General features: G+C 40.1%; 4 protein-coding genes and 2 long non-coding RNA genes across 25 annotated transcripts in view; 1 reads left to right on the top strand and 5 right to left on the bottom strand.

Annotated features, from left to right (window-relative positions):
- Nucleotides 1-284: 284 nt before the first annotated feature.
- On the bottom strand, nucleotides 285-24,300 carry LOC5506629 (cullin-3). The gene is made up of 26 exons (XM_048733083.1): nucleotides 24,033-24,300; nucleotides 22,629-22,738; nucleotides 21,193-21,280; nucleotides 21,001-21,114; nucleotides 19,686-19,757; nucleotides 19,467-19,555; nucleotides 16,764-16,878; nucleotides 16,199-16,252; nucleotides 15,720-15,797; nucleotides 15,542-15,638; nucleotides 13,290-13,441; nucleotides 12,907-12,993; nucleotides 12,432-12,521; nucleotides 12,288-12,356; nucleotides 11,650-11,751; nucleotides 11,230-11,337; nucleotides 10,895-11,019; nucleotides 10,216-10,267; nucleotides 10,024-10,065; nucleotides 9,671-9,772; nucleotides 7,925-8,042; nucleotides 7,453-7,521; nucleotides 7,198-7,270; nucleotides 6,920-6,989; nucleotides 6,633-6,739; nucleotides 285-1,368 (listed from the first exon to the last, which is right to left on the bottom strand). The coding sequence occupies exons 1-26, from the start codon at nucleotides 24,087-24,089 to the stop codon at nucleotides 1,344-1,346; spliced, it is 2,265 nt and encodes a 754-aa protein (XP_048589040.1). The 5' UTR covers nucleotides 24,090-24,300; the 3' UTR covers nucleotides 285-1,343.
- LOC116615606 lies at nucleotides 1,438-6,626 on the bottom strand. Of its 20 annotated transcripts, none has more exons than XR_007313876.1 (7): nucleotides 5,064-6,626; nucleotides 4,594-4,973; nucleotides 4,390-4,493; nucleotides 4,218-4,357; nucleotides 3,878-3,981; nucleotides 3,366-3,845; nucleotides 1,438-3,275 (listed from the first exon to the last, which is right to left on the bottom strand). It is a non-coding gene; the product is annotated as an uncharacterized LOC116615606 (long non-coding RNA). The 20 variants fall into 20 exon arrangements; XR_007313873.1 differs by having other exon boundaries at nucleotides 1,438-3,601; nucleotides 3,706-3,845; XR_007313867.1 differs by having other exon boundaries at nucleotides 1,438-3,845; nucleotides 4,594-4,869; nucleotides 4,902-4,973.
- Nucleotides 24,301-24,391: 91 nt separating the features above from the next.
- On the top strand, nucleotides 24,392-32,478 carry LOC116615044 (RCC1 and BTB domain-containing protein 1-like). The gene is made up of 14 exons (XM_048733084.1): nucleotides 24,392-24,619; nucleotides 24,949-25,234; nucleotides 26,211-26,377; nucleotides 26,493-26,583; nucleotides 27,089-27,156; nucleotides 27,368-27,475; nucleotides 27,752-27,894; nucleotides 28,917-28,980; nucleotides 29,695-29,821; nucleotides 30,106-30,232; nucleotides 30,307-30,360; nucleotides 30,488-30,585; nucleotides 30,887-31,017; nucleotides 31,291-32,478. Exons 2-14 carry the CDS (start codon nucleotides 24,961-24,963, stop codon nucleotides 31,429-31,431), a joined length of 1,593 nt encoding a protein of 530 aa, XP_048589041.1. The 5' UTR covers nucleotides 24,392-24,619; nucleotides 24,949-24,960; the 3' UTR covers nucleotides 31,432-32,478.
- On the bottom strand, nucleotides 31,804-48,699 carry LOC5507931. Its single transcript, XM_048732927.1, has 16 exons — nucleotides 48,549-48,699; nucleotides 47,643-47,902; nucleotides 46,740-47,316; nucleotides 46,297-46,585; nucleotides 44,990-45,090; nucleotides 43,582-43,632; nucleotides 42,670-43,038; nucleotides 39,151-39,390; nucleotides 38,077-38,247; nucleotides 36,173-36,460; nucleotides 35,688-35,831; nucleotides 34,973-35,160; nucleotides 33,552-33,711; nucleotides 32,899-32,946; nucleotides 32,539-32,637; nucleotides 31,804-32,409 (listed from the first exon to the last, which is right to left on the bottom strand). Exons 1-16 carry the CDS (start codon nucleotides 48,610-48,612, stop codon nucleotides 32,402-32,404), a joined length of 3,057 nt encoding a protein of 1,018 aa, XP_048588884.1. The 5' UTR covers nucleotides 48,613-48,699; the 3' UTR covers nucleotides 31,804-32,401.
- Nucleotides 48,700-50,091: 1,392 nt separating this feature from the next.
- Nucleotides 50,092-53,478, bottom strand: LOC125572521. The gene is made up of 2 exons (XR_007313861.1): nucleotides 53,189-53,478; nucleotides 50,092-51,011 (listed from the first exon to the last, which is right to left on the bottom strand). It is a non-coding gene; the product is annotated as an uncharacterized LOC125572521 (long non-coding RNA).
- A 1,337-nt stretch (nucleotides 53,479-54,815) lies between these two features.
- LOC5507939 (mucin-2) overlaps nucleotides 54,816-60,948 on the bottom strand; it is a 7,300-nt gene continuing 1,167 nt past the window's right edge. Inside the window, exons 3-8 of the mRNA XM_032376652.2 lie at nucleotides 60,465-60,830; nucleotides 59,572-59,811; nucleotides 59,067-59,197; nucleotides 57,418-57,831; nucleotides 56,253-56,811; nucleotides 54,816-55,499 (exon numbers count right to left, since the gene is read on the bottom strand). Coding sequence (XP_032232543.2) covers nucleotides 55,315-55,499; nucleotides 56,253-56,811; nucleotides 57,418-57,831; nucleotides 59,067-59,197; nucleotides 59,572-59,811; nucleotides 60,465-60,830 — 1,895 coding nt within the window. The 3' untranslated portion in view covers nucleotides 54,816-55,314. The remainder of the gene's footprint in view (nucleotides 55,500-56,252; nucleotides 56,812-57,417; nucleotides 57,832-59,066; nucleotides 59,198-59,571; nucleotides 59,812-60,464; nucleotides 60,831-60,948) is intronic.

Here is a 60,948-nt window from a genome sequence, read left to right as displayed (position 1 = left end):
CGCAGATCTACATCTGGCCCTGGAAGCGCAAATTAGCTAGGAATAGCTACTACAAGGGGTAAAAAATAAAAATAAATTAAAAAAGGGAAGGGGGAATGAAAGAAGAAACACGAAGATGAACATTAAAAAAAGACTTGCGTGAAAAAAAAAACCTCACTTTCTTTTATATTATATTCTGAATACTGGCCTCCCGCCTCGAATAGCGGTTCGGCTTAAACATTTGTGTATATTTATTATATAAAATTATTTTGTTGTTGTTGTAAAATAATAAGAAACAACACTTGTACCATCTTGCATACGAAATCGCAAGAATCCATTTATTACAGTTTTTAACATAACCTCAATTTCATATACAAACTTTGTTAAAATTAAGCCTAGTAATTTCAAGAGATTGCAATACGGTCTCAATAAAGGTTGTCAGCGCAAACGGCGGATGGCAATGGCCAAATGGCAGTTCTACCAAAAGGGGCCTTTGGGTAGTAATTATTTGTAAAAATGAAGGTGGTAAATAAACTCAAGCGATGTCAGAACCATATATCAATTAAATTTAATGGATAGGCGTATGTCTTATTTATATTTTTCTGACTCAGGAGTAAATATTTTGGGATCCATGGGTCCTTTCGATCGTAGAAATGCCACTTGTCAACCGCCATTTGCCGTTTGCACTGACAACCTTTATTGAAATAGGTGTATGTGCTGCCAATGCGATGGAGGTGACCCTTTTCTTCTTGACGTTATCACTGAAAAAAATGCTCCGCCGTCCACAAGCGATGAGCGCACATCAACGCTACATCCGGGATACTGGCCACACAACCCTTTTGTGGTCACGGAAGTCCCTATGAAGTCACGCACGTCTTATTCACAGCCCGCACACCGCTGACACGTCACCTAGATAACGTTTACCGCAACAGAATTATCACTACCTCACGCACTAGACATTCCATGTCAAGCATTAATGTCACGCTCAACATATTTTCTATCTTTGCCTTGGGTCGCGTGACTGTGCTTGGAAGATTGTGTCTCTGTAAATACTGCATTCTATCATGTCCTTGTGTCACGAATTATGCTTTTCGCGTCACGCAATTCCAAGAAGCGTGGCAGTGTCTCACGCTAATCACGATATATGTCCTTCTGTCACGCAATTCCAAGAAGCGTGGCTTTGTCACACAAGCCACGGAATGTGTCCCTCGTGTCGCGCAATCTAGAAGAAGCGTGTCAGTGTCACGCAAGTGTTACGAGATGGCGAGCGTGCTTTTCTATTAGTGTGGTCTTGGCAGGAGGTCTTGAGCAAGATTTAGGGTCTTCAAACATTACACAACTAAGTTTGGAAAGCTCTGACCTGATCATGCCACGTAGAGGTAGACTTTCCTGCAAACGAATACAAAAGATAAGAACAGAACAGAACAGTTTTTTAGAACAGAACAGTTTTTTATTTTCTTTTACAAATAATATTTTACATAGACACACTGTCGGCAAATAGCTTAGCTAGTCTAGGCCGACAGTGTGAAGGACGTTAGATTTCATAAATAGTAAAAAGAACTATAGTATACATAATGAGTATTAAATTATAGATATTTTTGTTTGCATATTAAGATAAAACTTAAGACCGGTTGTGTATATGACGTATAGCGGGAAACACGTTTTTTGGTAGTTGACTGTTTTCCTTCTTTCTATAGTTTTTATCCCATTCAATGAAAGTAGACGATCAAGCCCATATTGTTCCCTTTTGGTCTAGAAGATACTGTATCGCAAATATTAACTTTGAGGTCTAGCTGTTAGAAAAGCCCCTATCCATTGAGCAAGATGGCTTTTTACACCTAGGATGTTAAGCTCTCTTATTAACACAGTGTGGTCAACTAAACCGAAACCTTTTAAGAAGTCTGCAAAGAAAACTCGAGCAAAGTTCTCTCTACTATCTAGAGATTCCAAAATACTATGAATAAAGTATCCAAAAGCCTGGGTGGTCGATTATCCACTCACAGAAAACTGCTTTAGATCAAGTTTGTAAATTACAGTACCTGTACTAACAAGGAGTCTATTGCAAAGCCTTCCAGGACTTTGGGCAACTGGGGAATGAGGGTAATTGATCCAAGGTCCTCGTTCGGGGGGCTGCACTTGTGTAATGGGTGCACAATAAACTTCTTGATCCTCTCAGGAACATACCCCCCCTGCAGACTGGACATATACAGATGATCGCTTATCACAGGCTGGACCAGGGGATTTCTTGATCTTAATGCCCCTTAGAGCTTGGAATACTTTCCTAGTGGACACAAGTTCACTAGATCGCTTGAGACAGGGTCTTGACATTTATCAGTTGGTGGTTCAAGTGGAGAGAAGTCCTCAGTTAACCAATAGAAGAACTTCTCACACAATGAGTGTAAGGTAGGTATATTAGGATCTAACAATTAATGTCACCAGTCACAAGATTCGGTCAGCCCTCCAATAGCTTTGACTTCACCCCACCAGTGCTATTACTACACAGCTTGATCTTTGTAAGTGGTAAATAGGCATCGACAGCTGAAGTGATCAGATTGTAAAACGCAACAAATTTATCCTCAGCACAAGGAAGACTCATGATATTGTCCCAAGTGAAAGAGGTTATCCGCCTCCCAAAGGCCCTTAATCTGCTAGGTCGTAAGTCCCATGACCAAAATGTTTGTTTGACTGCTATCTGAGTCTCAGACTTGTTCGGTGAAATATAGATAGTGTAGTGGTTACTACTCCCCAACTTAGGAAGTTGAGAAGTTGACTTGAATAGTTCAAGCCTATTAGTGAGGCACCAACCAAAGATGCCTGAATCTCTGTTGAGAACAGTAATAATCTGTTTCAATCCACATTTGGATCTGACAAAGTTCTCTTTTAGTCAAGTACTGGCAGGGTTAAAGTCACCAGAATTAACCGTCAGGATAGTTTCTGAGGAAGTGTTCACAATTTTTTGTATATGATTCAAGACAAGTCAGTGATTCATTTCGCTATTTGCAGTCCGGGCCATAACCTCGGACAAACATTTACTGTCTGGGCCACAACCTCAGACTTTCGTATTTTTTTAGTCCGGGCCACAACCTCAGACTTTCGTATTTTCTTAGTCCGGGCCACAACCTCAGACTTACGTATTTTCTTAGTCCGGGCCACAACCTCAGACTTTTGTATTTTCATAGTCCGTGCCACAACCTCGGACAAACATTTACTGTCTGGGCCACAACCTCAGACTTTCGTATTTTCTTAGTCAGGGCCACAACCTCAGACTTTCGTATTTTCTTAGTCCGGGCCACAACCTCATACTGTCCGGGCCACAACGTCGAACAAACATTTACTGTCTGGGCCACAACCCCAGACTTTCGTATTTTCATAGTCCGGGCCACAACCTCGGACAAACATTTACTGTCTGGGCCACAACCTCAGACTTTCGTATTTTCATAGTCCGGGCCACAACCTCGGACAAACATTTACTGTCTGGGCCACAACCTCAGACTTTCGTATTTTCATAGTCCGGGCCACAACCTCGGACAAACATTTACTGTCTGGGCCACAACCTCAGACTTTCGTATTTTCATAGTCCATGCCACAACCTCGGACAAACATTTACTGTCTGGGCCACAACCTCAGACTTTCGTATTTTCTTAGTCCGGGCCATAACCTCGGACAAACATTTACTGTCTGGGCCACAACCTCAGACTTTCGTATTTTCTTAGTCCGGGCCACAACCTCAGACTTTCGTATTTTCTTAGTCCGGGCCACAACCTCAGACTTTCGTATTTTCATAGTCCGTGCCACAACCTCGGACAAACATTTACTGTCTGGGCCACAACCTCAGACTTTCGTATTTTCTTAGTCCGGGCCACAACCTCGAATAAACATTTACTGTCTGGGCCACAACCTCAGACTTTCGTATTTTCATAGTCCGTGCCACAACCTCGGACAAACGTTTACTGTCTGGGCCACAACCTCAGACTTTCGTATTTTCTTAGTCCGGGCCACAACCTCGAATAAACATTTACTGTCTGGGCCACAACCCCAGACTTTCGTATTTTCATAGTCCGGGCCACAACCTCGGACAAACATTTACTGTCTGGGCCACAACCTCAGACTTTCGTATTTTCATAGTCCGGGCCACAACCTCGGACAAACATTTACTGTCTGGGCCACAACCACAGACTTTCGTATTTTCATAGTCCGGGCCACAACCTCGGACAAACATTTACTGTCTGGGCCACAACCTCAGACTTTCGTATTTTCTTAGTCCGGGCCACAACCTCAGACTTTCGTATTTTCATAGTCCGTGCCACAACCTCGGACAAACATTTACTGTCTGGGCCACAACCTCAGACTTTCGTATTTTCTTAGTCCGGGCCACAACCTCGAATAAACATTTACTGTCTGGGCCACAACCTCAGACTTTCGTATTTTCATAGTCCGTGCCACAACCTCGGACAAACGTTTACTGTCTGGGCCACAACCTCAGACTTTCGTATTTTCTTAGTCCGGGCCACAACCTCGAATAAACATTTACTGTCTGGGCCACAACCCCAGACTTTCGTATTTTCATAGTCCGGGCCACAACCTCGGACAAACATTTACTGTCTGGGCCACAACCTCAGACTTTCGTATTTTCATAGTCCGGGCCACAACCTCGGACAAACATTTACTGTCTGGGCCACAACCACAGACTTTCGTATTTTCATAGTCCGGGCCACAACCTCGGACAAACATTTACTGTCTGGGCCACAACCTCAGACTTTCGTATTTTCATAGTCCGTGCCACAACCTCGGACAAACATTTACTGTCTGGGCCACAACCTCAGACTTTCGTATTTTCTTAGTCCGGGCCACAACCTCAGACTTTCGTATTTTCATAGTCCGGGCCACAACCTCGGACAAACATTTACTGCCTGGGCCACAACCTCAGACTTTCGTATTTTCTTAGTCCGGGCCACAACCTCAGACTTTCGTATTTTCTTAGTCCGGGCCACAACCTCATGCTGTCCGGGCCACAACCTCGGACAAACATTTACTCTCTGGGCCACAACCTCAGACTTTCATATTTTCATCGTCCGGGTCACAACCTCGGACAAACATTTACTGTCTGGGCCACAACCTCAGACTTTCGTATTTTCTTAGTCCGGGCCACAACCTCGGACAAACATTTACTCTCTGGGCCACAACCTCAGACTTTCGTATTTTCATCGTCCGGGTCACAACCACAGACTTTTGTATTTCGTATAGTTTTTGTTCCTCCCACCGTGAATACAGTCTCCAACAAAACAAATGTTAACATGAATGCTAAAAACACGTCCAAAACCATAGTAAAAATAAATAAAGCAAGAATGACTAGACCGTGCAAAACCTCTACAAGAATACAAAACTACGCCAAGAATGTACCAGGCAACGTGGAAATTAAAATGTAATACCACGGCGGATACGGCAAATAGAAGAACATTAACTGTACAGAAAAATTACAGTATAGAAAATTAATCAAAGTACAGCAGACTGTACATTTAACACATTAGCTAAACATGAGAAAACAATAGTAAAATGGACAGGAGCGAGAACACTAAGAAACCTACAACGACTAAAAAAAAAACAATTACGGAAAATGCGATAAATGCGATAAACACCGAGCCACAACTTTAGACTTTCGTATTTTCTTAGTCCGGGCCACAACCTCAGACTTTCGCATTTCGTATTCTTTTAATTCCGGGCAAAACAAAACCTGCCACCGAGAATACAGTCTCCAACAAAACAAATGTTAACATGAATGCTAAAAACAAGTCCAAAACCATAGTAAAAATAAATAAAGCACACGCAAGAATGACTAGACCGTGCAAAACCTCTACAAGAATACAAAACTACGCTAAGAATGTACCAGGCCACGTGAAAATTAAAATGTAATACCACAGCGGATGGCAAACGGAAGAACATTACCTGCACAGAAAAATTACAGTATAGAATGCTAAATAATGTACAGCAGACTGTAAATTTTAACACAGGAGCTAAGCATGAGAAAACAATAGTAAAATGGCGAGGAGCGAGAAAAACTAAGAAACCAACAATGACTGAAAATATACGATAACGGCTAAGGCGATAAACACCGACGAAATAGGGCATGACTCTTTTAGCACAACCACCGGCATATACAGCTAAAGGCTAAACCAAAACCAAATTCGTACAATAAATATAAGAAACTTCCATAAACCCCCAACGCCATTAAAGAACGAGAACACTCACCACCGCAACATTATCCGGCTCAGCCGGTTGCACTGCTAGTTATTCAAGCGGCACTTGTGGAGCTTCTAGAGCTTTAGTCTCTGCCATTAAGAGTCATGTCCGCGAAGCAGCGTGGTTGTAACGAACTAGCTAGATGGTCATTGTTCTACTAGTTTAAATAGTGGCCGTTACGCATGATTGCACTTGGGATAGCATTATAGAAAGTAAAATATATCTTACTTGTGAGCGTTTAAATATTTATTATGGAGGATTAAAGGGTGCCGAAGTAGTATAACGGGGACCAAATTATTTCGTTTATGTAAGCTTCTCTCCAGAGAGCGAATCGGCGTGGCTAGGAACGTTGTGACCAGGCAGGGGTATGCAGAGCAACATGGTAACCTGTGAAAGAAGGTACCATTCGGTCCTACCTGTCCTCAGGGGTCCGCGCTAAGTACTCCCTCTCGATAAGTCCCTCTATCCGCTTCTTGATTACTTGTGGACTCGGTAAGAATCTAGCTTTCAGTTGTTCCGTAACCTAGAAAGAGGAGTAAGGAGTAAAGAGTAGTTGAGATTTCCAAGCTTGGCGATGACTGGTTCAAGAAAATAAGCGAAGCAAGGATTAGGCTAGGTTGACATCAAAGCAGGTTTGCGCACCTCCGTATCGAGTAGGCGTTCTAATTGGCTGTGCTCGTTTTGTAGTTACAAGTCATCTTACCTCTGCAACCAGTAAGTTATGGGGTCTCTTCTTTCGTGCTTTCATTATTCGGACGATCGCGGCTTCAATTCTAAACTCGTGTCAAGAAAGACTACTTCTTTGATAAACAACAGAGGTGAGCATATACTCCAGCGTTTCTAGCACGCGAGGCTGTTTTTTTTTTCTTTAGATAAACAGCCGTTTAGAATGAGATCTAATCTGTACCCCCATCACAGAAAACAACGTCGAATCAACACAATATATTGCACTAGCAGTCAGTAATGATTTGAAAAGGATACTCATGCTTTCTGTCTTCGTCTACTTTAGTTCTTGTTTCTTTTCTCTCCGGCTCTGATTCGCCTTTAGCGAGGACTGAAACAGAATAATAACAAACACTTATTAGATTTTTGTGTTTCACAAGAATCAAAGGTCAAGATTCTTGCTAAAGGCTCTCGAGAAATGATTGGTTCATTGTACAGTAATGAAGTTCAAAATCGAACTTGACTCCTAATGTAAACTTGACTCCCCAATGTAAACAAAATGCAGTTTCTCACCTGTTTGTATTTTCACCCGGTGAAGTTTTGATGTGAAGAGGTCGTTTACGCTAAACACATCAGTGGCCGCTGGAAAAGGCAAGCGGAGGGATAATTAGGATCGTTTCGATGATGGAGAGGGCCCAATTAGAATCAATCGTTTTGGGGGAAACTTTGCAGTGATTCGAAATATAATATTCAGCAACAAATAGGAAGGAAGGGACCGACGTTTACACTCAGTTAGCAAATTCCTTATTTTCTTGCAGCGTTTACGTCCTGACTCAGCCAGGTTTTAACTTCAACTCTTACTTGTATACCTTCTTCTACGACGCAAATGGAAAGCATCCGAATGGAGCAAGCCATATTAAGGGTAAGAGGTAAAGCCTAGCGCGGGTCAAGCCTTGCGCGGGTCGTGGTACTTTTTTCCTTTGGGTGTGGGAGTGGGGGACTCAATCCCAGTTACTGAGCAAAAGTGGTCTAGATATCTACTTACTGATGTCCTTTCCTTTTGGCTCCTTGGAGAGCACTCTCTGAGTCGCCTTGCCACAAGCTAAGGACTGCAATGCTCTATTGAGATCCCTTTCAGGAATAAGGGTTTGCTGGAGGATATCCTACGATGAGAAAGGACAAGCTGAAGGAATGGTATTGGTACATTAACAGCAAGCTTAATCAATGGAGGGTCCACAGCGATCGGGATAGGGAAATTTGAGGGGAAAAAACAATTTCGGGATGAGGGTCCACAATAGTCTCCGAAATACCGTTGTCCAGATAATTTTTTTCCCAAATCCCGCTATCTCGATAGAAGGACGCACGGGATGGGTAATTCGAGAGTTGTGCTCCTCAATGATAGATATTGGCCGACATATGCAGTGGTTATTCGATAGTAGTGCATGTTCGAGAAAACGTTTAAAGAAATCTTTAACCCATTGACTCCTGGCTATTTTTGAGCTGAATGTACAAAAACCAGACTGAAAACAGATACCTCCCCCCTATTCTGAGTTTTATACAGCCCGTCAAAGTCAAACACAGCTGCACCTAGTCAGCGGTATCCAAGCTTTCCAACAGTGCTTTGCGGTCCCCACTTTTCATCCCTCGTCGTTGTGCTGAAGCCAGCACAAGTTGATGGTTGCTTGTATTTTTCAACAAAAATACAGCTATGAGCATATTGGGAGAGTGTCTCAGGACATCATGAAGTCTTTTGGGGCATAATTGAGTGCTTTGCTTATGGATATTTGCAAGCAAAGGTGGATTCATGATGATTTTTTCTTGTTTGGCTTTGCCTGGATGAGGAAATAATTTTCTAATGAATCACCACAGTTCTCCTAAATGTTGTCTTTTCAGAAACCAAATTGTTTACACTGCTATTCTGGGTCGTATGACCTGGAATTGATTTGTTTGGCTTCGGGGTGAAAAGACTTCTGACTTTGGGGAGAGAAGTGTTGACTGGCCCTCCCCTCGTGAATTTTCCCCTGGATCTCCCAGAATGCTTTGCAATATGTAAAAACATCTTCGTGGTTGTACAAGCCTTCAAGGAGTGGACATTGTGTTTTGAGGCCATGGAAATGTACCTGGAGGATCAGAATAAAGGTATCTATTTGTGTCTTGAGCTGTGTTTGCTGATCTCTCTTCCCTTGTGTGGTATTTTGAGCGTTTTATTGAGAGGGGTGATTCTGCTTTTCTCTCCTTGTTCGATTTGAGATTTGTCAAAGAACCTGTGCTATTATTTGGCTTAAGAGTAGATGCCAACACCTTGGTTGGATGCATATCTGCAAGACCATTTATCCCTGAGTATCCTGCCTGAGTATCCTCATCTTGTTGTGTTTATTTTGCATTTATGAATTTTTTAGGTTGTGGGTACTTCCCAAAGCCGGTACAGGCCGGTTTAGGGGTCAATGTGTTAATACCAGATTTGTGACTGTAGGTTGCGTTGTTGTAGGTTGGCTGTTATGAACTATAAGCGTGACTGTTTAGCGTAGTGCTGCAGTAAATACAACATGGTACTACATGATGCCAGACTTTAAACGTAGGGTCACCAAAATGTGGAAACATCATAGATAATGGAACGATCAGAGAAATCTTGAGAATGTAGACGTTACAATACTTTAAAATCTACGGTAGCATTGGTAAGACTTTATCACTGGAATTCCATAAACAATTATTCTAAGACTCATATAAAACAAATTGCTAAAAGAGCTGTATTGCTCTATTAAATCATTGAATGCTTTTGTTATTGTCATACCTCGTATGTCCATCTCTCTTGACTATTGAACAGCATCAAGATGCACATCTGGTAGGATGACATCTGAAATATGTGCTTGCGCTGACCAAGGGAAGCGCCCTCCTGAAACAATTAGTTGACATTTACTATTTCAGACATAGAACATTTACACAATAAAACAGATAACACATTATTATACTAAGTTCACAAAAAAGGACCTACAGAAGCCTTCTTAATACTTTCAACTACAAAACTCTATCAGAACTATATTAGAAGCAGACAAATATGTGGACAAAGAACTTCAACTCCCGCCCAAAAGCACCTAAAGATTGTTTAAAATTCTGACCACTAGGAGTTACGGTATCATGTATTACCTTTTTAACTGGTGGGAAGGTGGCATTCAACTCAGCAGTTCCCTAAAAATGACAGAGGGTGGAGTAGACTTTCATTACTATATCAACAACAACTGATATAAAAACCCAATAATGTAGTTTTCAGGAATTTTTGTATAAAGAATTTCCCTAGTCCTAAGAAAGAATATGATTGAAGTTAAAATGAATTCGTACCAATTGAGGTTGCAGCGTTAGTTGCCTCCCGCTGTGATTGCCAAGGTAGAATCTGATAAAGTGAATGCATTATTGTATTTATAGCAGTCCACCATCCGTATTCCTACAAGGTGATAAGGGGGGCCAAGGTGACAAATGTCTCAAGGTAAAACTTGTAAAACTATATGGTCCAAGAGCTCAGCTATTGAATAATGACATATATGTTTAAGGAACATTCAATGGATGTCACTTTGGTTTTCCCTGTTTAGCTACCAAAGCAGGCGCATACCTAGAGGTGGGCGCAAAGGGTGCACATATGCTAGACTTGGTCATAATAAAAAAAGCAGTGTTGCTTTATATACAAAGAATCATACGAATACCCATCCCTGCTGTGCAACCCCCTGAGGTTATGCCAAAAACATGTGTGAAAGAATGTTTCAAAAATATTATGTTGTCGATCAACAGAGGCATAAACGTACAGAAGGAATCACTCTCTCATAATTAAACAATCAGGCATTTAATGATAGTTCCATCATTACGGCGTTGGACATGCCAAATTTAACATTATCATGGTCTGCTAAAAAGACAACAATTTCCAGAATCACTAGCACGTCCAAAACAATAGACAGTCTGTGATGAAGGTGCAAACCCATAGCTGAGAAAGAATATGTGAGTTCCAGTAGCACAAAGAAAATTCTACCTCTTAAAGCAGTCAAAGGCATGTTGGGCTTGTGGGGGCACATTGCACTTATGGTTGCCAGACTGTGTGGGCCAGAAACCAGTGGTCAGGACTCTCACAATAAGATCAACACCCAACAGATTGATCTGTAAAAAAAAAAACAATGTTAGATGTGGGGCTCATGGTTAATTGAAACAGAGAAGGTTATTGAATAAGGAACTTTAGTGACGCCTTGGTTATTAAATATATTTAATAATAATCTGTTAATAAGGTGTTTGTAGGGGCTGACAGTGATAAATTTTTTAGCGTTTTATTTTGAAGTGGTGTTGCTCCGTACATGAAATAAATAAATTCACCTGGCTGTTGGAGAGGTGTTGTCTGAACTCTTCATTTGTCGTGTGAGAGACAGTCATGTCCTTGAACATGCCTTCAAGTTTAGACGTGAACTGACAGCCACACTCAGTCTGCAAAAGGTGATGAGTATCAGGTAAGAGTTAGATACCAGTTAATAGGGTAAGTTACACTATCGATGTGTTGTGACATTTACAAAAAAGACCAAGAAAACAAACTGATTGGTAATTTGCTGTGTCTTTTCATTGTGATGTTGGTTTAGCTGTAAAAGTAATATAAGTTCCCCACACTTTGCCAGACCATGTCAAAAGGTTCGTGATTCCCCTATTGTTTATGCATGCAATAAACTCTATGATGATGTTCACAGCACAAAACAGTAAAAAGTGATTGTGTGGACAATTAAAAGAGTGAAAAGGTTGGCAAACCTTAAGCTTAGAGATCATGTTCTTCTCAGAATCATCTGATACGCTTTTTTGTAGAAGCAACCTCTTTGCCAGGTGCTGTTTGTAGTATCTCTCAAAGACATCCTGACAATAGAAGAAAAACAACCTTTAAATGTACTCTATATACTACTATATATTTAAAATCTATTGGAATACAGCATCAAACAATGTTGTAACAACATGGTTGGTAAAACGTGGTGTCAAGTACCAAAAGCCTAGTCACAATTAAAAAGCAACATGGCATACAAAAATCGAAAGAAAAAAAAGAAATTGTAAAAATGCACTTTTTGGACAAAGAAATCGTGACACACTTTTTCATGATGAAAGAATTTAAATGGATTTATGGGATGCACCTAAGATTCTTGTTCTTTAGTTTACATTTTTTTCACATCATATCCAAAACTTTTAGTCTGCCCTGAAGAAGTCTTATTAAAGACGAAAATTTGGCAGAGTCGATTTCCAGTTTTTGTGTATTATATTCTTGTCCTGGTACGAGATCGCGACAGTTTGGGCTTTTTGATTCTATTCAAAACTAAAACAAAATATACTTTTTTATTGTTTGTTATAGGACTTATTAATATAAATCACAAACGTTGTGTTGCATTGGAAGATAGCCATACCTTTTCCTGTAAAAATCTAAACAAGACCATACACTTATCCAGGACAACTTCAACTTCTTGTTCTGAATACTGGAAATGATAAAATAAATTGTCAATAGCGATAGTGGCAACCATAAGGGGGACAAATGAAAGACATGTCCTTACCCCCTTTACCCCTTTCTTGAGCTTGTCGTCAATAAATAATGAGAGAAATTCTGGTGACTTCCCATTTAGATTTAAGAAGTATTCAAATTCCTGCAGGGAACAACATAACACTATGTCAAGCTCAAAAGACACAAAGAATATCAAAAAAGAATGCTTCTAGAATGGAGGAATCCTTTTAATGAATGAATGCTTTTAGAATGAATGAATGCTTCAATAACAAATGAATGCTTTGAGAAAGAATGCTTCTAAAACAGGGCTGTAGCAGGGGGTGGGGCTCTGGGGACACGTTCCACCCCCCCCCCCCCCCCCACAATATTTTCACAAATTATAAGAAAATGACCAGTTGGGGCATGGCCGTGCCCCCCCCCCCCCAATATTTTCTTAATGTTGCTGTATTGTGCCCCTCCAATAATTTGAGGCCTGCTACGGCTATGTATTTTTAAACAAGCGTAATCAGGGAGGCTGGTTAACATACCGATCCAATTGCTTGCTTGAACAAACGATCTGAGCTGAATCCATTGTGTAAGAAATGGTCAAATCTATCTTTCAGTTCCAACAAATTCTATTGAAGAAAATGAAACATTAAAACTCCAAGACCTTGATATTCTGTTGCTTCTATTTCAACCATGGATCACACATGAAACTTATGGTTCTCTTGGTTATCTGCTCAATATATTGAACACTTTACATTCCATGCACGAACTAGATAATGGCTTTTGTGGCAACTGTATCGCCTACAACAGACATGGAGTGTTACAAAGTAAAAATTGAATAGATAACACCAAGATTTATCTCTCATTTGCCCAGTTTTAACCCTAAGACAAATGTGGTCATGCAATTGACCTTTGTGGTGGTTACCTGTATACATGATATAGGATTCCTAGCAGTTTCGCTCTCCTCATCAACAACTACAGCTTTTCCTTGCTCCCTGAGATAGCCCCTCATACAATCACAGACAGTCTTGAGCCCTTCCTTGACTCGGTAGAACAATCTATACATTCTAGCCAGATCTGACAAGTAACAGAAGCAAATGCTTAGTAAATAAAATGTCAAAAAAGCAAAAAGTAACTCAAACAATTTCAGTTTAGTTACAGTACAGTTTTTAGTAGAAAATGTTTAGGTGACTATTTATTCTTTACTTCTCAACTAACTTAGAACAACATCACAGACCTGGAACACAATCGTATATCAATGTCCAATTAAACAGGCACATGGGGTAATGAATTAAAGAAATATATTGTCTAATATAAATACATTACCAGGCCCCTGAGGGTATCACTGATAAGAGTATTGGCTGTACTCATCACCATCATACAGCATGTACCTTCTTACTTATCACTGATAAGAGTATTGACTGTACTCCACCATCACACAGCATGTACCTTCTATCTTATCACTGATAAGAGTATTGGATGTACTCATCACTGCCATACAGCATGTACCTTCTATCTTATCACTGATAAGAGTATTGACTGTACTCATCACCATCACACAGCATGTACCTGCTATTTTATCACTGATATGAGTATTGACTGTACTCATCACCGTCATACAGCATGTACCTTCTATCTTATCACTGATAAGAGTATTGACTGTATTCCACCATCACACAGCATGTACCTTCTATCTTATCACTGATAAGAGTATTGGATGTACTCATCACCGTCATACAGCATGTACCTTCTATCTTATCACTGATAAGAGTATTGACTGTACTCCACCATCACACAGCATGTACCTTCTATCTTATCACTGATAAGATTATTGACTGTACTCATCACCATCATACAGCATGTACCTTCTATTTTATCACTGAAAAGAGTATTGACTGTAATCATCACCATCATACAGCATGTACCTTCTATCTTATCACTGATAAGAGTATTGACTGTACTTATCACCATCATACAGCATGTACCTTCTATCTTATCACTGATAAGAGTATTGACTGTACTCATCACCATCACACAGCATGTACCTTCTATCTTATCACTGATAAGAGTATTGACTGTACTCATCACCATCACACAGCATGTACCTTCTATCTTATCACTGATAAGAGTATTGACTGCACTCCACCATCATACAGCATGTACCTTGTATCTTATCACTGATAAGAGTATTGACTGTACTTATCACCATCATACAGCATGTACCTTCTATCTTATCACTGATAAGAGTATTGACTGTACTCATCACCATCATACAGCATGTACCTTCTATCTTATCACTGATAAGAGTATTGACTGTACTCATCACCATCATACAGCATGTACCTTCTATCTTATCACTGATAAGAGTATTGACTGTACTCATCACCATCATACAACATGAACCTTCTATTTTATCACTGATAAGAGTATTGACTGTACTTATCACCATCATACAGCATGTACCTTCTATCTTATCACTGATAAGAGTATTGACTGTACTCCACCGTCATACAGCATGTACCTTCTATCTTATAACTGATAAGAGTATTGGATGTACTCATCACCGTCATACAGCATGTACCTTCTATCTTATCACTGATAAGAGTATTGACTGTACTCCACCATCACACAGCATGTACCTTCTATCTTATCACTGATAAGATTATTGACTGTACTCATCACCATCATACAGCATGTACCTTCTATTTTATCACTGATAAGAGTATTGACTGTAATCATCACCGTCATACAGCATGTACCTTCTATATTATCACTGATAAGAGTATTGACTGTACTTATCACCATCATACAACATGTACCTTCTATCTTATCACTGATAAGAGTATTGACTGTACTCATCACCATCATACAGCATGTACCTTCTATTTTATCACTGATAAGAGAATTGACTGTAATCATCACCGTCATACAGCATGTACCTTCTATCTTATCACTGATAAGAGTATTGACTGTACTCATCACTGTCATACAGCATGTACCTTCTATCTTATCACTGATAAGAGTATTGACTGTACTCATCACCATCATACAGCATGTACCTTCTATTTTATCACTGATAAGAGAATTGACTGTACTCATCACCATCATACAGCATGTACCTTCTATCTCATCACTGATAAGAGTATTGACTGTACTCCACAATCATACAGCATGTACCTTCTATTTTATCATGCTTGAGCATGTGTATAACACCAGAGTTCTCCATATCTACAATTGTCTTCATGTGCTTGCGGATTAGTTCTTCTTCTACAACCTGGAGATAGAGCAGATCAATTTTAGCCCCAAAAGGCTAAGAACAGTGAGTGCAGAGTATTCAAAGCAGTGCAGTACTCACTTTTACAACAGACTCTTCAGTACTGGGGTCTAAATAATGCTTGGCCCTTTCTGACTCCTCATTTATTCTTGTTTCCACCTGAAGAGCAATAAAACAAGATTCATTGTCACTTTACTTTCAATTAGCTACATTAATGCAAATTTGGCAAGTTCACTATTTAATTTGCATTTACTATCTCATAAAACTATGATGTTTGAACTAAGTCTGGGTCAGAGACCTGGTTCAAGGGTAGTGTAAACACAAAAGTTTTCAGGTAAGCTGGAAAAAGTGAAGACAGGGGTTCAGTAATCATTGGTTAGGGATGGTATTTACGAGGGCTCCTGCACTATGTACTGTACATGTGTTCAATATCCCATCACACTAAGGTGCGTACCGGGGACTTGCTGAGAGGGGTACACAGTCATAGGTGTTACAGTATAAGGTGTCATAGGATTATGGAAAAAGAAAGATTGAAAATACTTTTGCGTTCATGTTCTTACCTTTTGAATATAAATTGATGCACTGTTTTCTGCTAAGAATTTCTGTCCTTCCATCTGTAACAGAGAAAATTGTTACAGATCATGAATATACAAGCTCCAAACTGCAACACCACAAAATGAATAAGAATATAGAAATAATTATAATAATTCTGATAAAGACCATCAACAAAACCCAATGAGTCATGAACAAGTTCATGTGCACTAATACAGTATCACATGAAAAAAATTCAGGGAATAGGTCTTGTAAAATTCTCAAAAGTTGCACTTCAGTGTGCACTGAAGCATTACTTTGCCACCCTAGTTTGCTAGTGGAGTTCATGCTAACCAAACAGCATATTTCCACAATCCTTATTTGCTTACTTTCTAAAACTGTCAAGATGATCATGGTAGTACGCATCACACTGTAAGGCCTGTATCCGTGATTAGTACAACCTGGGATGTGTACTGAACCTTGAATAATTCGGTCATCCTGACTCTAGACATTGTATTCTTCATTTTCAATGCATCGGCCAGGAATGTACTGCACCATATGGAAAATTTGACCCATCCATAGGGCCATACTTACCTTATAAAACTCTGCAGACTCTTCTAGGAAGGGTCTTTCAAAATCTTCTTCGTAGACATGCCGGGAATCAATACCAAGGATCATCAGCATCTGGCAAGCATTTCTAATGGCCATTCTAATGATGCAAGAACAAAGTTATTAGTACAAGTGTTCCTAATGGCCATTCTAATGATGCAAGAACAAAGTTATTAGTACAAGTGTTCCTAATGGCCATTCTAATGATGCAAGAACAAAGTTATTAGTACAAGTGCTCCTAATGGCCATTCTAATGATGCAAGAACAAAGTTATTAGTACAAGTGTTCCTAATGGCCATTCTAATGATGCAAGAACAAAGTTATTAGTACAAGTGTTCCTAATGGCCATTCTAATGATGCAAGAACAAAGTTATTAGTACAAGTGTTCCTAATGGCCATTCTAATGATGCAAGAACAAAGTTATTAGTACAAGTGTTCCTAATGGCCATTCTAATGATGCAAGAACAAAGTTATTAGTACAAGTGTTCCTAATGGCCATTCTAATGATGCAAGAACAAAGTTATTAGTACAAGTGTTCCTAATGGCCATTCTAATGATGCAAGAACAAAGTTATTAGTACAAGTGTTCCTAATGGCCATTCTAATGATGCAAGAACAAAGTTATTAGTACAAGTGTTCCTAATGGCCATTCTAATGATGCAAGAACAAAGTTATTAGTACAAGTGTTCCTAATGGCCATTCTAATGATGCAAGAACAAAGTTATTAGTACAAGTGTTCCTAATGGCCATTCTAATGATGCAAGAACAAAGTTATTAGTACAAGTGTTCCTAATGGCCATTCTAATGATGCAAGAACAAAGTTATTAGTACAAGTGTTCCTAATGGCCATTCTAATGATGCAAGAACAAAGTTATCAGTACAAGTGTTCCTAATGGCCATTCTAATGATGCAAGAACAAAGTTATTAGTACAAGTGTTCCTAATGGCCATTCTAATGATGCAAGAACAAAGTTATTAGTACAAGTGTTCCTAATGGCCATTCTAATGATGCAAGAACAAAGTTATTAGTACAAGTGTTCCTAATGGCCATTCTAATGATGCAAGAACAAAGTTATTAGTACAAGTGTTCCTAATGGCCATTCTAATGATGCAAGAACAAAGTTATTAGTACAAGTGTTCCTAATGGCCATTCTAATGATGCAAGAACAAAGTTATTAGTACAAGTGTTCCTAATGGCCATTCTAATGATGCAAGAACAAAGTTATTAGTACAAGTGTTCCTAATGGCCATTCTAATGATGCAAGAACAAAGTTATTAGTACAAGTGTTCCTAATGGCCATTCTAATGATGCAAGAACAAAGTTATTAGTACAAGTGTTCCTAATGGCCATTCTAATGATGCAAGAACAAAGTTATTAGTACAAGTGTTCCTAATGGCCATTCTAATGATGCAAGAACAAAGTTATTAGTACAAGTGTTCCTAATGGCCATTCTAATGATGCAAGAACAAAGTTATTAGTACAAGTGTTCCTAATGGCCATTCTAATGATGCAAGAACAAAGTTATTAGTACAAGTGTTCCTAATGGCCATTCTAATGATGCAAGAACAAAGTTATTAGTACAAGTGTTCCTAATGGCCATTCTAATGATGCAAGAACAAAGTTATTAGTACAAGTGTTCCTAATGGCCATTCTAATGATGCAAGAACAAAGTTATTAGTACAAGTGTTCCTAATGGCCATTCTAATGATGCAAGAACAAAGTTATCAGTACAAGTGTTCCTAATGGCCATTCTAATGATGCAAGAACAAAGTTATTAGTACAAGTGTTCCTAATGGCCATTCTAATGATGCAAGAACAAAGTTATTAGTACAAGTGTTCCTAATGGCCATTCTAATGATGCAAGAACAAAGTTATTAGTACAAGTGTTCCTAATGGCCATTCTAATGATGCAAGAACAAAGTTATTAGTACAAGTGTTCCTAATGGCCATTCTAATGATGCAAGAACAAAGTTATTAGTACAAGTGTTCCTAATGGCCATTCTAATGATGCAAGAACAAAGTTATAAGTGCAAGTGTTCCTAATGGCCATTCTAATGATGCAAGAACAAAGTTATTAGTACAAGTGTTCCTAATGGCCATTCTAATGATGCAAGAACAAAGTTATTAGTACAAGTGTTCCTAATGGCCATTCTAATGATGCAAGAACAAAGTTATTAGTACAAGTGTTCCTAATGGCCATTCTAATGATGCAAGAACAAAGTTATTAGTACAAGTGTTCCTAATGGCCATTCTAATGATGCAAGAACAAAGTTATTAGTACAAGTGTTCCTAATGGCCATTCTAATGATGCAAGAACAAAGTTATAAGTGCAAGTGTTCCTAATGGCCATTCTAATGATGCAAGAACAAAGTTATTAGTACAAGTGTTTCTAATGGCCATTCTAATGATGCAAGAACAAAGTTATTAGTACAAGTGTTCCTAATGGCCATTCTTATGAGGCAAGAACAAAGTTATTAGTACAAGTGTTCCTAATGGCCATTCTTATGAGGCAAGCACAACCCTAATAGTACAGGAAAGGATTTCTACAATGCCTGCTATGTATTTATCAGAACGTCTCCACCATTAACATTTTTATCTGAGTGACTCAAAGTTTCTAATGTAGAAAGCTGAGATAGTTATTTGCATTTCCACAAAGAACTTATGACAAACCACACTGCAATAACCTTACCTGTCAACCACTTCTCCTCTTCTTTCTTTCCTCACAAGAGACAGTAACGTTTGACAGAGGTGATCCCGGATATTTCCATATCGTACAACCTGATGGGAAAACAATACACTATCTAGATTTAGATTCTATACTTAGGGTATAATGCATTCAGGGAGTATCACTAAAATTGAGCTAGGTCTATAATTAAATACAAAACAAATTGTTTAGTAGATACAGTACCTTATCTCTGAACAGGATCAGTCCTAGGTTATAGACATTGTCAACACCATTTTGTTGAACATAAACACGATCCTGAAAGAACAAAGTAAGGGAACCTAGTACTCACAGATAACTGAAACAGACCTGCAAATCAGGATGCATTTCATTTCGTATATTCATGGCTTAACAATTATGTCTCTAGAAGCATTCCACATCCCAATACTTGGCTATCCACAGCGCTGAGACAACCCTCTACTCTATATCCCCAATTCACCCTAGTCATAGAGATAACCCTTGCCATTTCTGATTAGGAAAGACAAAGAGCAGAAACAAGAGTCTTCTAAGTTACTGCACAGTACTGGAGGTCTCCTAATTAAAACATCACATTCCCAGTTGTACTCAACCACTCTGAGGAGCAAGTCTTGATGGAAAAATATCTTAATTAGTTGATTTTCTACATTTTGAAAAAAAGTGTGCACTCCTATATGTTTTGTTTTAATTTTTTGTTCGAAACATTTAGCATATGTGACCCGGCAAGGGAAAATGTACACTAGCGAAAAACGTTTTAGGGCAAATCTGGAAGATCAACGAACATTTTTTCTATAATGATGGAACGATGTTGTTGAAAATGAGGGAACGATCTTGCTTTGTTATATCGTTCATAAACGATCTTGTTCCCGGGGCAAAATTGGAAGAACGTTTTTTTTATTTGGAAGTTCGTCCCCTTCAAATTCGAAAAAACGCTCTAGAGTTGGGAAGATCGTTCCCTAAAATTCGGAAAGTTCGGAAGATCGTTCTCTTAAAATTCGTAAGATCGTTCTCTTGAAGTTCGGGAGTTGTATTTCTTGTAACGATTATCAAAATCAGAAGAACGTTTTTGCCTTCGGGATTTTCTCGCACTGATGAACGTTTTTCAAATCCCGGAAAGAAGTTCTTGTCTTCGTGAAGCCGATCTTTCCTTCGGGAAAACGATCTTGAAAATCGGAAAAACGTTCTCGCCTTCGAGTGTTAACCTCAGCGATGAACGATTTTAAAAACAGGAAGAACGATCTTGTGTCCGGAAAACGATATTGCCTTCAGAGAAACGATCTTGAAAATTGGAGATCGTTTCTCGTTGAAACCTGATATTTTTCTGAATATCCTAAAAGCGTTCTGCATAATCGAACGATATTTTTCGTTCATAGCCTGAACGCTTTTTCTCTAGTGTACTTTTTCCCTTGCCGGGTCACATATCTTTTGGATATCTTTGTCATATCGTCATCGAATATTCAGTTCTAGGCTATTTATATGTTTGTCAATGCTTTGTAACCAAGGTATGTTATACATAAATACATACCATGTACATAAGGATATCTCTGATCATCACCATCGATGTCTGATGGTCATTCCAGGCAGCATTCAGAGTGTCCAGGAAGTTGTTATTTAATGATGCCACAACATCTTTGCGAATCTACCAGGAATCAAAACCAAGGTGAGCCAACAAAAGAAGCCAATCAAACTGAGAGAGTGATACAAATATCTTTTTCACCTTGTCTTCCAGATGCTCTGTAACTACTTGCTTGAGCCCATTGTACAATCTCTCACCATGTTTGTGAAGTACCATAGTGTAAGCATTTCTAAATTTCAGAAAATAATGTAATTTGAAAAGGCAGAGGAAAAGGGAAGGGGGGGCTTTCAGGATCGGTGGTATGAAAAAAAGATGATAAATAACTGAGCTGGCCTTTAACTATTTTCCCAAGGGGAAGATTGACAAGAAATATTGTTTGAGTCAACCCATCTGCCTTTGATTGGTGTAATAAACTATCCTGCAAAAGACTCTTTGTTTTGGCGTTGAATGCATAGAGGTGAACATTTCATTATTTTAGACAAAGAGTTCTTTCTAAGACCCTACACATACCATCATTAAGATTTTGGGAAGCTCTTGAATGCTAAAATTTCAGAAAATGAATGACAAGCATTTCCAAATAGCAATGGTTTAAACAAAAGTGCAACTGCATTGTCAGGGGGTGCTGACCCCAGCTGGATAGGTGAATTTTGAAGGAGTGTTCTCTCATCCCTTCTGGTAATGTACTCATTATATGCTAGAGAATTGCAACAATATTGCCCTTCTTAATACCCTGGGTTCCAGAGGGTCTGAGCTTTGCAGCGACAACAATTTGCTCTAAGCTAGAGAGCCTCTGGTGCAACGGATAGCCAGCCTCACTATGTTGCTAGCGACGTCGACAAACGGGTTTCTTAGCCACGCAAGAATGAACTGTCAAAATGTTTGTATTTGTGCTACACATTAGTTCTACATGCCCGTACAAGTTCCGCGGCGATAAGGCAACAACTTGTGGATACAGTGAACTCCACAAAAAACGGAATTTAATCAAAATAATTTTAGTCAAGTGCGCAGCAAAAACACATTGAAGTGTGTTCTAGGTCAGTTGAATTTGTTTTCTGAAACAAAGGCTAAAAAGAAGAAGCTTGTAGAGCGTTTATCGAGCTGAGCGTTATCTCAGATACAATAAAATCCTGTCTGTAATTTGCATAACTGCTTTCGACAACTAGAGAGGATAGCGAAGGCAAGCTCACTCGTCCACCTGTCCTTACCGGCATTAAAGTCAAGGTTCACAGAAACACCCGGTAAACAACTAAAAGATTCGCCGCTTATTTACTGATCATCAGCTACGCTAAAATGATTTTGTTTGTATGTGTTTTCCCATGTAAAAACCAGTTTTATTGGAATAAAGACAATCCTCCAATTATGGAATACTACTACAATAGCAACTTGTATTGACCAATCAAGGACGTAGTACAAATCTTGTATGAATACAATAGCACCATAGTTATTTGTTGCACCAGGGGCTCTCACGCTTCACTCAAATCACTGTCTCCGCAAAGCTCGGAGGCTCTGGTACCCAGGGTACCTTCTAAATAGAAAATGGTCAATGGTTGCAAAACATTTCTTTTTATTTTCAGCACCTGTATAGCTCCTCGAAGCTGAGTCCACTGTTGTTTTTTTTCTGGATTTCTTGGATAGCATTTTTCAGCAGGTTCCAGATGTCCTCAACATACTTCTCATCCATGGTCATCTACACAAGACACAAATACACATTTAGTATTAGAATATACCTCCATGGTCATCTACACAAGACACAAATACACATTTAGTATTAGAATATACATCCATGGTCATCTACACAAGACACAAATAAACAGTCAGAATATATAACTAGACAAGAAACAAATAAACATTTAGTATTAGAATATACACCTATTTCAAATAAGGTTACACTCGGAGAATCTGTGTATCGTAACTTGCAGTGCTTCATGGGTATCAAGTAAATAAGCAAATATGCTTAATAAAAAGTTTTTGTCTTGTTCTTATGATCATTCACAAGGCTTTCAAATACATGGATTCCGCCATTTATATGCTACCCATGAACCACCGCAGATTACAACACATGGATTTTTGGGTGAAACCATTTTTTAAATTAGTCTATAACTAGACAAGGTACAAATAAACATTTAGTTAGAATACTCAACTAGACAACAAAGAAATAAACATTTAGTTATTAAATATAGCTAATCAACTGTCAGATTGTTTAGAAAGTTTTTATAAAATTATTATTAGCAATACACTAATGACACATAAACAAATTATAGAATATAAATATTATTTGCTGAATCAACAAAATGTTGTGCAGTTTTTGTTGTTATTAATAGAACAATTTGTTATTGATGGCACAAGTTTAGGACATCAGCAAGCAAAATTCCACCTAAAAGGACTAGTTCAAACAGGCCCTTTCGTGACTTTTGTAAAAGGGGAGAGGGGTAGGTTTGTTCTTGTATCATTGCCGAGTGAACTTTGGCTTTATTCTTAGAATTTTAATAAGCAAATCACTAAAAAATAGACAGCTACAGTTTTAGAGTACTCTGCCTTTTTCTTAGGAACAAAGTCTAAATGTTTTCATGGCTACAAAAAGATCTCCTTAAAAATGCAAGATTTAAGCTTATACAAAATTCCACTCTTATTTTGGTTTTTCTAATTTCTTGCATCTTTTCAGACACTTCGCTGGAGATGGAAAACCAAAATATTATCTTAATATATTAATGAATAAAATCAAGCACTGGCACCTTAGGTTAGACTATACGGACAATATTTTAAGATGGCATAATCGAGAACCATTTGAGGGGAAAACAGGTTGAGTCTGTGTTTGTGTGGTGTGACTTGCAAAACTCCGTACGGTTCAGAGTGAGCTCGCCGCGAAGCCCTTTTGCGGCTGAAGTTGAATACTTAACAGACTCAATCAACAAACCTAGGTCTAACAACGAATTAACACTCTAATCACGGCATCATAAATTAAGTTAGAAAAGTAAACATACCGGGAACGCCCGAATTCGCATCTTCGTCTCCTTCTTCCCGCCCGTTCGCAGGCTCATGATCGTTTATTGCTCCGAAAACACAGTTCACCGCCCCGTAGAAAATACTTGCAAATTTCTGCCGCCAAAAAAATATAAAGTATTGTGTACAAGTTTCTATGCTTCCATTCTAGGACGGTGGCTGGTCGTTTGAGGGCATTCTGGGGAAATTTTTTAAGCGAGTTCACAGAGCAAAGTACTTCCCTTTTCTCGAATCAGCTCAAACTCCCATGGCCTCCATTTATATCCCAGGATGCTTTGGGACATGGCGTCACCGCAGCAATGCGCATGCGCGCATGAAGCCTGGACACTCAGCAACAACAAGGCCCGGTCACCAAGAGAGCAGCACCTGAAGAAACACAAGAAAAAATAAACTTGAAGATCGCCTTCATTTGCTAAAAAATAACAGTTTTGGATGCCGACATAGCCAATTATTAATTATAATGTATGTCTGGCATCCATATTCTACGTAGAGAAAGGCGACATTGTTAAAACTGGTCATTTTATCGATCAGAAAAGGCGAATTGTGACTGAGGTCCACGAAGTTTAGGGTCAGTATTTCACCTTCACTACACTAATTGATACTAGATAAGGATTAATCGGGTGTTTATGTTTATAGTCGAGGACTTAGTTTCGTTGTTGTCTTGGTTATTTTGTTAAATAAATAATAGAATAGAGCGATAATTGACGTGTTAAGTTACAGTCAGTACCATGGAAACCTGTTGAGAATCCTTTATACTGCCCTGACTCAGTTATGTATAAAATAAATGGCGAAGTAGTCTTGAATTAACGATCACTTGCCATATATAATATTGACGGTCCACCTAATACTGTAGATTATTATGATAACCAAACAAATAACCTTTATTCCCTATTTTAGTTGGATACCAGAATGCTGGAATTGGATAGATGGCCGATATTCAGTCTCCTTTCTGATGATTTTCGATTCTCCATCAAGATAGCATGTGTGTTTGGCGGTGCAGGAAACGAGGCACTTGTCATCACTCATGATGATAATGTGTACGCCATTGGGTCTAACGGCAGTAGCTGTCTAGGTGTTGGTGACTCACAGAGTTCCCTTGTACCCCGGTCAGTTGATGCTCTGTGTAAGAAGAAAGTTGTGTCTCTAGGGTTCGGAAGTGGACCACACTGTGTGGCTTTGACAGGTGGGTCTGGTTAAACTAATAAATGAATGATTAATAAAGAATCATGTATAGTTATTGTATGGTTTTCTGTGTGTATCCATTAGGTAAAATATGCAAATTTCATAATTATATTTAGAAAGGCTGAATATTGTTTGTTGTTTATGTTGATAGCAAATATGGAATTGCTGTTGCTGTTGACATTTTTTTAGGTTATGATGATTATCATAAAGTAATGACATGAATGATATTAAAAAGATGATGTGTAATCTATTTGGCAAGTCACAAATCTAAGGATAATGAAGATGGCATAGTTGAGAGTGATGGTGGTGGTCATGTTGGTGGTGGTGATGGTTGTGATGCTGGTTGTGATAGTGGTGGGTCTGATGGTGATGGTTGAGATGCTGTTTGTGATAGTGGTGGGTCTGATGGTGATGGTTGAGATGCTGGTTGTGATAGTGGTGGGTCTGATGGTGATGGTTGTGATGCTGGTTGTGATAGTGGTGGTCCTGATGGTGATGGTTGTGATGCTGGTTGTGATAGTGGTGGTCCTGATGGTGATGGTTGTGATGCTGGTTGTGATAGTGGTGGTCCTGATGGTGATGGTTGTGATGCTGGTTGTGATAGTGGTGGTCCTGATGGTGATGGTTGTGATGCTGGTTGTGATAGTGGTGGTAATGGTGGTGATGATCTAGGAATCTCTGTAATACATAGTCCTTTTTTATAGTGGTGACAGCGTCCAGTATTATATTACTGCACTGAATTGCCTTTTTCCTGCACTGCTCTCAGCCAACCAGAATCGAATAATGTATATTATATGTTACATGAAACATTTAAATGATAAATGATATTTGTTTTACATAGTTTGTTATGGATTGTTAGATATTTTTTGTTACTTGATGGCTGGATGGATTGACACAATGATAAAGCTATTATCTATCCAATGTATTTTATCTATGATCATACACAGTACTACATATTTTGTTTTTGTGTAAACTAGAACATGGAGAAGTGTTCACCTGGGGCCATAATGGGTACAGCCAGCTGGGAAATGGCAACACAAACCAGGGACTTTACCCATCCTTGCTGACATCTTTTCAAGGCAAAAACATCACCCAGTTAGCATGTGGCAGCCATCATACATTGGTTCTTAATGATGAAGGGGAGGTTTGTATAGTGGCTTTATATAAACTTCATGGTAGTATGACAAGCCTTGATAATGATAAGATGGTGATGGTGCAGTGAATTTGAAGTGTTAATGATCCTCATTTTGATTTTAAAGGTTTATGCATGGGGGTATAACAATTGTGGTCAAGTTGGATCAGGGTCCATGACAAACCAGGGTGTTCCAAGGAGAGTCACATCAGCGATAAGTATGCAAGCAAACTATATGCCCTGTTACAGGACTATCACCCAGGGGGTTTTGAACCTAACTTAACCCTAACCATAATCATCCAACTCAACTGGAAGGTTCACTGAAATGAAAGAAAATTTAGAAACAATATGCACTACTGGAGAGAAAACTTTGGATTTCTTGTGAAACCTGTGAATAAACCTTCACATGTTTTTCACATTTTGATTCCTTCACGTTGTACATTGTATGCACAAATTACGATTCACATGTTTTTTTACAGGAAATTCACAGCTTCCTCACCAGTAGTGATGAGGATGGAGAGATACGGGGAGAACGATCTATCACTTAAATGGCTAAATGAACTCTTCTGCTAAAATTCCTGGCAATGGGTCTGTAATAATATGTGCAAGTTGGCCACAGCAAATTGTATTCCCTGTCATATACAGTACGGAACTATCTTATGTAAAGCTCCAGTCAAACTCCTTCTAAGCTCCAAGGTTTATATGATACACACTTTCTTCAAGGTAGCAAGAAAATATCAGCAGTAGCGTGTGGACAGACGTCATCCATGGCTTTGTCAGACACAGGAGAGGTTTGTAAAACACCTTTGTAAGACTTCATCCATGGCTTTGTCAAACACTGGAGAGGTTTGTAAAACACCTCTGTAAGGCATTTGTCTGAAGTCATAGATATTTTATGCATAAGTTTGTATAATCGAAAACACCATATTGGAGCAGGAAAGTGGTATACTGTATTTTATTCAAACAAGCATAAAGTTTGTTTTCCGGACATTTTCATTCTAGTTGTTTGCATGGGGATACAATGGTAATGGCCAGTTAGGTGTTGGCAACAACACAAACCAGCCGAGTCCATGTCGGGTGATTGGCTTGGTTGGAACTGTCATAATTCAGGTGAGTATTAAGCCACTTGTGTCCAGTGTTATACTGTATATATATATAGGGCAGAAGAGTTTGCTGAACATATACCCAAAGGTTATTGCATAGAAAATATAAGAAGATCATCGAAAAGGCAAGCTATTCCTTCCAGTAGGGAATAGAATTCCATGTTGCTGAAAAAAAAAAAGGATTATCACTAGATTTCAGGGTTTTCTGGAATATAATTGTTTTGGGTAATTAGATTTTTAGTTAACTGGAATCTGTGTAAGTGAACCGATTTGACTTTTCTAGATACTGTGCGGTTATGCTCATTCACTGGCGCTGTCTGATGCTGGCTGCATATACTCATGGGGGGCAAACTCCTATGGGCAACTGGGAACAGGCAACAAGGCCCATTTGGTCACACCTACTAAGATCGCTGTCGACAAAGGAAGGTGATAAATACATTAACAAGTGCATTATCCACAGCATAGTGAAAATGATATATACATTAACAAGTGCATTATCCACAGCATAGCGAAAGTGATAAATACATTAACAAGTGCATTATCCACAGCATAGCAAAAATGATAAATACATTAACAAGTGCATTATCCACACATAGCGAAAATGATAAATACATTAACAAGTGCATTATCCACAACATAGCAACCCTGATAATTACATTAACAAGTGCATTTTCCACAGCATAGCGAAAATGATAAATACATTAACAAGTGCATTATCCGCAACAAAGCAAAAATGATAAATACATTAACAAGTGCATTATCCACAGCATAGTGAAAATGATATATACATTAACAAGTGCATTATCCACAGCATAGTGAAAATGATATATACATTAACAAGTGCATTATCCACAGCATAGCAAAAATGATAAATACATTAACAAGTGCATTATCCACAGCATAGCAAAAATGATAAATACATTAACAAGTGCATTATCCACACATAGCGAAAATGATAAATACATTAACAAGTGCATTATCCACAACATAGCAACCCTGATAAATACATTAACAAGTGCATTTTCCACAGCATAGCGAAAATGATAAATACATTAACAAGTGCATTATCTGCAACAAAGCAAAAATGATAAATACATTAACAAGTGCATTATCCACAACATAACGAAAATGATAAATACATTAACAAGTGTATTATCCACAACATAGCGAAAATGATAAATACTTAAACAAGAGCATTATCCACAACAAAGCGAAAATGATTAATACATTAACAAGTGCATTATCCAACACATAGCAAAAATGATAAATACATTAACAAGTGCTTTATCCACAACATAGCTATTGACAAAGACGATAATAAATACATTAACTTTAACATTCACTTAAATTAATTAAGTGAATTTTTTCCAAGATGGCTGTTGGACAAAGGGAGATGATAAATACATTTGTGTGTACATTTATCCCACCATTAGTTTTCTTTGTTGCAGATTCGTAGAAATAGGGGCCAGTCATTATAGTCACATGTCAGCGGCTGCTACAGCAACAGGGAAGGTAGCGTGAACCTGTGCATCATACACGTTCAGCTTAGTGAATTCAGAACTACCCTTTATGGCAAAATGACACTCATTCTTAGAGACTGAGCTTAGTGAATTCAGAACTACCCTTTATGGCAAAATGACACTCATTCTTAGAGACTGAGCTTAGTGAATTCAGAACTACCCTTTATGGCAAAATGACACTCAATCTTAGAGACTGAGCTTAGTGAATTCAGAACTACCCTTTATGGCAAAATGACACTCATTCTTAGAGACTGAGCTTAGTGAATTCAGAACTACCCTTTATGGCAAAATGACACTCATTCTTAGAGACTGAGCTTAGTGAATTCAGAACTACCCTTTATGGCAAAATGACACTCATTCTTAGAGACTGAGCTTAGTGAATTCAGAACTACCCTTTATGGCAAAATGACACTCATTCTTAGAGACTGAGCTTAGTGAATTCAGAACTACCCTTTATGGCAAAATGACACTCATTCTTAGAGACTGACAATTGAAGGACCTGGAAGAATTTTAAAAACTCCTGGATCCGCCAATGTCGTTCGTGGTCGATAATAACAAAAAAGATGACATGAGGTGCAGTATACCATGTAAAATCATGGATGCCGTTCAAATAGAGGGGAAGTACTGATAGCCTTATCCAAGGAGATTTACTCTCTCCAGTAATGGATACCAACTCATACTGTTCCTAACTTCTTACTCTTTGTAGGTTTACATGTGGGGCCAGTGTAAGGGCCAAGCTGTTAGTTCTCCCATGGAGACGAGATTCTCAAGGATCGACACTGTTTTCACGTGTTTCGCTACCCCTCCTTCCATGTTCAGGCCTCTTGTTGTTGGTGAGGCTATTTTCAGTTGCATCTCCATCATCATCTTGATCATCATCATCATTACCATTGTCATCATAATCATCCACAAAAAACAGAATCATCACTTTTTTCATCAACAATAACATCACCATAATCAACAAAGCAATGGCATCATTAAGCAGTAAGACATGAGAATAGGCTGATAAAACGTCTGTCGACATCATTAGCACATTAACATCATCAGGACCATCAATATGAGCATCGCCATCATCATCAGTATTATCTTTATCATGACCAACATCATTGTTTTTCAGAACACGTTGATGAGAAGTCTGTGGGGAAGTGTGTGGGAAACTCTTTTGACGATGCAGAGACGAGTGACTTGACCTTCATGATCGAGGACAGACCTGTCCATGTGCACAAGTCCATGCTTAAAATCAGGTACATCAGGCAAAATTAGGCATCTAATGATAGTTGACCTTTATGATTCTGATTATGTCTGGGTTTTTTTGCAGATGTGAACACTTTCGCAGCATGTTCCAGTCGCACTGGAATGAGGACGAAAAGGAGTAAGTACTACTGAAAAAATGATTTTGTTGTGAGTGTGATCGCGAGCACCGTACCCCATCATCATCGTCATCATCACAATCATTATCATCATCGCCTTCATCATCATTATTATATTATTATTTGCAGTGTGATTGAGATTACGCAGTTCTCCTACCCCGTCTATCATGCCTTTCTCAAGTACCTGTACACAGATAGAGTAGAGCTCTCTCCAGAAGACGCTATTGGTAAGTCCCGTATGTTGCCCCTTTGCTACTTTTTAAGTCGCATATACAACACAACAAAAACCCTCGTATGTTTTTAGTAAGTATGTTTCTGTGTATGTCATTGCTGACCCATCAATTGGGAAGTCCTTTGAATGGGGCATTTCTTTTGCCTTGCGTTCAATCGAACTATTTCATGGGCTTTTTCAAATAAATCATGTTTGATAATGAGTTACATTGTCAGATGCTGGGACAGTTTCGTGTCGCGGGTTTCCGCTTGTCAATATTTTTATTTCTAGTTATCACGTTTTTCTGGTGTCTGCAGGCCTGCTAGACCTGGCAAACTCGTATTGTGAAAGCCACCTAAAGCAACTGTGCGAGCGAATTATCAAGCAAGGGATCACAGTTGAGAACGCCGCCATGCTAATGGCTGCGGCAATCAAATACGAAGCAAAGGTGATATGATAATTATCTGCTACAATGACAGAGTCATTCCCATATCTACCATCAACAACCACAACGACAATAAGGACTATCATATTCAACAGCATCCAGCATCATCTTAAGCAATACTTAAATAAGTATTATCATTATCGTGTTTCATCATAATCAGCATCATCAGCATTCATAACTACAGCAGCAACACCTCATTCAATATCAGCATTGTCTTCGTTTTGAACAGTTTGATGATGAAAGTACTGAGCTAAGAGCATTATTTCTTTTTCGCAGAAACTGGAGGATTTCTGTTTCCAGTTCTGCGTGAACCATCTGACGGCGGTGACGCAAACAGACGCGTTTGCGCATCTCGATGACGTCACAGTAAAGAATTTCATCAAAAGGGCGGGAAACTGTGGTGCATTCAAATACTGAATTAAGGACAAGAGAAGCAGCGCTATATAACAGACGCCCTCTATATTACGAACACGACTTCCCGACTTCACATTCTCCAGTAAACTCGACTAGGAACACTCCATAAAACAGACACGTTGACCGGTCTCGGGAGTGTCGGTAATATCGAGGTTCCACTGTATAACGGACACATGCTTTGGCCCCAAGTGCGTCCGTAAAATGTAGGTTTCACTATGACCAATACTTGCCTGCCATTGTAAGGCCAATACTGGTACCATTATTATGATAGTTAGGAAAGGTCTCAAATTGTGGTTAACATTTCGAATTATTTCGGGCAAGTAATCATATTGTACCTAGACAACATATGATACGAGCAGAAACGTTCTACAAATATAAAAAATATATATCGCTTTATTGCATTCAGTAATTATCGTGTAACATGAGTTTGTGTAATAGTATATATGTTGTATGTATTATATATTATATGTTATTAATATTGGACAACATTTTGCTGTAGAATTAACATTTATTGTAAGGACAGCGTGGAAAATATGTTTCGCAAATAATGTTGCGAGGTTAAAAAAAGAAAAAAAAGTATCGAGCATCCACCAAATAGCCCTGATTACCCCCTGTGTTTATTACCATAAATCAATTTTTATACAAAATAATTATCAAAAATCATTACGTCTAAACAAACTAAATGAAACGGAAGTCTCTGGTCCGTTATCAGATTCGTTAAAACAGCAAAAACGCGTGCCTTATCTAAGTTTATATATTATCTTCCTGGGGTATGTACAAGGATGACCTTACACACGGTTTTTGTACTGTAACCTAATCCAAGGCCAAATCCCTTACACACGGTTGTACTGTTACCTAATCCAAGGCCTAATCCCTTGAGCTTGCTACGCAGACTACGCAGAATTATTATAGGATGGCATTTCAGTGACGATTTTGGATGTTATACCATCCATATACTATTCACACGTTGCGCCTAGTGACCTATGAAAATGTAAACAAGGGAGGGTTTAGTAGACACAAATATAATAAAGAAAAAAACATAAGTTGCAATTTAGCGTTTATGGTTAAGAGTACAATCGATCTACTCAGTATAACAGGTTGTTTCCGTACCTTTCTTGTCGGAAGTCATTGTTGTGTGCGCTTTGTGAGAATCATGTGTTTCCGTGGGCTTCGTCACCTTAGACCTCTTGGATAAGCTATCAGGCTCATCTTTGGAGAAAGTGATGTGTTAGCAAAAGTTTTTACCGTCCATACCCTGTACTTGTATTACAGGCAATGGTATGGAACAAATTAAAAGTTTCCTAGTAACGTCAAAGTCAAACGCACAACAGACTTTATCAAACGATAATCAAGACAACGAAGCAGACGAGATTTCAGTCAAAATCTGTTGTCGGAATCTGAGCTCCTGTCTATTCTTCCTCGATTAAATGAAAGGTTCTATTGACTTTGATCCATACTGAGCATACATACCTTTAGAGTGTCTCGCCAGACATCGCGTTATTGGGACCAGGTAGCATGCTATTAGTGGAGTAGATATTAGTAGAGTCAGTTACATGCATACCAAATCACTCCATGCTAACAAACTTTGTATACTTAAACAACCTCTGCCAGCCGCCATTTTGACGTCCTAGCAAAGGACCAAGTGTGAAAAAGCATCCATTTCCATCGGCTGATTTGAGGAAGCTTCAGATATACGCCTATTTCAAATAACGTTGCTCCATGAGAATACACGTGTCGTAAGCCGCGCGGCATCATGGGCAATATGAAGGCAATAAAGGCAATCTTCACAGGCATTAATGATAAAGGTAGTACACAGTTTTCAACCTGGATTCGTTAAATTATCTGTTTTCTTGCTTATCTATTTGATACCCATGAGGCATTTCCGTTTTACGATGAATGGATTCTCCAGTGCAACATTATTTGAAGTAGGCGTATGACACAAAATCAAAACTCGTTTTTCTTTCATCTTTGCATGAGTATAAAGCACGAGAGCCATTGCTAGCCTCGTAGCCATGACTTGAACACGTGACCACCACCAGCCCACGTGATTATCAACTTAATGACCGCTGACCAGATGACTATCAAAAGAGAGCGGCGATCGTCACCTGGCCCACACCCCTCACCTCTGCACTTATAGAGCCCTATGCGCATGCAGATATCGTTCTTGCCGGGACCTGCCCGCGTGTTCCACGTCTGAGGGATGAACCGAATAAAGCGCGCGTGGATCGGAGGGTTCAGGATATTTTCCACAATAGTATCCTGGTCCGTGTTACCGCGCAAGGCCTGGGGAGAACCAGAACTGACGTCATCAATTTACCTCGTTACTTCATGAAAAAGTCTAGTATATGTCATATTGCAGCAACAACATTCGAAATACCTTCCCTTTCCATAGGAAACATAGCCCACTTAGTGGACATAGCTACGTGGACATGGCTAACATAGCTACGTGGACATGGCTAACATAGCTACGTGGACATGGCTAACATAGCTACGTGGACATGGCTAACATAGCTACGTGGACATGGCTAACATAGCTACGTGGACATGGCTAACATAGCTACATGGACATGGCTAACATAGCTACGTGGACATGGCTAACATAGCTACGTGGACATGGCTAACATAGCTACGTGGACATGGCTAACATAGCTACGTGGACATGGCTAACAGCTACGTGGACATGGCTAACATAGCTACATGGACATGGCTAACATAGCTACGTGGACATGGCTAACATAGCTACGTGGACATGGCTAACATAGCTACATGGACATGGCCAACATAGCTACGTAGACATGGCTAACATAGCTACATGGACATGGCCAACATAGCTACGTGGACATGGCTAACATAGCTACGTGGACATGGCTAACATAGCTACGTGGACATGGCTAACAGCTACGTGGACATGGCTAACATAGCTACGTGGACATGGCTAACATAGCTACGTGGACATGGCTAACATAGCTACGTGGACATGGCCAACATAGCTACGTGGACATGGCCAACATAGCTACGTGGACATGGCTAACATAGCTACGTGGACATGGCTAACATAGCTACGTGGACATGGCTAACATAGCTACGTGGACATGGCTAACATAGCTACATGGACATGGCTAACATAGCTACATGGACATGGCTAACATAGCTACATGGACATGGCTAACATAGCTACGTGGACATGGCTAACATAGCTAGCTCACCCAGCGTTGCCATATAATTTCTATAGCTGATGTAGCCAAGGTAGCTAAAATTGATTCCATGACTAGTATTAGCTAAGTTATCTAAGAATATATAATCAACATGGCTATTTACCTGACTACATGGTTAACATAGCAAATATGGAAAACCAAGCTAGATAGCTGACCGAACGAAGCCAGAATGGCTATATCTGCCTAACATTATTAACATAGCAAAAATGGCTAATCCAGCTAACAAAGCTGGCCGAGCTTACATACCTAGCATGGCTAGATAGCTGTCAAACATTGTTATCATGGCAATTATTGCTAATCCAAACAGCTTACAGCCATCAATATCTCACCGTGCGATAAGAGGACCACTGACGCGCGTCGAAACTGTAGTTGATGGTGAATGACTTGACCCAGTTGGGATAGCGATGCATTCCTTGAGTTGCGACCTTGCCAATGAGAGTAGCTTCACCCAAGTCTACCGCGAGGAACTGGGTACGATCGTTAGACATGGCGTACCTATGTTCCGCACACCACGCGCCTGCAAGAAAAGAAGACGTGATGAACACGTGTGGTTTAGGTAAGAACATGCGAGAATCACGGGTATTAGGAAAGAGAACGTGAGAACCACATACGAAAGAGAACATGTCAGTGCCACGTTCCTTGAGACAGAGAACACATGAGCAGACACTCACGAAGAAAGAGAGCACTTGACATGCACGCACTCGGAGAGAGAGCACGTGGCAAGCACGCACTCGGAGAGAGAGCACGTGGCAAGCACGCACTCGGAGAAAGAGCACGTGACATGCACGCACTCGGAGAAAGAGCACGTGACATGCACGCACTCGGAGAGAGAGCACGTGACAAGCACGCACTCGGAGAGAGAGCACGTGACAAGCACGCACTCGGAGAGAGAGCACGTGACAAGCACGCACTCGGAGAGAGATCACGTGACATGCACGCACTCGGAGAGAGAGAGCACATATCAAGCACGCACTCGGAGAGAGAGCACGCGTGATAAGCATTCAGTTAGAGGGAGAGCACGTGACAAGCACGCATCGCACTCACCGGCTCTCTGCACGTTGTTCAGCAGACCGTTGGCTGGTTCGTGGTTGTTGAATATGCTCATGTCTTGTGTGTCACGCGTGTACACCGAGGACGCGCTAAGCTGGGATGGCATCAGCTGGACTTTCTCGAACTTGTTACCGCACGCTGAGGAATGGCAGGCAAATAGGCGATCAATGGAGTCGCTAAGAAACGTACAAACGAGTGTAAAACGTGTCCAGTTACCAGTCTCCAAGGAGATTCATTAAGCTATAATAATTGTCGACGACGACGACGACGACGACGATGATGATGATGATGATAATGACGATGATGGTGATAACGATGATAATGATGATTATAATGACGACGATGATAAGATTGTGTTTTGGAAAAAAAATTGCCGTCATCGTCTTCAACCCCAATCACAGTCACCATTACCTTAAGTAATTATCGGCAGCAACACCAAGAATCAACTAGACATTACGATAAAACCTGATCAAACTTACTGTAAGGATCAGGGGTCCCATAGGTGACAGTAGAACCAGGACCTTGAGCCTGTTGTGGCGCAGCGGTAGTCCCCACTGGCGCAGGTGCGGGAGTAGGAGCAGGGGTTGGTGTTGTCTGCATGGCTAAGGCTATTGCGTTTGACGATCCGTTAGACGGTAGAGGTTCCGGGAAGATGGCGAGTGTCCCGTTAGAAGACACGTTAGATAAGGCGTTGTTGTTTGAGGCATTAGAGGAGACGTTTGGCGAGGTAGAAGGGTGTGGTTTAAGGGCAATAGGAAAGCCATCGTCTGTAAAGGGAAAGGCTTTTGATTCCTAGACAAAGTACTTTGTTCTAGCGTTTGATAAAGCGTTATAGTGATTGTGTTTAATGACATCAGGTACGGGGAAAGCCACCTTCTGTGGATAACAAGCCCGTTGTTGAGTGAGTCGTCCTTGTTCTGAACAAAATGCAGCTACACGCTTTGGGTAAAATACAATGTCGCAGGCTTGAATTAAATGGAGATACATGGTATGAGGCAAGAATGCAATGAATCTCTAGATGAATGTGTTTTGAACGAGACAACATATATATGGAAACTTTCACTGTTTTTTTCCCTTCTAGTCATTCACTGGGCAAACTGCTCTGAGATAATGTAAAAAGGCGTCGCAACGCAGCATCATTCCACATGTTGTGCAATCAGTACAACAGTTACTGCCCCGACATTGCCGCACGATCTTTGAAAAGAGGCTTTAGTTATTGTTAAGGTTAGCGGTTATGAGGGAGTCTATGTAGTTATTGTTATGGTTAGCGGTTATGAGGGAGTCTATGTAGTTATTGTTAAGGTTAGCGGTTATGAGGGAGTCTATGTAGTTATTGTTATGGTTAGCGGTTATGAGGGAGTCTATGTAGTTATTGTTATGGTTGGCGGTTATGAGGGAGTCTATGTAGTTATTGTTATAGTTAGCGGTTATGAGGGAGTCTATGTAGTTATTGTTATGGTTGGCGGTTATGAGGGAGTCTATGTAGTTATTGTTATGGTTAGCGGTTATGAGGGAGTCTATGTAGTTATTGTTAAGGTTAGCGGTTATGAGGGAGTCTATGTAGTTATTGTTATGGTTAGCGGTTATGAGGGAGTCTATGTAGTTATTGTTATGGTTGGCGGTTATGAGGGAGTCTATGTAGTTATTGTTATAGTTAGCGGTTATGAGGGAGTCTATGTAGTTATTGTTATGGTTGGCGGTTATGAGGGAGTCTATGAAGTTATTGTTAAGGTTAGCGGTTATGAGGGAGTCTATGTAGATATTGCTATGGTTATAAGGGAGTCTATGTAGTTATTGTTAAGGTTAGCGGTTACGAGGGAGTCTATGTAGTTAACTGTTGCTACTCACCATAGCACACGTCATGAGAACGTTAGTACAGCGGCGAGGTTAGCGGGTAAGGAGATAGAAAGCAGCAGAATTTCATTAGCAAGATGCAAATCAAATGTATTTGTTAGTAAAGAGGTATAGTTAACAGGTTTACAGATAAACAAATAGCAGGATTTTATTAGGAGGTAGTATATAAGTGCAATTGCTTGAATCGTAAGAAATGCCAGTCTTCATGCTTTAATTATAACTGATTACAAATTAAACAGAAATTGAAAAAAAAAAAAACGTGCAATACGAAATAACGGCTCTATGCTCTATTACGGGCGCTTGCACCAGAAATGCAAAAACAAATCAGAATTCAAAAAACTTTAAAGCTCTAAACGGTAAATAGTATGTGGTGAAAACAATAACAATACCATGCATTCTAGTTTAAGATAATACTCTCACTTTATATGTGTTAAAAACAATACAATGCGATTCTGGTGATTTATTAGTTTAAGGTGATACCTTCGCTTTATACAACACGTAAACGGTTTCCATGACTACGGCTGTTTACCTCCACAAGGCTGCATATTGCACGACTGCTGTTCTACCATTGCGCCTGCGCACGGCAAGCCTCCGTTTTCAGGCTTGGGGTTGTTACACACGCGCATGTGCAGTTGGGTCCCTCCACCACACGTGACACTACAGGTAGACCACTCGGACCAGCTCCCCCAGACGCCATTAACTGTCAATCAAAATGGACCAATCACTCGACGGACTTTTTGAAGGTGTTTTCTTTTATTTTGAAATATTATGCAAGACGTCTTCCCCTAGATCGGTCTATATAAGCGAAGCCATGCTTACATTATACAGTCTTCAAATGACTATAAATTTCAGGTGTGGTGATATTTTGCAAGGCAATTGCAAAAACCTCTCAATGTACTCTATTCAATGTTTGATCTTAAAGGGACGTCTTTTCTGTGTCCGTGTAAAAATTTAGCTTGTTTTTTTTTGGGAAGCGAGATAGTGATGGATAGCTGATAGGATATCTGCTAAAAAGGTTGTACCACCTCAACCTTTTCTCTGAGTCCCCTCTGAGCAGCCAGTATTACCACTGGATCCGCGTAAGACATCACCGTAAACTTGCCAACAATAACATCTTACTTACCCACGCATGACTTCTTTCATAGAGCCTTTTCTGTACATTCAACAATTCACCAACAAACATAATTCCATCCCTAAGCCTATCCGCGCACGAGCCCTAAGCCAGTGCCTTTGTATTCCATTTCACTCTTTTATCAACGAAAGCATCTATGTTTTCCAGCCATCCAAATCCACGTCAAGCCTATCCACGCACGAGCCCTTAGCCAGTTCCTTTGTATTCCATTTCACTCTTTTATCAACGAAAGCATCTATGTTTTCCAGCCATCCGAATCCACGTCAAGCCTATCCACACACAAGCCCTTAACCAGTGCCTTTGTATTCCATTTCACTCTTTTATCAACGAAAGCATCTATGTTCTCTAGCCATCTGAATCCACGTCAAGCTTTCCCACGCATGACTTCTTCACCAGTGCCTTAGTATTCCATTTCACTCTCTTGTCAACATATTTCCATTTTCCAGTCTCCTGGATCCACTACAAACTTACCCACGCATGACTTCTTTGCCAAATCCTCTGCTTTGCTCTCCAACAGCTCATCGAAGCTCTTGACTTCCACGATGTGCTCGGGCGGCGGCTCGCTGACAAGGGTGTCCATTTCCTTCTTGTACTTATTTCGGTCGTCGCCTTCGATCTTCTCCTGCACACCAGCAGCAAGCACAGCTATCCCGTCTTGGTTGAGCTTCTGGGCGGGTTCCTTCAGCAAGTCATTCGCGCAGATACTTGCCCCTGAAACATCGACAATTTAGTCCATAGGCCAAGACCCCAAAATTAGCTTTTTGGTACCAAGAAAGGTGACAAAGGCTTTCATACCTTTTTGAAAAGGTTATTATCTGTAGTTTGTGGAAATTTATGATAGACATTACAAATAAGTACCTTTGAGTATGTAATCACGTGACAAAGTGACGTCATTATCCTTTCTATATCATGCTTACTTTATGTACTTGGTAGAGAAAAAACATAAAAGAAGACGTTTTAACAAAATGTTTTGGGTTTATTTCATTCATTATTAAGGCAAAAGTTTCGTTTGGTCATCCTACTTTTTCGTTGCCATGAAAACCAATCAGCTTCTCAGGTTCTTTTTCAATATACGGACAAAGAAGACGCCAAATGTGGCAATTTGGTACTAAAAACAGGTGACAAGGGTTATCATACACTTTTAGAAAGCTTATTAACCCTTCTACTTAAAGATATATGATAGACATGTGTAATAAAACGTTTTGAGTGTTTAATCACGTGATAAGTGGCGCCATCAGCCCTTTTAGTATGACGTATACATGCTTAATTTGTAACGGTAAACAGAAAATTATGAATCTGTTTTCTAACATCCAAAGCTTATTTCGACTACGGCCACATTTTATAAAGTTAAGGGAAAGTTGCTTGTCAATGATTTTGTCTTGTGTCTAAGAAACCCTTAATACAATAATGCCGCACTTTTTTCTTTTAGTTTCTCCGTCAACAAGGATTCACTAAAACCGACACTATTATCTTCTTAAGTGATACGATAGTTAATGAAAACATAGTTAAAGCCACCTTAAATGTAACTAAACTGTAAGTTTACATGCCGTCGTTTTAGCTTGGTGATATAGCTGCATGCTCCGCTATGTTCAAGCCCTTAGAGGTCGTCCTCACTGTCATCTTCAATTGGACATTCCTCCTCTTCATCATCATCGGGGCGGTTACTTCAGATCTGTAGTTTGCACATGTCCGTGCATTTCAAGCCATTCGCAAGACAACTGCAACTTGGTAACTGGCAAGATCTCGTGCACGTACATGACATCAGCTCGAGGACAGCTGTCGGTGCTGGATCTCCTCTCATCCACTTAATGGACAGCATCTCGTTTTCCAAGCACCAGCCTGACTCAAAGGGTGTCGGTATCTGAGGTAAAGACTGAAGACTTCTTTTCCAAGTTGCAGCTTGATAGTTTGCTCTGCAAGCATGCATCAGGAGGCAGTCTTCACACGGTGGTAACTGGGTGGACTCTAGGCTGCCTTTTTTCGCACAGAAAAGCATATACCTCAAGTCGTTCACCTCAGAGGTGTTTGGCTTGGGGCTATACATGTGGCATGTGAACTCCTGTAGAGTCTGAAAGAGTTCTTCTGAAAGCTCCATTCGGATCCAAACTGCTGGAAAAGAAGCTCAAATGATTTGTGCTTCCTTACAAGTTTCAGAGCTCCCACCTTCCCGCGTCCAGCGAATGCACTGACAGTATCACACCCGGTGAACGCGTGCCGGCCAGCTAGACACTTACAAATTCCTCCGCCCAGTGTTTATGCTGTTTTTGTAATGCTGATATACTTGGTGCGCGTCCGAGTGCCGCATTTCCAGTACATTTGTGCTGGGATGAATGGCTTGAATGCGAGGCAAAGTATGAACACATCCGTATCCTCGGCTGCAACTATCAGCGCTTCGTAGCCAGAACGTGCAGCATGAGCAGCATGCAGCATGAGCCTTGTGGCTGCTTCTTCTTGCGTAGCCCTTAGCTCGGGAACCAGTTCGGCTTAATCAGAAGTAATTCGGTAACACATATCCTCACATGTAACAAACATTATCTTGTCGAGAAGTGCCCCTCTGTGTCTCAACTTCCATTCTTCGACAACAAACTTTATCAGAGCCTTCTTGTTGTTTCGGGTGAGAAAAAATTTCCTCCACTGGCGCATCTTGTGGTTGGGCTTGTGATTGAACTCGCTTCCAAGGTCGCCTCCTCTGTTTTTTCTTTCTGCGTTCTTGATAGAAGATTCTCTATAAACATTGAATACAACGTCAATCCGCTGGGAAGATGAAGATTTTCCTTCATCTAGCTCCTGGGCGATCTCCAGAACAGGCCCATGATTTCGAATGTTTGCTGCCTCGAAAAACGTTTTCGAAGAATTCAAGTCTCTGGGTGAAACAAGCTCTGGCTCGTCTTTCGTACAATGAATGATACAAGACTCTTCTCTAGATCGTTTTCTACCCCTATCAGAACGAGAATGGCAGGCTCCTATGCACCACAATAGAAAAAAAGTATTATTATAAGTATCTTATGCGAATGTTACAGTTCGTTATTTCGAATGACTGTAAGTTCTTTGATTTAAATCCACACATTTATTAAAATTGTTGATTTATATTAATTGATTTCGTATTTTTGGTACCTATACGTCCCATTTTGTCACTTATTACCCGATCAACCGTTGCAAATTTGCAGAAAATAGCGAAGAATTAGTGTTTTACTCACCTTCCAAAGAAGCCGCCATCTTGGATTACCCATGATGCAACACGATGGAAAAGTTTTTTTAAATATATTTGAAACGTTTTTTTTTTTTTAATATAACCAACTTTTAGTGATTGAAATACCCTTCTCTATGTACTAGCTATTATATTTCTTAGATTCAGGCTCTCCAATTAAACGTATTGCATAGTTTTACAGATATGAATCTAGAGCCTCGTTTTCATGCTTTAAACCCTAAAATTATATGCTAAAGCTACTCTTTCGCAAAGTCTATCATACATATTTTTAATCCTCTCAATCTAAGGTTTCATTTGATGGTATTCATGTTTTGTAACCCGATTTGGTACCAAAAAATGGTCCGGCCCATACTAATTGTAATGCGGCGAAACGACAGGAGAGAGGGTGTTTGTGTGTTTGTTTGTGCGTGTGTGTGTGGGGGGGGAGGGGAACTTGTCAGAGACACACCCAGCAAGCACCTCGCATTATTTCATAATACACACAACACAGGGTTACCACAAAACCAAGCCTCAGCAACCAAAATATGCACAATGAGATGGGGAGACATGGTTCGAGTTACCAAGGTAGTCGAGTTATTTAAAGATTCTAGTTACTGGGGGGTTAGAGTTATCTGAGTTTCGAGTTACTAAGGTGGAAAATTCATCGAGAGATTCGAGTTACTGAGCGAGTAAAGTTATCTAAATGTCGAGCCACTATGGTGGTAGAGCTATCGAGAAGTTGCGTTACCAAAAGAGTAGAGTTATAAGAATTCCACGGCACCATAGTTCAATATCTCACTGACCTTGAGAGACGTACACATCAGTAGAGAGTCCCCCGAGGATGAAGACGGCGACTTTGCTGGCCTTACGATGAGACGCGGCCTTGAACACCTCGACCACCTTCATGGCCGCGAGATCCGTCCTTGTGCTCCCTGCCTTGTAGTATACCTTCGCTATGGTCTCACTTAGCGTCTTGTTATCCGGAAATGAGGATAGGACTATAGGGACTTCGGGACTCGAGTGGAATTGGATCAGACCAAAGCGCGTGTATCGGACGTCGAACTGGTTGACGAATTTGATGGTAGCGTTGATCATCTTCATCCAGTTTTCTGCGCCGACGCTTTCGGAGCTGTCCAGAGCAAGAACAAGGTCGATAGGCTTCTGGCAGATTCCTGGAATACAATTAAGAAAGAAATCGGAAGCGCTTAACCAATGGGTAAAGAAGAGAAAGTTTCGGGCACGTGTCATGCGATTAGGCAATAAAAAATACTGTCGCGATTTATGTGATGCGCCAATTAGAAGAGATAAACCAATAAGAAATCAGCGTTCCAGCCACATGACATATGGTAAGCCAATGAAAGCTAAGCAATACTCTCATGTGTCTATAATATGCTAATAGAGAAAGGTGTTACGGTGTTCTTTGTCATCAAAATCGTCTTTATAGCGAGACCAGCGCTATCAAAGCAACCTCTACAGTTTTGTAAAGTAAACTAAAACCAAATGTTTTGTAAAGTAAACTAAAACCAAATGTTTTGTAAAGTAAACTAAAACCAATGAAGATCCTTTATAAGAACCTTCATAGCCAGCTAGCGAGGCAAAGAAATTCTTGAGCACGACGAAATCATTCTGACGGAATCAAAACTGTGATGATTGATTCTGACAACATTCTCGCATGATGATTGATGGCCTTTGTAGCGACATGACACACTACATACCTGAATCCGAGCTGTTCTGTGCTTCTCTCTTGACCAAATTACGAGGTGCATCTACGCATGTGTTGAAAAAGAGTGCAAGTATTACCATTTAGAGGAGTGTGTGTCTTTGTTTTTGTGCATGTAGTTTGCATGTATGTGTGCTCATGCTCCCCTACAAAAGCTGCTGACCACGATATCGTCATGTGCAGGCGCAGGGTGAATCCTCCTTGCCGCCAAAACGTGGGTTATTTCTTATGAAAGAGTCACTATCCTTTCTCCATAGGATAACTGAGACTGAACACCCCTCTCCGCCAATCCTTGCTAGAGACATCATAGTCAATATATATACATAGTTTTACAATGCATGGGGTTATATCTGAAAAGATTTCCGTATTTTTTTGTCTTGACGACTCAAAATAAAATAGATGAAAATGCAACATTGCGCGAAAACTAACAAGAGAAGAGGTAGGTTAAATGTCAAATGTGAAATGTGAAATGTTGGTTAAATGTCCATACATTTTTTTTCTGTTTTTCGTTTTATTCACGTCAATTTTCTTGCTAGTTATACACGGATCTTTACAGATCCTAGCATTTCAGCCAATCTCATCTTCATCTTCACTCGGCGCAAAGACCTTTGACAGCTATGTCATCCAAGTCTTCATGGAGGTGAAATGCCTGATTTTGAATTAGATCCTAAAAATAACCAGCTTTCTTCTGTTTCTGTTGTTGAGAAATGTATTTCAAAACAGCTCCGTTTGCGAGCGAATATACATATACCTTTTGGAGAAGTAACGACCCCAAAGCCATTATTTGTATTATAGTAAATTTCAAATTGTAAAAAATGTAATAATATCGTAATAATTAATTTTTTTCGACAGCTAATTGCAAAATATAAACATGTTGATGGTGCTATTATACTATTAGAATCTTTTTTTTTTCTTAGTTACGGTAATCAATATTTCTCTAAGGACTAATTATTTACAACTTTAGCGAAAAAGAAATAAGCTAATCTATGGATCATGAAAGTGGCACGCCCTCAAATCAAAATGAAAGTCATTATAAAATTCGAATGCTTGCTAGCAAAAATGAATAGCCCCGAAAACTTGAAAACGGGAGTTTTGTACTTAGGCTAATGACGGATTTTGAAATATGTTAGATCGGAACGGTTTTAACCTTGCAAAAGTAAAAAAAAAAAGAAAAAAGAAACCGTTTCGCAACATTAAATTTATCCATTAAAAGCAAGTAGCCATTTCAATAGAAGACAAGAACAAGACATCTCTTTTCGACACTTAGTTATTTAGAACTTATCTCCGATTGAAGTGTGTATCGTGACTAACTTTTGCTCGCTCTTTAGCTAAAACAAAACAAATACAGCACGCCCGTATGTATAAGCAAACCTGCTGAAGCTGGCATTGCTTAATGTACTCACCTTGGCCGGGGACGCTTTTCGCCAGCGCAGCACTGAAAAACCAGCACAGAACAATACCTAGAACGACCTCAGACGACGGCATTTTCCCTGTCATCACGATTTACGCCGATTAAAGATCACAAGCCGGAGAGGTCGACCCGGCGCTTTTGAGATGCTCCCTCTTTGGATCATCGGGTATTCGTCAACAATGACACACTCTATTTAATTATTCATTCACTACTTAACATTCCCTTGGATTTTCATAGATTTTAATCATCTTTTTATCCCCCTATCTTCTTAGATGTACTTTAATTGCTGTAATACTTCTGCTGTAGCTAATTTTGTTATGTTTTCCGATTGTATTTTGCAATTGAAATATTTTATTTTTTAGAAGTTTTGTTTGTTATGGTTTCAAACCCGTAACCCACCCGTAATTTGAATGGCAACTTTAACACTAAAAGGTTGCACAGGTGAGCTGTTCGCTGGCGGATTAAACATAATTTATCGTTACTTTTATGATTTGAAACTGAATTCTTTTTTAATAAAAAAAAAAGATTTTTTTTCATTATTTTTTGCAAAAATGTGGATACTTTTTGGAAGTCAACAAAAGCGAATCTTAACGAGACTTGTCTCTGGGTCTATTTTCTTGTGTCAGTAAAAGTCGCGTCTGAAAAAAAAATGCTTAACGTGTAAGATGTTGATGAATTAGAAAGAGACTGTTTTTTATTGCTTTACTTTTTAAATTTGTCAACTTATCAGACGAGTGTGTCCACCTACCAAACTTTTGAGACCCCCCTCCCTTCCCCACTAACGTTTGCCCGAATGCAATGTTTTGGGCTTTCGTGACCTATTCACGAAAAGTCCCTAAACGTCACGGCACGCCACGCTCAAACTTCCTACTGTTGCCACGGTGTTGGTCCACAATCTATTTTTAACTTTATTTATTAAATACATATATATTTTTTCATTTATATTCAATCCATTCAATGGTATTCTAAGATTTAAACTATGAACAAGTTTAAGAGCTCTACTCTTTAAAGCGGACATAAATCTTGGGTCAAGGCAGTCAAGAGCGTCTCTTCATCTTGTGGAGAAGGTCGACCTCGGCCTGAAGGACGCACTTCAAAGCAAGAAAACACAGCGGGGTTACGTGACCGCATGGAAAAGATATCCACGAGTGAAGGAAACTCGAGCGCCAATACACTTGCGCGCTAGTGCAAGTCACAAACTTCAGTGACTCGCAAGTGATAGTTAAGTCGTTTTGCCGCAAGCAAGGTGACTTTATCTAGAAGTCAGAAGTCGGATATTGGGGAGACGTCAGAACTTACTGTTTGTGATGCGCACGATTGCTTCTTTTTTGAGCTTTATCTTTTTTACTTTCTTTCTTTCCCATTTTTTCATTTTCATCTTTTGCTTTGTCAGGCGCTGGTGTGGGTGCGGGTGCGGGCCCTGATCCTGCTGGTGCGGGTGTTGGTGCGGGCCCTGATCCTGCTGGTGCGGGTGTTGGTGCGGGCCCTGATCCTATTGGTGTGTGTGTTGGTTCGGGTGCGGGCCCTGATCCTGCGGGCGCGGGCGCAGGTTCGGGCGCGGGTCCAGACCCCACAGCAGGTGTTGCGGCTGACGTTGAAAAAAGAATTGCTTGTTTTCACCCACATTCAAGCTTTGGCAAAAATAATAACAAATGCTGTGATTCATTATCAAAATCTTTTTTCAGCCTTGAGAAACCCTTAGATTTTAAGCAAACAGACAGCATACCAATCTATTTTCTTACCAGTAGTTGTTACAAGCACAGTCGTGGTCAGCATAGGTGGTGAAATTGAAGACCACGCAATGTTGGTAGGCGTGAATATCTCAGTTTTCCAGACAGTCGTTGTGGTTCTTAGAATTGATCCAGAAGGCACCACTACCCAGGAAGGCGACGGTTGTAGAGGAGATGCGATGGCTTGTTTCTTGTTGGCTGTCATGGCGGGTTGGGGCGCTGCAGGAGACGGTGCTGGGGCGGCAGAGGTGGTAGGGGCGGCGGGGGTTGCATGAGGAGGAAGTGCCGTCACAGTAGTGGTAGATGTGACAGTGACGGTCTCGGTCCAGACATTGCTAGAGATATCTGGTGACACGCTAGTGGGTGTCACGGTAGTGGGTGTCACGGTAGTGGGTGTCACGGTAGTGGGTGTCACGGTAGTGGGTGTCACGCTAGTGGGTGTCACGCTAGTGGGTGTTACGGTAGGTGTCACGCTCTCGCTGCATGGGACTGTGGTGGTGATTGTGTGACAAGCTTGCATCAAGTACATATTCAGACAGGAAGCTTTGTAGAGAGGGAAGCAGTTCGCTGTCGGCGTGCAAGTCACCATCTAATGGAAAAGGTCATCAATGTGATAAGAGTGTAGGATAAATGGGAAAATCAACGGATAAAGTGTACATCGCCCGTCCATGAATAAATAGTTTTCTTCACATGGATACCCAGTAATCTCTTGTCCCGCAATACCATCATGCAAAGCAGTGCCATCTTATGGCATGACTACCATTTCACCCTAGTGTTTATACATGTCAACGTGACCACACCTAATAATGAACGTGATCTTATCTCAACATGTACGTGGTTATAAAAATATAACCTTGGTTATATTTTTGCACGTGATCTTTGCGTGACCTTACCTCGACATGCACGTGATCATACCTTGGTGGTCGTATCTGTGCACGTGACTGTAGGCCTAATGAATTCAGTCTTGGTCACGCTCGTCTCCTTGAAGCACGTGGTTGTGGTCGCCACGCAGGGCGTGGTCGCGGGGATCAGGACGCAAGCTGGCACGTTGGGGTAGCACGTCTGCGAGGGAGTGCACGTCGCGAGCTTGGTAGTCGTCACGGTGCACGTCTGTGGCGGAAGTGTCTTGGTTGTCGTGACGTCCTTTGTTTTGATGCAAGTCACGCAAGTTTGATCTGCACAAGTGATATTTTGTCACGCAAGTTATATATTGTCACGCTCGACATTTTCTTACACAAAACAATTAAAAAAAGGCACAGGTAGGGCTCTTTTTACTCGATACCTGTAGAATCGCGCGCTTTTACGGTTACGCGTTCTGTTTGCATGACACTAGTTTAAACTGGACGAAGACGGCTAACCGTATGCGGAAACCCGTGGTTCCGTGAAAGACGTTTTTTTCCTCTTTTGTTCAGCGGAAAAGAGCCTTTTTTTTCATCATAACCTTTTTTATTAGAATTTATCATACGATATATTACCATATATTTACCATATGTTTACTGCCTGAAAGGGACAATAATAAAAAGTACTTAATTTTAAGCATCGTTTCTGCACCTCAAAAACTTCTGTAATTTTACTTTCTGTGCGGGCAAAGCACAGCCGGGAGATTACTGACATTACTTTACAACCAACAACTAACTCTTTCGGTAGTTATTTTCCTAGCTTTTTTTTGCATTAGTTAAAATAAAAGGGCGTTAGTATCTTTTTTTTCTCCTAGAGTAATACTGTCATTTCTTTCAAAAGGTTTGAATTTCTCATATGATCAATTTCAACTTTCGAAAATAAAAACAAAAATAATTGAAATAATTCGGTTTTTAGACTTACCTTCTGTCGTGACACAACCAAACTTCAACGCTAAAGCTACGACGAAATAATATCTAACCATCATTTTAACTCTCTATACTAACCCTGACTAAAGTTAGAAAACAACTCTTTAATAATGCAGTGAGATCTAGCCCCTCCCACTACCATAACGTAAGGTAAAGCTGCAGACAGAACCGTTTGACTTGTTAACGCTGATTTGCCGTGGACTTGTTGGGAAACGCCTCCGGGTGACACAAAATCTTACTTCATTTTTCAAACATGTGGCCCTGTGCAAACACTAAAATAGCTATAAAGAGATCGTAGCGACTAACGTTTTTGTATTTTGTAAGTTTTGTGTATAGCAGGAAATTTAATTACGAGTCGTTTCTTGAATAAAAGAATTATCCAGATTTTTTTTTTCGGTAAAGTACGATTATGGGTACTGGCACTCAATTCTAAACATACTTTGCAACTAACCTTTCACTCGCGCACAAGCTGTTATACTCTGTTATTACTTTTATTTTATTTTACTGAATTTTATTGCGACATCGTGCCGTATCATTATGACTATTGACCTCATGAAACTAGGAGACTTTATACTAAATGACCACCCTCCATAACGGCCTCTTATCTAAAACCCATAAAATATTGGTCGCACAAACGTCAGCTACCACCCAAAATAGCGGCTGCCATTTTCGCATTTTAATTACCAGAAGTAAAGAAGTCCTGATATTGGTTCAAAGCATTATTTTGCGGCGACAAAACCCAGTGGCGCATTAAGGGGGGGGGGGGGGGGGGGGGAGATAATCGTGGATCCTTGAACCATATCATAAAAAGAAACAAGGGAGTTGATAGCAGCTAAATAGCTCATGCGGAACTAGTGCAACTTAGGCATTCAGCAGCAGCTATTTCCCCAGCGGTATAGTATTTGTGTGCTATTTTGTTAGGATCTTTATTACGTGGGCTCGTTTAGCACGTTTGAGAGGATTGCTAGGCGATTTCGCCTAGAAAACACTTTTGAAAGACAAATTCGCGCCAAAATAAACACAGAAATGGCTGTGGCCGTCACACCAGACAGCGCGACAAAACGAAATAAAATCTTTCGATGAAAATAAGCCCTTTCTGACATAAAAACAACTTGCTTTTTGTTGTTGTTATCGTACCACAGGTAGCCCAAACGCTGAAGCGCGGATGACTACAACCAAGTCACGTGATCTACTAAAAAGTGCAAGCCGTCTATAAGGGCTACCAAGTCACGTGATCTACTAAAAAGTGCAAGCCGTCTATAAGGGCTACTAAGTGTAATTTCTAACGTGAGCTTTCCCGACAAAAGTCTTGATACGGCTTCGCTACACAGACTGTAGCTTTTTACAAAAAAATTCTAACAAACAAATGGCCTAAATAAGAGTGCGAATGATATTGGTGAGAAAAATAAGGTTATAAAGGTCATTCTAATCTTTCGTGTCAATCGAATTGCCCAGAAGATCTGACAATATGTTTGATGAAGCTTCCCACAGAAATTAAAATTATACAATATCTTTTCACGTCAATATATAAAGCAAGGTTTTCTAAAACTTTTTATTTCAAATATGAAAAATTGCATTGGTAACAGTGGTAGCTTTATTAAGTGGTCACCCTCGGGCCAGGGAAAGTGGCTCGTCTTAGAGGATAGAAAGTATTTTGTATAATGCACTTTGTATAATGTATACTTTAAATAGGGTTGGTTGCTTAATAGAGGTATCACTGAATCATTACAGCTTTAAGCTTAACTCTATGATTAATATATCAGCAGCTATACTTCTTGCATAAAATGTCATTTTTTGTTTCGTACTTGTTCCCCTGGCTTCCATAGAGCTTGTTATAGTACTTATTCCTCTTTCCTCTATAGAGAACTAGCCTGTAGAATGTTTTCGAGATAGGAGTTTGGGGGGTGTGCGCTGTTTTCCTCGCGCTTTTTTAGATCCCCGTTTTTCGTTATTTAAATGTTGTGGAATTCTGATTTGAGCACAGGAAACAAAAGTTTTTGGCTCAACTCAATACACGTGACCATAATCTTGAACTCTGGTTCAATGAACGGCACGTGATAGCAACTTCAATCTCTCAATTCTCGATTATCGACCAGTGGTATCTCCGGTAATGGGCAATCACAGTCACGATTACTATCACACAAATAAACACGATCAGACTCACGATCGCGATCATGGCACGCGCGTGAGACATCACGATCGCTTTTCTCTCAAAACATGCTGACAAGACAATCCCTTTAATACTGGATCCCGACCCATCGCTTTATAAAGCTGGGTATGACTTTTTTCATGGATGGACTGACTGAGCGCTTCTCTTTCTTCTTCTCCTCCTTTTCTTTCTCGTCTGCAGTCGGGGCTGCCGGGGCAGACGCTGGGTCAGTGCTGGCGGACACCAAGACTGGCTTTGTGATGGACACTGTATCTGGTGTCAGCGGCGCTGCTGGCGACAATGGAGCAACTAAAGATAAATGGGAAAGGTTTCTTATCAAACTTAATAGTGGTAAGGTAAAAAATAAAACGATAATAACTACTTATTAACCGAGCGCGAGGGCTGTACGAAGAAATATCAGACCGAGGTCATGATATCAGACCTCGGTGCTGAAAAGACCGAGGTCTGATATTTATCCGTACAGCCCGAGCAAGCGAGGTTAATAAAAGCTTTATTATATGACTTTTAAATATTGAAATAACGAGAAAACAAATCAACTTTCGCTTTCGCGCGAATATCGATTAGTTTATCGATCGATTTCAAAAAGGCGGGAAACTAAAAAAATGTGAAAGAGTGAAAACATTCAACTATGAAAGAAGAAAACAATATACCACCTAGACCTTGGAGTGAGATGGTTTTAAGCGCCATCCAGACGGAAAAAGAATGATCCGTGGGCCCAAATGAATGGAAAGCGAAGCAAAAAGGTTGCTTAGTTTATTTACCGTTCAGCGTTGTTTTGATCGTTGTGACAAGCACAGTGATATATAATTAAACGACTTTTCGGACTATTGTCTTCCTATTTTCACCTTTAGGAAGCAAGGCTTCATCGTAAAGGTGCTATGGATCCAAACAATAAGAGAAAGCTCAGATATCAGTCTTCACGGCATTAGTAGACTATTTGGTGTAAAAACTCCACGGTATGTAGGGGGTATGTAGGGAAAAAACTTTTGATGTAAAAGAAAACACCAAACACTTTGTGCTGCTTTAGGATGATTTGATGGATAAATTGCATTTACAAACAAGCTGCACTACCTTCAAGAGAATCTTGGGTATTTGCACCCCTTTTTATTTATTCTTTTGTTTGTTTGTCCGATATAAAAAAGCTTTGTATTTCTTGGCTATCGGTGGCACTCGCCGGCTCGTCAGATTGTTTTTCTTCTTGTCAAAATTTTCTTTTACACAATCTTGTCAGGATAAAAAAACTCCGACTCAAAGTGCTCGTTGCCTATAATCAACTTCTAAGACCTGTTTCTTTTCTTTTTGGTTGATTTTGTTTTTTTTTGGTCGAAATTTGCCAAGTCACTTGACTATGTAAACAAAGCCCGCTGCGAAAAAAACTGCCCACGGGTAACATCGTAGGATTCCAGCCCGCTCAACAGCCAATCAGAGCGCGCGTACTATCGTAGCCATATAATAAACATTAATGTTATTAAATGATTCCACAATCTTGTTATTTTTCTTATTCTTATATCATTAATGTATCAGTAGTGGAGAGCTCCAAAATGGCACGTTTGCGAGTGCTTTCTCTCGCTTAAAAATTGTTGAATTGCAGCTTCCCTATGCGTTATCATTTCGAAGTGGAAACCATTCCCGGTACCCCCTTTCAGCTAGGGATTGTCATTTGTGTGGTTCTTGAGTTTTCTAGTTCCTCCTTATCTTCGTAAGAGATGCCACATACTTTTTCCTTAACGTATTGGATATATGATAAATATCATATATAGTATCTATACTGTTATAAGCGTTAAGCTCTCGTGCAAATGTTTTGATTGGCCGAGAAGCGGTATGACGTCATCAGCCTGCACAAGTTTTGTATATTAAACTTGGGCGTCATTACCGAAGAGACAGTAAAACATGACAAAAAAACATGACAATTGTTTGAGATAAAAGTACTAAAGTAACCATAATGCAGGGAGACAAACACCCTGGGTACAAGAGGCTCGAGCTCGAGCTTTACTCCGACACTGTACACCAGTCTTGACTATGTTGTTGGAGTGAAGCTCGAGCCTCTGGTACCCAGGACAAAAGACCAAAAATAGAAGACGATTTTGGAAAAAAACATCGTTTCATTTGGTCTAATTATGGAAAACACAAACAGTGTAGAAACGTGTTTCGCTTCGTATCGCTAGAGTCCTCCAACTTAAAAAAACCTGTCATTGCATGTTTTGCCAGCAAAGCTATGGCAGATAAGCAAAACCAGAATATGCTCAAGAAGGTTATTCAAGAACTTTGGGGCTTTACAAATGTGAGTACGAGACGAAGATGAGAAGAAGCCTATAAGTTCAATTCCGCACGCTTGAGTTAAGATAGCAAATTTACGTACTAAAACGGGGACTCAAAACACAATTAGACTAATAATGATATATCATTATATATTATCATAATAATGATAATGATTATGATGATGATGGTGATGATGATATAGGTACCCAATTGAGGCTCTTCCACGTGGTGGCTCTTTGTCCTCTGAGTCCAGTGAGAGATAGATAGATAGGCCGTGGCACCGGGAGCAATTACCCACTTTTACGACTAGCACACGGGTTCTTTAACTTCCCCTTTAAAACTTGAGACTGGAAGCACAGGAGAAACAAGTTCAACCCACTTACAGCGATAAATTCAAATCGAGACCTGAACCTAGAAAAGTCCTTGAGTTCAGAGCCGGGGTTGGAGCTCTGGTCGCAGCGGTGAGACCCGAATGCATTAAACCACTAGGCCACCTGTGCTTCCACCTGTGCTTCAGGTAAAAGCATTAAAGTTGATTTGAAGCGGTTTTTAAGAGTTCTTTTGAGTTGAAGAACAATTAAAGAATTATTTGCACAAGTATTTACAGTGATCACGAATGTGTCAAATGTTTTCATGGCTTGGAATAAAAAGGTGTAAAGAGTCTTTTATATCTACTTACAGAGAGTTGGAAATTCCTTTTAGTATAATTTGTGTCCTTGGCCCTGCTGTCAGCAGAAATAGTTTCTGAATATGTCAAGTTGATAATTTAGCACACTTGTTTATCGTAACATGGTGATGGGTCTACTTCTTGTATATACAATATGCGTAAAATTACGTCATCAGTTTGCGTATGTACTTAACGTATGTAGTTTAAAATTATCAGCGACCACGTTAGAATCTCAGGTTTTCCTGTGATCTAAAATTCTTGCTGTTACAAAAACCAAAACGAAAATAGGAAAGGAGACGATACGTTGTGCCCACATTCAAATGTTAAGTTGTGTAGTTTCGAAGTGTACTGCTTCCAACAGTACAGAGACACTAAAGTTTCATAAACACAACTTCGGTTTTAAGCTAACCGTGTACAAGATATTCAAGCCCATCTTATCAAATGTTTTCATGGCTTGGAATAAAAAAGTTGAGTCTATTTATATATACTTACTGGGAATTGGAAATTCATTTTAGTATATATAATATGCGTCTTATTGCGTATGACAAAAACAACTTGCTTTTTGTTGATGTTATCGTACCGTCAAACGCTGGAGCGCGCGCGACTACCACCAAAATATCACGTAATCTACTCTCCCAACAAATGTCACTTGGTCTGAAGAAAGAGCGCGCATGAGACTTGTATACTTGCTACTAGCTCCAAACAAGAAGGGAGGGGTGTGATATTGGTCGCAAACGCCATTTTAATATTTCATGTCACTTGAGTTGCCCAGAAGATACTAAGAGTAAGTTGGAAGAAGATCCCCTTGCATTTAAATTCTACTTTACCCTTTCACAATAATATATGAAACAGGTTTTTTTTAAACTTTTTATTTCAAATATGTAAACAAAATATAGATATAAATATATCCAAATAAACGGTGGTAACTTTATTAAGTGGTCACCCTCGGGGCAGGGAAAGTGGCTCGTCTTAGAGGATAGAAAGTATTGTGGCACTTTGTATAATGTTTACTTTAAATAGGGTTTGCCACTGAATCATAACAGCTTTAAGCTTAACTCTATGATTAATATATCACCAACTATACTTTGTTTCTTGCATAAAATGTGATTTTGTGATTCGTACTTGTTCCCCTGGCTTCCATAGTGCTTGTTATAGTAATTTTCCTCTTTCCTCTATAGAGAACTAGCCTGTGGAATGTTTCCGAGATAGGAGTTTGGGTAGCGTTTGTAGAGAAGGACCAGTTCGTTTCAAAATGATCTGACAGAAAACCTTTATTTCAGAAGGTAAAGAAGTATGCATTGGCGCATAATCAAACATGCTACATTGTAAACTCTGTTAAATACAGAAATTAATGAATAAAATAAGATGATATACAGTTATTTAAATGTTGTGGCCATAATTCTGATTTGAGCACAGGAAAAAAAGTTTTTGGCTCTACTCAAGACACGTGACTATAACTCTGATTGGCTCAATGAGCGGCACGTGATAGCAACTTCAATCTCTCAATTCTCGAATATCGACCAATGGTATCTCCGGTGATGGGCAATCACAGTCACGATTACTATCACACAAATAAACACGATCAGACTCACGATCGCGATCATGGCACGCGCATGAGACATCACGATCGCTTTTCTCTCAAAACACTCTGACAAGACAATCCCTCTAATACTGGATTCCGACCCATCGCTTTATAAAGCTGGGTATGACTTTTTTCATGAATGGACTGACTGAGCGCTTCTCTTTCTTCTTCTCCTCCTTTTCTTTCTCGTCTGCACTCGGGGCTGCCGGGGCAGACGCTGGGTCAGTGCTGGCCGAGACTGGCTCTGCTGATGACGACGATGGAGCAACTAAAGATAAATGGGAAAGGTTTCTTATCAAACTTAGTTTGGGTATGTCAAAAAAGAGTCATCATTTATAAAGATTTCACAATATAGTTATTTAGTTTATTCTTATATCGTTAATGTACCATTAATATGATATATATTATACATATAATATACGAGAATTACGTCATCAGTTTGCGTATATACTTAGCGTATACAGTTGAAAAATATCAGTAACCACGTTAGAACCTGAGGTTTTCCTGTGATCTACAATACTGTTGCAAAAATCAACCCAGGAAGGGGAAAAGAGAATGTGCGTCCATGGAAACAACGCTGTGCGCACAATGAAAACTTAAGTTGTGACATAGGAGACGGCTAGTACAAACGAGATTTGAACGAAGAGTCCTGTTTCGAATCCTACTGTGTCCACTGAAAAGAGACACTAAGGATGCATAGGCACAACCTCGGTTTCAAGGTCACCGTGTGCAAATACCAGAAGTCATGATTTCCCGGGCTGGAGCACTGGGGGAACGTACCCTCTCAACATTTTAAAACAAGAAAATGGGCGTGATCGTGTCCCAGAATATTTTCTTAATGTTTCTATATTGTGCACCTCCTCTCCTTAATATTTCTAGGCCTGTTAATGTTCCAAATTTTCAAGCCAAATTGGGCTCTTGCTGGTATGTGCGTAAGACTTAATCACATCAAAGCTCCCATTGTATCTATTCGCTCTTAGCCTGTCTGTCCATAGTGTTCCACACTATTGCACTGCCCTACCTGTGGTGGTGACAAACACAGTCGTCATCGGTAAAGGCGACGATATTGTCGACCAGGCAATATTAGACGCGGTCACGAACTTCGTCTCCCAAACAGTAACCGTAGTCTTCATAACAGATCCAGAAGGCACCATGACCCAGGATGGAGACGGCTGGACAGGAGACGCGATGTCTTGTCTCTTTTTAGCGGTCGGAGCGACTGAGGGCGGTACAGAATAGGTTGCAGTAGCAATAGTGGCGGTTCCCGTGGCAGGGGTTGAAGAAGGGGTTATACTAGAGGATGCCGATGTCGGTTGAGGTAGCACTGTAATGGTGGTGGTGGATGTGACGGTTGTTGTCTCTGTAAAGGCGTTGGATGCCGTCGGGGTCACGGTTGCCGTCGGTGCAGAGGTCAAGGTTGCCGTCGGTGCAGAGGTCACGCTTACTGTTTCGGTAGAAGACACATCCTTGGGGCACGAAACGGTGCTAGTGATTGTGTTACATGCTTGTACTATAAATAGATTTACGCACGAGGCGGCGCCGGGCGGATAGCAGTTAGCTGTTGGCGTGCACGTCACAACCTTAAAAAAACGTTAGGTTGTGTAAACATGGTTAAAAAAAACAATACCATAATTGCCCGTGACAAAAAAAAAACGTTTAAGCGTTTGTCAAAGAAAACTACGTCTTCATCCAGATGAAATTGCATTGTAGTGTTCAAACTTCTTTTTACTTTTCCCATTTTGTAGGTGATACCTTGACATACCTACTTGGTGGCTACATCTACTTATATGACCATAGCTTTACATGAACATGACTTTCTGTGTAATTTGGTAGTTTTATGTATGCACGTGACGATACCTTGATGTTTGTGTCTGTCAACGATACCATTGCTGAAAGAGCACGTGATCATACCTTTGTAGTTGCATCTGGGCACGTGATCATACCTTGGTCGTTGCATCTGGGCACGTGATCATACCTTTGTAGTTGCATCTGTCCACGTGACCATATCATACAATACTTTATTGTGCGTGACCTTTTCTCAACATGCACGTGATCATAACTTGGCGGTCGTATCTGTCCACGTGACCATACCTTGGTTATATCTTTGCACGTGATCCTTGCGTGACCTTACCTCGACATGCACGTGATCATACCTTAGGGTGTTCTATTTGTGCACGTGATCATACCTTGGTGGTTGTCTCTGTGCACGTGACTGTAGGCCTAATGAATTCAGTCTTGGTCACGCTCGTCTCCTTGAAGCACGTGGTTGTGGTCGCCACGCAGGGCGTGGTCGCGGGGATCAGGACGCAAGCTGGTACGTTGGGGTAGCACGTCTGCGAGGGAGTGCACGTCGCGAGCTTGGTAGTCGTCACGGTGCACGTCTGTGGCGGAAGTACCTTTGTTGTCGTGACGTCCTTTGTTTTGATGCACGTGGTTGTCACGCAAGGTCCAGGCACTGTGCACGTGGACATGCTGGTGGTGGTCAGGGTACACGTGTCGGGTGGAAGTGTCTGAGTTTTAGTGACGCTTATGGTCTTCTCGCAGGTGGTCGTGACAGGTGTGCAAGGATTGACTGGCGGGATAAGGATGCACGTTGGTACCTATGGGAGAGCGAATGGGAACACAAGGGTGCCTGGTCAATAAAAGGGAAAGAAAGACAAATAATAAATGGAAAAAAATGCAATATAAATGGTGAATAGCCCCAGGGCAAAAATTAGCAGAATCTTAAGGGTGTACTGACATCTGTTGCTAAGGAAAATTGAATATAGCATAAAAGCTTGGTGGAAAGTCATAAGGGTCTGATATTTGCCAAGTTGACCACCACAAGTGTGCTGACTATTATGATGACGTTACACCGTGACGTCAAAATGTGACGTCATAGATACAGATAATAGCAAATATTCAAAGTAATTTTGCTCGAAAACAAATATTGAATACGTTTCATGAATCTTAAGGGATGGGTGCATTAAGCCAAGCATGCGTTTTAGAAAAAATTGAGTAATTGTTTTTTTATGATTTTTCAAAGGTCCTGAAATCCAGATTATTTGATATAGTTTTGGTTTCTGTTAGATTAACGCTAAATCCATGCTTTGCCATATGAAGGAGGTTTTAATAAAAAATAATACAGAAAAAATATTGAGTTTTGAAATAATTTGGCGACAAAAAAGTTTTTTTAGAAAACGCAGAACCGGAAGTGAAACAAAGCCCGCGCTTGCACATTCGGCCTGCTCAGACACACTGATATCTCACATGATGAAATTGAAATGAAGTTTAAAAACAAATTCTAATAGTGTTTCGTGGAATTTACATGATGAAAATTGAAAAAGTATTTTAAAATTCTGATACAGCGCGCGCTACTTGAAATAAGACTTTCAGTGCGTGCGCGAGCGTTTGCAACCGGTGTTTGCAGCGCGCGCAGGTAGTGAAAATTGAAAACTTTGGCTTCAAAAAGGTTGGCTTGAATAAATCTCCGCTGAATCTTTGTTTTTACAAAATATGGGAAATATCATCACCCGAAAAGGCTGCTATCAACTTTAAGTTAATTTTGGGGAAATTGAAACGCAAATTTTTGTTTCTTTTACTTCAGGAAAGCTTGTGAATGACGAATTCCGTGTTATGTATATGCGCGCGCTCAACGCCACCAGCGTAGCAACGTCGTCACTGAGCAGCACTAATGTCAGTACACCCTTAAACCTACAAAGACGTTCTACAAATGAGCAAAATAAAGCAGTTTAATATCCACAAACACGACCTATCATGTTTCGTGTAAAATAGGGGTAATGGATGTTTCTTCTTTCCGTTAAGGGGTACTTAAAAAGTTTGTATAAGCTCTAACCTGAAGATAGCAAGTTGTAGTAGGGGTACAGCTTGCGGGAGTAGAAGTACAGTATGTCTGGGAAGGCGTGGGTGCTACTGATGGCACTGGTGATGGTAGTGGTGATACAGGAGAAGATGGTAATGGTGTACCTAAAAACACAAGAAAAATATATTCAAAGAAAAGTGCCACAATATACGTGATCATAATCCAAAGAAGAAACCTTTACTGGATTTCTGTACAATGATACAACATAAACACCCAAACGTTTGAACACGTTATTGGTTTTTGCGCGTCCATATTATCTCCTTTACAAGTACTGTTCTATACTGTGTATTGATTTTTTAAGAAAGACTCAGGGTTTAGCCTGTAAATCTTCTTAAAAGATTAGAAGTTTAGCACTTTCACTTATTTATTTCATATTCGCTTAAATTTTCTACTTTTGCAAATTATAAGAACAACAGGTTTCTAATATAATATATTAGCAGCTAGGGAATTCAACATGAAAAAATAACCCTTAAAATACCTGATCCTGTGATATAAGGGCAGACTTTCTTGCTAGCCCGACCCAGGCTTCCCACAAGCGCGTCCATGTCACCAGTGGTGAAGACCCTGGCGCGGTCTCCAGCTAACCAATTAATCTGGCTGTAGTCTGGATGGTTGCCACTTGCAACGCAGAAGATTGTGACGTTCGCGTCCCTGAGATCTTGTAAGGGCTTGATTAGGGAAGCTACCCAGTCGATATTACGGTCTATGGGGGTAGGTCCTAAATAAGGAGAAAATAAATATAAGAGAGAAACAATTTTACGGTCTATTGTAATAATCCTTTAACGAGTAAACTAAAGTAAAGTAAAGTAAAGTAAAGTAAAGTAAAGTAAAGTAAAGTAAAGTAAAGTAAAGTAAAGTAAAGTAAAGTAAAGTAAAGTAAAGTAAAGTAAAGTAAAGTAAAGTAAAGTAAAGTAAAGTAAAGTAAACTAATTTCAGAAAAGCCACCCAGTTAAAGTTAAGGTCTTTGGTTTTAGGACCTTAAATAACGAGGAAAAGACTTATAATAAAATCATAAAAGCGACAATTTTTATCTAAAATTGTCGAGACTTTTGTAATTCGCAGGTCGACTTTATTTTTTTCTTTAGCTCTACCCGCCATAACACGCGATTGCCCAACAATCGTTGGTTTTACCACTGGAATTCAAAAAATCCGAACATCAGAATTGAAGCTTTTAAAGAAGCTTGTAAAGCCTATAGCCTGTGAACCACGCTCCCGAAAAGCGGCCTCTAAAAACTCCCGGAAAAGCCGTTCTGTCGGACGGCTGGCTCGGCTTTTCAGTCTCTCACGCTACTAGCACCTGTTAAGCAGGCTTTAAATCCTCTTTCTAGTGACAAATTCCTTAAAAGGGGCTAGGATTAGGTTGATTCTCACCGTCCGTCTTGCCATCCGTGAACAGCACGATGGCCTTGGGCGCGTCACCTCTTGCCCCGGTAGACGGCACGAAGATGTGGTTCTTAGCGGCGTTTAGTGCGATGTCCGTACGTGACCATTCGCCGTCATACTCCATCTTGTCAATCAGGGACTTGAGTCTGTCCTTGGTGGCCTGGTTATCAAACATGTAGAAAGTCTCCACGTCTGTGCTGAACTTCATGAGCGACACGTGCGTTCCCGCGGGTGAAATGTCCAGCTTGTCAATCAAGTCCTTAGTAGCTGTTGCTATGCCTTCCCAGCCGGTGGTGGTGATCGAATAGGAAGCATCCAGGAGGATAGCGAGGTCGAGCTCGTCGTGGCATTTCCCTAAGGGAGGGGAAGGAAGAATATTTTTTTTTAATGTTTAACGGCAAATAGTTACTTCTCGCATTTCAAATATTTCATTTGTGTCATTTCAAATACACAAGCGCTCAATTTTTCAGCC

Source organism: Nematostella vectensis, chromosome 9, assembly GCF_932526225.1.
Source record: "Nematostella vectensis chromosome 9, jaNemVect1.1, whole genome shotgun sequence".
Classification (NCBI taxonomy): Eukaryota; Metazoa; Cnidaria; class Anthozoa; order Actiniaria; family Edwardsiidae; genus Nematostella; species Nematostella vectensis.
The sequence above is the reverse complement of the archived record's forward strand: the minus strand, read 5'-3'. Positions and strand labels throughout refer to the sequence as shown.

What these genes read in the sequence shown, in the direction of transcription:
- LOC116615044 (XM_048733084.1), top strand. Translation starts at nt 24,961, where the DNA reads ATGCTGGAATTGGATAGATGGCCGATATTCAGTCTCCTTTCTGATGAT. An exon ending in ATCGCTGTCGACAAAGGAAG is followed by an intron (nt 27,895 to 28,916) that starts GTGATAAATACA and finishes TCTTTGTTGCAG; the next exon opens with ATTCGTAGAAATAGGGGCCA. An exon ending in CTCTCCAGAAGACGCTATTG is followed by an intron (nt 30,586 to 30,886) that starts GTAAGTCCCGTA and finishes TGGTGTCTGCAG; the next exon opens with GCCTGCTAGACCTGGCAAAC.
- LOC5507931 (XM_048732927.1), bottom strand. Translation starts at nt 48,612, where the DNA reads ATGATGGTTAGATATTATTTCGTCGTAGCTTTAGCGTTGAAGTTTGGT. An exon ending in ACAGAACAGCTCGGATTCAG is followed by an intron (nt 43,039 to 43,581) that starts GTATGTAGTGTG and finishes ATTGTATTCCAG; the next exon opens with GAATCTGCCAGAAGCCTATC. An exon ending in TGATGTGTACGTCTCTCAAG is followed by an intron (nt 39,391 to 42,669) that starts GTCAGTGAGATA and finishes TCGATGTTTCAG; the next exon opens with GGGCAAGTATCTGCGCGAAT.
- LOC5506629 (XM_048733083.1), bottom strand. Translation starts at nt 24,089, where the DNA reads ATGAGCCTGCGAACGGGCGGGAAGAAGGAGACGAAGATGCGAATTCGG. An exon ending in AGCTTCGAGGAGCTATACAG is followed by an intron (nt 21,281 to 22,628) that starts GTGCTGAAAATA and finishes TCTGAAATTTAG; the next exon opens with AAATGCTTACACTATGGTAC. An exon ending in TCAAGAAAGGGGTAAAGGGG is followed by an intron (nt 12,357 to 12,431) that starts GTAAGGACATGT and finishes TATCATTTCCAG; the next exon opens with TATTCAGAACAAGAAGTTGA.